Source organism: Centroberyx gerrardi, chromosome 18, assembly GCF_048128805.1.
Source record: "Centroberyx gerrardi isolate f3 chromosome 18, fCenGer3.hap1.cur.20231027, whole genome shotgun sequence".
Taxonomy (NCBI): domain Eukaryota; kingdom Metazoa; phylum Chordata; class Actinopteri; order Beryciformes; family Berycidae; genus Centroberyx; species Centroberyx gerrardi.
The window spans coordinates 12,857,474-12,928,442 of record NC_136014.1 but is presented as its reverse complement, the minus strand read 5'-3'; the positions used below and the strand labels follow the sequence as shown (position 1 = coordinate 12,928,442).

The window sequence follows — 70,969 nt, the reverse complement described above, 5'->3', positions numbered from 1 at the left end:
ATATGGCCACATATGTGTTTTGTTTTTGTTTTTTCTTTCTTTCATATTTTCTAATCTCAGTTGTTAAAGCAATAGTCTCTAACTGGTCTACATATAATACGTGTACTGTATATTGTGTGACATTGCACTGGGTGGGGGGAAGACTTGTTAGACATATTCTTATATTCGTCATCAACCTCAAAGAAAGGGGGGGCGCCCGCCATGGGTATGTAAGATTCTCGATTTCCTCGTAACATATTTACCTCGTAGTAGCTTCATCGACTCGGTGGTTATAGTCAACTTGGTGCTTACAGGAGGAAAGTGGTTGGCTGGTGATCATAGTTCACAAAGAGTTTGCACTAAGCATCTGGTCTATAAATAATGTGGCAATAATGGGTATTGTGCTAGCGAGCTCTGTCTGGTAGTGTCTGAGTGTCTGTCAGTGGTTATTGCTTATAGAAACTAACACCCAACACCCAACACCCCCACCCCCCCTCTCTGTGCTCAGTCTAGATTATATTCAGTGTCCTCCAGAAATATCGGCAACTAAAAGGGCTGTAAAGCATACATCACAAAAGACGAGCTATATTCTACGCTAAGAAACTGGTGAAAACGATATCATTTTACTTAAGTATAAAGGAGAAGTGTCACTGTTTTCGGTAGCCTTTAGTTGCACAGCTAATCACATTCCTCCTTAGTTTGTTTTTGGTCAAAGTCCAGCATGTTGCAGCCAACAAAACTGGTTCAAGAAAAACTCCTTTATATCATGAGACTGTTGATATTGAAGTTTTTACTCTCGCCTCGTGCAACTGAACCTTTCTTTTTAAGATCCTGTGTTTTTTCTCTTATATAGTGTGGATACGTGTTAGCTTAATGAAATAAGATATTGAGGCTCTGAGAGAGGAAGCTGAAATTTTGACTCTGAGCTGCCGCTGAGGGAATACTTTACTTTACTTGACTTGCAAATTACCCCTTGGAGTTCAAGAGCATGAAAAAAACACCTTAAAATAGCCCCCATGTCTTAATGAATGGTGGTGGCACTATTAGCCTTAATTCCTCCCTTTTTGGGACAAGTTGCCATATTTGAACCAAGTTTTCCACACTTTACCAGGGTAAGAATTGGCCAAAACTGGTCTATATACCCGAAAGCCCATGAAGATGTATTCATATGCAAATACCACAACTGAAGCTTGGCAGAGCATCTCACAAATATTCTTCTTCTTGAGTCTTGTGATCCAGGTGAGTCAAACCTGAAGCAGTCATGGTGCAGGTTATTGCAATTTGACCAATTACAAACTCGCCAGGTTGTTTCTCATCTGCTGAAGGCCAAGACCAAAAGCCATTCTTTCAATTCAAATGAAAATCATTTATTATTTTGTGTAATTGAGCGTGTTCGGCCCCTTCCACTCCTCCATTGTTTTTCATTTAAGACGGCACCTTGTTCTCAAGCTGTTAGGACATACATCTTGCTTCTGCTAATAATAGATTACCAGAGGTTTAACTGTCTGTGCAACAACATTATGACACTTGTCTTTCTGAGAATAAGCTCAATCACACACTGAATTGAAACTTTCACAATAATTACAACTGAATACATTCTCAGTTTGCTGAGCACAGAATATAGCTCATTGTTCTGTATCTTATACAGTTTTTTAGCTCATCTTTATTGAAGGTGCTAATAATTCAGACTGGCACTTTTTCTGTGTACACTGACACTTTGACACTCACTGAGGTGCACAAACTAACTACATAAATCCAAACATGTATTCCATAAATTATATTAGAATTTTAGAGTGTAATATCTATAAATCTTTAAACCAATTGCCAAAATATTCAAAGGAAGCAATCAGAGTAATGTGATACAGTTATTAACATAATTCTTACTGAACAAAGTCCTGATAACCTGAGCAGGTTAGACAGAACATATTATCATTAGATCAGAATAACACAATGATAGATTAATCAGCTGCTCTTAGGATTTTGTCCCTTACGAACACTTTAAAGTGGTAGAGTGTCTTTAAAGTGTAAAGTGCCATTAGCTTCTCTCCTACCAGGTAGCTAGAAGAAAACATAGAAGTTGCAACACAAGGCCAAGCAACCTGCAACTACAGACTTAGTCCAGTTCCCCCACAGGAGCAGCCCTGAACCGCTACTGACTCACTGTAATGTAATGCATAGATAATTATAACTCAATACAGTAGAGAATACAAATCCCACAATGCACTTCCCCAAATGTGTAACCAGCTAATCCGTCCCCAGTTGAGTTAGGGATGTATCACCTCTGTACAGTAGCAAACCAAAGCGTAGTGTTTTCAAGTACTTTTACAATAAGAAGCAGTTGAAAATGTGAATGTGGGCAAGTAACGCTGAGAAAACTAAGATATAATACATGTTGCATTTTCAGCCAGCCATTGAAATGATGGAATCTCATTTGTATTAACTCTTCTGCTTTTCATGGTTGGACCTTCATTCTGCTGAGTATCCAACTGTCCATCCATTATTTTTGAGCATCCGCTATGATGATGACCTATGATGATGATGATGGCATAGATACATAATGGCTAGCTTTTATGTTTTTAGTTCAGTCAATACTTGCATTGATTGAACATTGACATGTTTCCTTGTCAATATGAGACTCATGCTGTACCTAATAGATGAAACAAGTTGCCATAAAACAGCAATGTTTCAAATTCTAGAGTGTGAACATTCACATTTGTTCAGATTCAGATTCAGTTAAAGCTGAACGTCACAGTATCCTCTGTCAGTTCATGTTGTGCTAAGTATTTACGAACATGTTGACATCCAAAACTGGAAGAGATAAAACGACCTTCCCACCCCGGATCAGAGTTAGTTCAGGTTCATCTTCTGTTCACTTTGAGTGATAGCAGATAATTGTTTCCCAACTTTCCCTTTTCTCAAATTAATATAAGAAAATAAAAAGGAAAATGCGTAATTTATTTTAAGAGGCTAAAATGGTTCTACTACATCCAATTAATTCTAATTGTCTCCTAAGCTGAAATTCTCAATAGAAATGGAGCAATTAAATTTCTGCTTTGGCTCTACCTTGGGGACAAGAGACATTTTATTTCGGTTGACTGTGGGGAGGGTTTGTCTAAACCTTTACAAAGGCGATTTCATGGGTGTCTGTAATAGTTTCATAACAGAATGATCACTGGGCTATGCAAGGCAAATATGGCCGCCTATGTACCTTGTGTTTGTGGAGCATCCGACTGACATTTAGTTGTGCTTTGTTTACAACGTGGACATTACAGTGCTGTACACTGCAAATGTATTGTGCATATTTCACTGTACTATACTGTAGCTGCTGTGCATTGGTACAATTATGATCAGATATTGCACTTGTTTTACTTTGTTTCATTTGGCCATTTAATGACTCTTTACTGTGTTTTACTGTGTTTAATTCTGTATTAGCAACATCAAACACAAGTGAAATTTAGCACCCACCTGAACGCCTGCATAGTACTAACCACTGTATCAATCAAAGGGTAATTAAACAAGTGAGCATAAATCAGTTATATTTAGTTTAAGGTGGGATATTCTTGCTTTATGTTGTTTTTTTTCTGTCTTTGTGTCTCACAACGCTGGCACATATGCTTTGTGTTATCATGCATTTTGGTTATTGGCACAGCAGGACGTATAGCAAGTGAAGTAGTCTAGACCCTATACCTCAATTCATATTTTGAAAATTACACTGGGTTTGGAAGCGGGCCATGGGTTTCTCCTGGGAATCAGTGGCACAGAAATAAAGTGACATCACTGACTGGGTATTAAAAAAAATGTAGATGAACCTACTGCAATTGGGGAACACATTCCTCGGAGGAGAAAGCTGCTTATTCGCTGTTCCATTTGCGGACTTATCTTATCTCCATGCACTCTGAGATGACGAGATTTACATAAAACATGGAGGAACCTCCCTGGCCATTCTGGTCCGCGGTGTATAAAGGACCCAGCCAGGCACATGTACCATAGACATTTGATTACCCAAGAGGTTTACTCCCCTCAAAAGCAATATGTTAGCAATTGTGATGTATGAATCAAGTTAAAAGGGAGCTTTGGTTCATTTTAATTATGAACTTACCCTATGCTCGGAAAAGGACAGGGTAACTATGCATACACATTCACAGTCCTGGGAAGACAAATGGAATAATGTTAATATGTTGGAACGGAGAAGCGAAGAGCCAACCACAGTTGGGTTTGTATTGGACAGTATCGTGTGGCATTTTCCTGTGTTTTGTTTGTTGTGTTCATGCCTACTGTACCCCATGTGTAAATATATGCTTTTTTGGAGTGAGCCAGATCTAACAGTGCACTGAATGTACAGTGACAATAAAATCACATGGTTTATGTAAATCACTGCAAATGATTTTTTTTGTTATATTTTCAAGTCAATAGAAAACAACGGGTAGAGTCTCATAAAAGCAGGCTGCAAAAACAGTAACTCGCTATGATTAGGCATGATGAATTATATTGTCTGACAAGGCACAATCAGTGTATCGCTGTTGTCATGTGAAAACCTCATAACTCCAATTTTGGTGATTTTCATTCATAATCAATTCATAATCCTTGAGTTTATAAAACCCTTTCAAAAACCATTGTATAAACTGAAAAATGCATGGTGATCAATCTAAAACCAAGGCTGCTTTTTGTAGCTCCTAAAAAAACATTTAGGAGATATAAGGTTTTCACCCAACAATGCTGATATTAATATTATATATTTTATAATAGCTTGCTGTAATGCACTATTACATTAAGCTATTCTATATTATGACCAATTTTGGATGGGTTTGGACATTGACATTTTTTGGTTTATGGATAAAACATCAGCTGGTAAAGTAGAGAACAATGCAACATCTTTCATGTTGTCATTATCATGTTGCCTGTTGAAATACAGCAGCATCCATATCCAGTTTTACAGTAAGTCATGTGGTCCGTCTTTGCGGGGAAACATGGGCTGGCCTTGATCTCTTATTGGGAAGAAGAAATGTATAGTCAAACAGTGCTTGGCATGACCGTGTGTGTGTGTGTGTGTGTGTGTGTGTGTGTGCGAGAGCGCGCTTGTATGTTTAGCAAGACAGTGCCTTGGGGTGTAACGGCATCCTCTTGCCCTGACTGTCAGTTGGTTAGCTGTCTACACAATGTCCCGTTTGACCTTGTGTTGGCTACAACACTGGCTGAATGCACATCTGACACACTCCCTTCCTTTGTGGTGCAATCCTGTGGAAGTCATTTCATTTACTGGGCTTTCAACTTCAGCCAGCGTGGGGGTTGGGGAGTAAGTCTATGTTTAATCAGCCTGCCACAAACCCTTCCCCCCCAAACAAAATCAACTATGATGTGCAGCAAAAGATCTCTCTCAACGCAAGATTGAATTAAACATAGAAATGGGCTTGTCAATTTTTCATTTTTGGTTTATTCTCTTGGCACGGCTATAAGCGCGCTACCGCTCCCATATTGTTGCTGGAAATGACAGCTGTGTGTTAACTTGTGGTACCATTGTATTGTACAGTATATCTACCAGTAGTCTATGTATTGGTGTTGCCCATTGCAAACTGCCACTTCAGGACTGTTAAGAAATAACTCAGACACAAACAATTGCGAGAAAAGAAAATTAAGCAGAAAAATGGTTAAACAGAAATTTGTCTCGTCAACTTTGCTAATCATTGCGACCGGATTTTTTCTCCTCTGTTTTCAGTCACGTCTGTGTAGGAGGGAATTAGAGCATGGCCCACTGTCCTCAGAGTGACTTTCCATCTTATAAAGCTTTTTTATTCTCCTTAAATCGTCACCAGTTGTCAGGCCTATCTGTGCGTGGGAGGGGCGTTGACACTGTCACGCAGCGGCCTGTTAATCAGCCAACCTTGTTGCCTACCTCTTTCAGAAAATCTATGATCACACAGTTAGTGCAACCTTGTACTGTCACCGCCGGGTTTAGCTCCTCCGCCACATCCTCACACTCACTACCTCATGTGAGGATTATTCAATGGCTGAGGTGAAAGTCCACTGAGAATAGGCTGTAAAGTGTCAGTCATGGTTAGCTGGAGTGGTGTTGTCTTAGACAATGTAACTAGGTGAAAGTGAGTGAAGGAGATAGGAAACCATCAATATGCTCCCTGTGTAAATTGAAGAAGGTCATGATTTATGGCTCCCGGCTACAGCGTCCATACATGCTGAATCTACTCTTTTTTCCTCGGCTGGCTCAAGGACAGGTAAGGGTGCCTTTCTCCGCAGCTCATCCCCACCATGCAGGCGGTGGCACCGGGTGATGGACAGCCTTGGGAAAAGGACGGGGTTTTTCAAAATGAGTTGAGCGCCATCTATAGGCAGCCAAAGATGGTGAGAGAGCTCAACTGAGACTGAGCTGTGGTACGTCTGGTTCACAGTTGGTCAGAATCTGGAGAAAAAGAAAGAAACAAGGAAAGAAACAAAGAATGACTTACATTATGTGAGATATACATTGAAATGGTGCACTCTGGTCTACCTGTGATGTTCTTAATCCAGCAGCCTCTTTCAGTTTTTCGTCACCTCATCAGTCAAGCTGGTCTCCCAGTGTCTTTTTACTGGGGGACTCAGATAGAGAGGGGACAGCTGTGGGTTTTCTAAGGCTGCACAACAGCTGCAAACCACGCATGGCATTGCATCTGTTCTAGTCGTCGCATTATGGTCTGTATCGCAAGTAAAGCAAGTTACATTACAGTTCTTTGTGGTGTTCTCTCCGGTCTTACCCTATTAACCAGTGAGCAGATGGAAATTATATGGCATGGCGGGTGTGTGTGTGTGTGTATGTGTGTGTGTGTGTGTTGGGGGAGAGTGAGAGGCCTGAAAGTGGACTTGCAAGCATCTTGCTGTCACCAGTAGGCAGTTTAAAATAGGACATTTTAAATAGGGACACATGAGAGAAATCAGGACTGGGCTATAAATTCATGCTAGGTGGCACAATGAATACGATGAAGTCTTCTCCGAATCTTAAAGTTTATTATTTATTTGGATGATTTATTATGTCTGGGTGCCTCTGACGTTGTTACTTTGCCTTTGGAGGGAGCCAGACATAACAAATGGAGATCTCATTAGCATTTGACCTCTACATTATGCTTTGTTTACCTGCCTCTCCTCACCTCTATATCTCCTCAGACAAAATCAGGGCTTTCACACAAGGCTCGGAGTGTGACACAGTTTTGTTGCTGGGCGGTAAAGGTAAGTACCACATTTGCATTTCGAAATTTCTCAAACAACTTGAGCATGCAGAAACGGGGGGGTTGGGGGGGTGGGGGGTGTGGATGCTGGGCTCCTCGGGGACATAGCCACTCCCAGACACTGCCGTCTAGGCTCCTGAGTCCTGACAGCTGCTGAAATCCCAAGAGACGATAGAAAGAAGTATGAACAAAAGTTACGGTAAAGAGTCACTGGCACATCCCATCATGTTAAGACTGTTATTGTGTTTGGATTGGAGGCTGTTCACCACTAATTGTTAGTGTTCATGGCCAACAGTAGTCCCAAGTGCCTGATGTTACACATTACATTCACAGGTCACACTTGCTAACAGGTTCGCTCCACTGCGGCTAAGTTGACTGTAAGTGTACAGTGATTACTCAATATTGCGTTGCAGAGTCATTTACTGTAAAAACAAGAGATTGTGCATTTCCAGGTTATCTAAAAGTGGTTAATCAAAAATTAAAATATATTGAATTAAAGGGATTTTTTTTTATGATTGAAATTGCCTCAAGTCATGGGAACCTTGATTCCATTTATATATGAAATATCACTTAGAAACTTCTCTGTGAAAAGTAAACAAAAAAAAATATATTTACTTGGCAGTTGGTGGCTAGTCATTTGATTTTCTACTCTTTTTACACTTTTTGGTCTTGCATGTACATAAAGAAAGACATAAGCAACAAGTAATGGCAAATAGGCAAAAAATACACCCACACCCATTATGTGCGGCCACACACACACACACACACACACATACACACACACACACACACATATGCACGCATGCACATCCACCCACACTCACACAGATACCATATAACCAGACTGGTGGGTGTGGCAAACGGTTGTTTGTGCCGTTTGCGCTGCAGTTAATTGCAGGATGAGAAACTGTTCTCTAATTTATTTCTCGCCTGCCCATACAAGATTGATCATGAAAACCCAGTCATTCCACAGAACACAATTTTCATATTTAATGAGCATGACTCCAATACAATTACAGTAATTAGTCAAATCTCACTCACGGCCAATGGAGCTCACCACAATTATTAGTGGATCTTATTAATGATGTTGCACATGTGGTGCTCATAGGGTAATTGAGGGCATGTTTGGGTTTGGGAACAGGGGTATTGGGGATTGGAAGGCAGTGGTGTGTCAGTCTGTTTTCTGTCTATTTTGGGCCTAATGTTAAATGGAGGTCTGCTTGATGTTAACTTAGAGATATTTAGCATTGGCGTTATACAGCGCTATTGATTTGACTGACAACAACATGGCATGTCCGGTTTCAGGGGCTGATTGGGTTTTGCTTAAGCTCAAAATGGGATAAGTTGAACTTTGCATAAATTAACTGTAAAAACTGGTGAATTTCTACTACATGATGCCAGTGCAACGGGCCACTGGAAGAGACGTCACTTTCCTGCTCCTTCAGTTGACCTGAGAGGAAAAAATAGCCCATGTTGTATTTTACAAGCTGCTTTAAATAATTGCATATCAGTTCACAGCATCACTGCTGTGCACCAGACCCAAGAGGATCACAAAAAAGACAAAGGGAGAAGCCAGAGAAAGAAGCCCACTTATTGTGAGTGATGATACTGCAGTGTCTGACATTTCGGAGGTCTGTGGAGCTTCTCTTTTCAGACTGATGCTTATTAAATCTATAGAGTTGCGTTGTATTTGCAACAGAATGTGTAATAGTAAGTGACACGTCTCCCTTGATATAGTCATTGTGTGAGAATATTAATTTGTCTTTATGTTGGTATCCAATAGTATGTGCAGCGGTGAGGAAGATAGACTTTCAATTTCCAGCACAAACTCAATGTCCACTGATACTATTCAGAAATTTGAAAATGTTGTGCATCACTTTCCTACAGCCCACTAATGTCTCTCAGAAATGTAGAAACAACACTACACATTATTATAGAAGGGCAATATAGTTCATACGTACAGTATATTCAACTTAACTTATGTTGTCTGTCATGTCTTTCTACCCAGTTGGTGTTGAGGTTTGATGTTTATAAGGAACCAATGACTTTAATCAAAGAAAAGTGACTTAATGGCCTCTTATCCAATTAAGGGCAGTGTCACCGCTGAGTTAATGAGTGTGACGGCGTAACAGAAAAACCCCTATTAACACAACATAATTAGCGGAACATAGTGGAATTAGACAGCAGCAATGACAGTGCTTTGGTGTTTTTATAATTAAACACTGGAAAAGACAACAATTAAGCCAGATCTTAAAACCCCCGCAGCCTCATTCAAACCAGAGAGGGCATGTATTGTTTCAGAAAAGACTCTTGAGACTGCTGCTGTTGTGTGAAGTTTGAATTACAGTTCAAAGACAAGAGCTGAAAGTGAGAGAGGTCATGACAGCAATGTGGGGGATCTATTGACTCCAGAAGACAGTCTACACAGTTTAGGGCCATGTGTTGTTTTGCAGAATTCAGCAACATCTTCTGGGAGCAAAATGTGCAGTTACTGTTTAAGAATTTCATTTGGTTGTCTTTTTTTTTACTGTGATATTAGAGTTAAAACTATCACCTGTCATTGACATTGCATTCCAAATCAATTGATCAAGAAGTTTTTCATCTCTTTGGGTGTTTTCATTTCAGTTGCATTTCACAACAGGAACATGGCTTCCTCAGCGCTCAGTGGCAATGCTAACAGCAAAGTGTTGGTGGGATGCATCTCAGTCCCGACCAACTGATTATTCTTGCTGCGGCATACTGGAGGGCAGGCCTTATTAGTGATGTGCTAATGTGACATTAATTGCTTTTACTTTTTCACTCCATTAAGTGGCTGCTATCTCTTTCAGGAGCCTGGGCAGATGGTTTATCGGCTGCGCTCCGGCAGCGGTGTTGCTAATGGACTAAAGCGCGGAGCTGTAAAATAACGTCGGCAACGGGCAACCACCAGAAATGCCCATCGCACTAATTGAAAAGTAATTGTGGAGGTACGGAGCACCTGTCACACTGTGAACAGCAGTGTCACCATGCACACAAGGACACCTGACTTGAAAAGGTGGCTTGTTGTTGTTGCACATGTAATGGAGGTAAAGACCGATGATGAAAAGACCCACTGAATCTACTGAAACTCATTCAATGACAAATGGTGAGGTCATTTTGATACTCAGAGGTTTTGGCTGAATTTTAGGAACTTAGAGTTTAGGTATGTAGAATGAACTGAGCTTGGTATCCAGTGTTACTGTTACTTAGGCTACAGTTACACTTGTCCATTCAATCTGATTCCAAAGATCAGATTTCATGACTTCACATTGCTGCATGTCCACGATTGGCCTGAAAACGGCTGTTATGCAACTCCTGTTTCTGTATTTATGCAAATCTGTGTGTGCATTCATTTTTCCCGCTCTCACCCTCCATCTCTTTACATTGCTATGTGATTGTAAATGTAACATTCTATGTAATTTGTGGTTGCATTGTGTCCACACTACATAGAAATCCAATCACAATGTGAGTCTGACTACCTCCATATCTGTTTTGAAGATCCTATAATAATGAGAAAAATACTATATTTGTGCGTCCACATCTGGCATGATCTATGATAAAAGTCACATTTAAACCACAAACATAACCCAAACCACAGTCTATATTCTCATTCACTAACATATGGACTTTAACAAGGGAGAACGGGACTTTGGAAGGAATAGAAAGGCTATATTCCAAACCTCTGACCTCAGATACATGGAATCTGTTTGTTTAGAGTATTTCTAAGCTTTTGTCGACCAGTAGTGACAAGTCTTCATTCAAAATATTGGCAGCCATTGACTATATGTTGTAAAAAAAAAAGGCCAGCTGCTTTGAGAAGTAAAGCCAAGACCAGGGTCAAATGGTAAATAAGAGTGAACGGGCAATATAGAGACACCCAGGGGAAGCCTCCTCTTTCCTGTCCTCCTTCTCTGTCCTTAACTCTCCCATTCAAGCCTTCCCTCCCCCCTTTCCCCACTACCTTGATGCCAAACCTCCATGACCTAGGCCAAGATCAATAGCACAGTTTAAAGAGGATGGACTGTGTAAATAGAGACGATAGATCCTGCCGATGAGGATGCCTTGACCACTGATGGCCTCTGACTGGTGTGGTAGGATTTGATCAAGTCTAATATTGATGGCTGTCAATACATGAGGCAGGGAGGAGGTTTGGATTCTGTCAGCGGGACATCAAGATCTTGAAATGTATATGGATAGGGCCAAAAGATAGGATTATTTTCTATTTTAGTGTTACAGCCAGGCTACACTGGGGCCATTAGGGGTCTGGAATTGCAATCAGGTATTGGCAATTGAGCATCCAATAACAGTATCCCATGGGTGTCCAGTGTGCAGCTTCACCTTGTTCAGTTCTCCGTGACTGACACACACACGCCTCGTATCTTTCTGATTGTTTAAAAAAATTAAGGCATGCCAACACTGAACCCAGCAGTCTCTGTGCACATTCACAGCAAATTGCAGAGTGAAAATGAAAGGAATCTTTTTTTTTTTAAGCAAACAATTTGCAATACTAAGATATGAAATCTCCTCAGCCAGAGGTGTAATTGGTCTTTCATGTCAAACTAAGGCCAATGTAGTAAGTTATAAGTTGTGGCAAATTTTACACACATTCCAGTCAGATGCAGATGAATGCATGGGCTTTAATGCGGTGTATATATCATCCGATTGATAAGGACCGCTTCTCTGCCGACCCCCAAAAATGTGTTTCATATATACTGTTTATTCTTTTATCTACCAGCATTATAGGAAAATCAGTCTGTAATGTGAGCACACAGTTCTTTATGACAAAATGAGAAGTTTTGCACAATATATGATGCATCAGGTTGCAGCACTTAAATAAAACCTGGATACCACGCATTTTTAAAAAGTGATTCATTATAAATAAAACATTTTACTGCATCTTTGAAGACTTGCATCACCATATTTCCAGGGGCATACCAGTTTGTTCTTGTGCGATATCCCTCTTCACAGCAGTTTTAATGGACCATATGTATGATTATTTATATGGTTTACAGCCTCCTAGTTTGATGGCGTAACAGTTACCATGCCCATCCCTTGGCAAACAGCTTCTAACCTTCAGGTGCGTTTGTACACCGGCACTCAGAGTGCCGAAGTTGGGCACCAAATGGGGTCGTTTGGAAATTCAAAGCACTCTGTCAGGCTTCCTGTTCGTATATTCAGCGTCACCCTCTGAATGTTTTGACCTGAGAAGAAGGTGCAGCAGAGCATTTTAATGTATTCAACAGCAGCCAAATGACATCAAGCTGATGGATTGATTGACTGAATTCATTTAACAGTTTCATAATTGAGATTAAATACAGATCTGATAAAATATACAAAACTAACTTATCTATCTGACTAGGCTCGTTCACAAACTAGCTGCCACTGCACAATGTGAATAAACTCTTCCTCAGACCAGAACTCATCGTAGCCTTTTAATTTACCGGCTATCCAGAAGGTTTATTTATTATTAGTGTTATTAAATCTTACAATAATTTGACACTTCCATCTTCTCTGCAATCTAAACCAATTCATAAATATTTGCTGCTCTTGTCCAATGCTCTCTGTTTTTAAAGGAGGCATCAGACTGGATTTAAGAAAATCCAACAAAGGGCAAAGTCATGATGCAGTTTATACCTTTGGCATTACCAAGAATAAGATTTTCTGTTTTTTTGCATATGTATCCAACATATTTCAGACTTTTGTATAAACCACATGAGCAGATAACATCTAGCCATCCAGCCTCTAGTCAATATTCTTTCAGTGAAAACAAAAACATTATTCTCTTACATTTACACTCTGTGCATATCAAACATCATACTTTTAAATGCAGAATGTGTTATTCATAATTCTGCTTATCTGTGTGACAGCTCACAGTTTAGTATATATACCAACCCATTACTGCCTCTTTAAGTTCTATGCAACAACACAATCTGTTGAACCCAGAGCCGGCCAGCTGCTCATATTAATCAAACAGCCCACTTCCCTTTATGACACAAAGCAAATAGTCATAAATGCTCTTATCGGCCTTTCTAATAGTGTGGACGTTACAATCAGATTCATGGTGGCATAAACTATTACATTTCATCTTTATCATGCCGAACAATCACTTCTTTTTCACGAGGATCGTTTATAACCGCTGGACAGCTTGTTGCGTAATGAAATTCAAAGCAGTCTATCGGCTTGAGGGATCTCCCACTCTGTTTACTCACATTTACATATATTTATGTGTATTTGTTTTTCAACAACAGGCAAACAGGCATGATGAATGTATGGCTGCGGTCCCGCTGGGACATGTGGCTCCCTGCTGAATGTATTTGAGGTCAGGAAAGTTGCAGCTTTACTGTGAAGTGTGGAGAGCCTCAGTCTGTTCAACGTCTTATTACAGTGTGATGTCTTCTCAGCATGTGCTGTACTGACAAATAAAGACTTTAAAAATGTTCCCTTTTCAACAGAGTAATGTAGCCTATTGATTGCATTATTGCTGTATAATATCTTTGCAAAATATAGTAATACACAACTTGTCAGTTACAATGATCACAACTGACTGTAAAAAAGTAAACAAAATTATTGATGAGATTTACAGGAAAAGCCTTGCCTTCCTCTTTCAATTTAATGTTCACTGTAAAAACTTCCAAAACATATTTCAGACACAGCAGCCCACAAGTAAATTCAAACAACACATGTATAGTCAAATGTTAGCAAACAGTATGTTGTTAATGAAGCATGTATGTTTGCATATGGTGAAAGACACTGCAGTACAGTCTTTACAATCAAATGTGAAGAAAATTTGAGAGACCTCTGCATTGTATACTCCCCCTTTAATTTGGAACACTTTGATTAATTAATTAATATTCTCTCTCTCAAGGTCTTTTTATAAACCTCATCATTAATAAAAGCAGACATTCAATTAGCACCCAAATCTTGATTGCCAATTTTGTCATAACAGTCTCCCATTCTATGCTTTTTTTTGGTTCGTTATAGCTGGAAGTATGGTGTGGGTAGGAAGAATTAACTAATTTCATTAATCTAATTGTCATCGCTTTCAACCATCCCACTAATAAGTACAAATTAATATGATTAATCAATTTGACGACATAAACTCATTCAATTACAGTTTTTCAAAGGCAAGTGGGTGTGTTGGGGTGATAGGGAGGTGCAGCGTGTGAAAGGAGGTGGCAGCGGAGCAGCTTGCTCTGCGAGGAACCAGCCCACAAAATTGAAGTCAAGTCAGGCAATTAGTCATTGTGAATGATAAATAAATGATGATGAAATGTGGAGGGCAGATACCCAACTAACTGTTTCTTTTGATTCACTGAAGTCTGTTCATTTCTAAAAAAAAAATTTAATAATAATAGTAGTAGTAACTGACAATTGGCTGTTACTGTACCAGTCTAAACTACACATTCTCAATGTTTTGTCATGCTACAAACCCCAAAATAGATTTGCATTAGATCAGGATCAAGAACCATAAACATGAAAAACTGAATCTAGGGACCCTCAGTTGAGAAGATTTTTGTTTTTAGATATTATTTGTGATTTATGAGATGATAACTGCCCAACTCTCTATACTATGCATAGAGAGATAACAGTGACAGAGTAACAAACTTGGGAGCAATTCTTACATATTTGCTCATTCTGCTAATTTCTACTAGATTAGGTAATTCAATCTTCCTCAATTTGCTCAGCAACCTCTAGAGTTACCTGAACTCTCCATTGAGAACCACAGATCTACACACTGTATACAAAGTTAAATGTAAACAGTAATATTGTACTGTATCTCAAACAGCTCTGCAGGGCTGGATTTCTATTTTCCATTGCACTTTAATATCAAGGTATATACATGTTTCCATATATTATCCATGTAACAGGGGGTTTGTTTCTTTAGCTCCCTGAGTTCACTGCCACATATAAAATAAAATATCTGATCTGAGAACTGTATGTTCTACTATATAAACAGCATTTAATATTCAGTCCCAACATGGACATTGATCTCTATTCCTGTTGTGTTTCTCACTGTAATTGTCCTAATTCAAACTCAGGCTCCTGGCTATAAGATTATTCAATGAGTATATAAGATGCTGCAGATTGATGGGTCTGAGGCCTTCTTACTTGGAGCAGCTCCTGGGATCTGATTTGTGTATTTCAGATCTACTGTGCTGAGAGGAGATGTGCTGGCACAGCGATATGGGTGATGCCCTTTAATGCGCTCTATCTTATCAAGCCAGCATCACCCTATTCAAACCGCCGTTTGATTGAGCAGTGCGATGCGGTTTGGGTTTTACATTGGGGATAGTTTTTAGAGGCACCCTTCTCTAATTTGTGAAGTGGGGTATTACAGAGGAGACAATTAGACCTGGGTTCGATTGGCGTAGAGAGGCTTGGATGCTGACAGTCAAGAGAAGGCTTTCAAATGTCATACCAATTAATCTATCCAGCCATCAAACAATATTCTGGAAACAAAGTCAGGGGGGGCGATCAATCCGCATCACTTTTCCCCTCACCGGGTTATGGGAAAATTGATTTGTCAAACAAAGCATTTTGGAAGCAGTGCATGGACTTGTTCGGGATCCATTAGCCTCCATTGAGCATTTTGTTTAACATAGGATTTTCATCACAGAGAAAATGCAGTGTCCTCAATATTGTGAGCTACAACTTTACGATTTCTGATTTCTTTGTTCTCGCTTTAGATAGTTTTAGAAAGTGCTGATCGAGATTGAAAAGGGGTGAACTTCTAATGTATTTAATTGAAAATACCTTTTTTTTTCTCTTTGATATGCAGATATATTCATCACAAAATATCAGAACTATATAATTTTGACCTGCCCCTGCTATCCCCAGCCAAAAATGATTCCTTGATGAAATTAAATATTGTACTAGGTCAAAAAACACTTAAAACTTTAATCCTCATTTCATGCATTTCATTGATATACCACACAAATTTACAGTATATTGTGCAGCTTAATGATGCAGTGAACAATTAATCTCGCCCCTCCCATGCAGAAAGCACAAGGCATTAGTCCCCAGTATCAGTATTATTGTACACTGTGGGGCTATCCTGCCATTCTATACAGCGTGGCTGCCCTAAGCTGTATCATGCAATTCCCTGTGCAGTGTATTGTTCTAAGACAGAACTGTATCACATTGTGCCCGTCATGCTGTTTTAGAGGGGAGAGAGCTTCCTCTATGGGATTTCTCCCACCCCCATCCCCTGATAATGTATCTCTCCCTAAAGGCTAGGCCTCCGTGACCTTGTCTTATTCAGCGAGGGCGTCTTGAGCGAAAGAACTGAATCCTGAATGGGCCATTTCCCCTCTTTTAACACCCCTTTAATGTCATCAGTGAAATATGAAGTCATTAGGCGATATTAAAACACTGCTGACAAACTAATTAACGGGAGACATTAAACAGGACGGGCTTGATTAATCCGCTTTAACGATTCTTTTTAAGTGGTTCTGGTCAAAATTAATACAGATTTACTGGTGATCTTAAGAGAAAAAATACTCTTATGTGTACCAGACCTCAAGGGCAATCTAAAGTCACTGGCCTTTTACCTCCCAGTGTACTCCCTCCCACCCTGCTCTCTGTTGCTAAACACTGACAAAGTCTCTCACACTTCACAACTCACACAGTTGGTCACTGCTTCTCTGACAACAGGCCGCTGTGGATGGAATGGACACACATTTAAAAAGAAAATAGACTCTGGCCTGTTTTGATTTTAATGTTTCATAAGGAAGCTCTCATCATCACTAAGTTACAATCTTTATATTCATTTATTTCACTGTTAAATAACATTATATTACTTCTTAAGAAATCAAAACTTATGAACAACAACAAATGTCCATATGGCCTGAAATGTTTTTGCAGGTAATAGCCTGGAATACAAAACTGCAACAAAAATGTGTTGTTGTTGTTGTTATTATTACTATTATTATTATTGTTATTATTATTATTACATTACACCTTATTACATCTATGAGGCTTATTCCGTCTCCTCTTGGATAGAAATTTCTTTATAAATGTCTCCCTCTTGTGGAAATTCACATTGCAACAAGGAGCAACATGTTCGGAAATGGGTCCAGGCACAGATCCAGGGTCAGCTGTCGGGGTCCTCAAATCATGATTTAATTAATCTGTAGGCAACCATGAAAGCATGGGCCGAAAGTGTAGGCTATATCTGGGCTATTCAAATGACCACCTGCACAAATAAGGGGCCTTACATTGTCGTTTTCACTGTGAACCTTCTGATTTTTACTTTTATCTTTAGATACATAGTGGAGCAAGTTATGTTTACTCCCATTTTTTAAATAGAATTCATTCACCTTTTAATAATTTATATAGGCCCTGGTAGGCTATAAAATAGTATAAATTAGCCTATAGTGGCCTAAGCAACATCACACTAATGTGAGTTACAATAGCTGCAGGTTTTGTCATGGAATCCTGTTCTCTCTATCTGGCCTTTGCTATTCCAGCCCCCAGGCTTTCGAAGTCCTCCTAACCCTAATGAGGACAAAATCAGTGTCTTTTAAATCTTTAAATTACTTCTTAACAGGTTAATTTTGTTTTACTAGTTTTGTGGTTGTTTTAGGCTATTTCACCTTTTTATTCTTAAGTAACTCCTGTTTTTAGTTTATGTCCTGCATTATGTGTTGCAGCCTATATTTTATTGGATTATATTTCCTATTTAGCCTATGTTTTATTGTAGCCTATGTAAAGCACTTTATAACTGTATTTTTAACAGTGCTATGCAAAATGAATAAATAGATAGATAGATAGGTAGATAGATAGATAGATAGATAGATAGATAGATAGATAGATAGATAGATAGATAGATAGATAGATAGATATCTGACCCGAGACCGACGGTAACAACTTTTACCGGAAGCCATCACATGACGACGGATGACGTGTTTCCGGGCCGTGTGTGCAGCACTCACTCTAGCGGTAGCAATTCAACGGAATATTAATTTCCTAGATACATTTTAACCTGTTTTCTTTGTCTTTTGGATAATTGTTGCTCAATACAGAGAGAGAGAGTATCTATTTATTTGTATGCGGCCTGACCCAACGTTAGTAGTGTGATGAAAATATATCGCTTTTATAGAAGGTAGGTCAGCGTTAGCTAGCTAGCTAGCTAGCTAGTTTTGTTAGCCACACAGGGCCGGCTGTATGTGAGCACAAAGGCCGTGATACACCGCCTCGCTTTCCACCATGTATCCCTCATGGGGAAATTATGGTGGCAATCAATCGCAAAACTTTGGAGGGCCTGGGCCCCGAAAGCAGCCAGCTGGGGGGCAGGCTGCCCCGGCAGGCGGGTTCGGCGGCTTCGAGGCCCCGACGAACGACTCCCTTTTCTCCAGCCTGCAGGAGCAGCACCTCCAGCAGATGCAGCAGCTGCAGATGCTTCACCAGAAACAGCTTCAGTCGGTGTTGCATCACAACAATACTGCAGGTGCGTACGGTGGTGGAGCTGCAGCCGGATATTCCGGATCATCGTGGCCGCCCGAAGGTCCCGGACATGCAGGCGGCGATTTTGGTGGCCCGCCGTACTATGAACAAGACGAGGCTCCCTCGGTGCGAGGCCCGCCGGGTCCTCCGCAGGACCAGCCTCAGCCTCCTCCACCGCAGCCCAAGGAGGCGCTGCCAAAGCCTCCCCCGCCGCAGCCAACGTCACCGAAGACCCCCCAGAATAACGGTGCTCCTAAATCAAAAGAGGTAAACAAGAAAGATTCCTCCACGCCAGAGGACGAAAAATCCGATTGTGCGTCTGTACCTTTGCAGGTAATATCTTGCAAGTGTTTGTTCTGTGGTGTGAAAGGCAATATCAAAGCTTTGATCACCAGGCCTTCATTACTCCAGCATTACTCGTTGCTCTACCAACAGTCTGGACCAGGGATAAAGGGAAGGTTGAACCCACCAAAAGTAATTTTAGCCATCATTTTATGCTGGCATAATCTTAACGACATAAATTCATAGGACTAAATTATCTCATACATCATAGTAAAAAATATCAAATGGATCTAGGTTATGCATGGATAGAGCCATTAAAGTACACATAAGCACAAAATTTGATGCTTTTCTTGAAAATATATTTGATTTTTGTTTATATTTGCCCTACCATGTTCACCAACTGGGTTTCTTAGTTTACATCACTGGCCAGGACCAAGGAAGTAGGAAGTCAAAGCCAAATCCTTGCTTCCAGTGGAAGAATTTCAGTACTGTGACCAGTGTTCTTAGTATTAAATCTATACTGAACAAAAATATAAACGCAACACTTTTGGTTTTGCTCCCATTTTTCACGAGTTGAAATAAAAGATCTAAGACTTTTTCTATGCACACAAAAGGCTTATTTCTCTCAAATTTCGTTCATAAATTTGTTTTAATCCGTGTTAGTGAGCACTTCTCCTTTGCCAAGATAATCCATCCACCTGACAGGTGTGGCATATCAAGATGCTGATTAAACAGCATGATTATTGCACAGGTGTGCCTTGGGCTGGTCACAATAAAAGGCCACTCTAAAATGTGCAGTTTTATCTTGGAAAAAAAGACATTTATTAGGCACTGAACTATGGATCTCACATGACTAGGGCTACAGATATGCATTTTTTGAAAACCAGTCAGTATCTGGTGTGACCACCATTTGCCTCATGCAGTGCGACACATCTCCTTCACATAGAGTTGATCAGGTTGTTGATTGTGGCCTGTGGAGTGTCGGTCCACTCCTCTTCAATGGCTGTGCGAAGTTGCTGGATATTGGCAGGAATTGGAACACGCTGTCGTACATGCCGATCCAGAGCACCCCAAACATGCTCAATGGGTGACATGTCTGGTGAGTATGCAGGCCATGCAAGAACTGGGATGTTTTCAGCTTCCAGGAATTGTGCACAGATCCTTCCAACATGGGGCCGTGCATTATCATGCTGCAACATGAGCTCTGGTGGACATTCCTGCAGTCAAAACTTGTGACATCTGTGGCATTGTGTTGTGTGATAAAAACTGCACATTTTAGAGTGGCCTTTTATTGTGACCAGCCCAAGGCACACCTGTGCAATAATCATGCTGTTTAATCAGCATCTTGATATGCCACACCAGTCAGGTGGATAGATTATCTTGGCAAAGGAGAAGTGCTCACTAACACGGATTTAAACAAATTTGTGAACAAAATTTGAGAGAAATAAGCCTTTTGTGTGCATAGAAAAAGTCTTAGATCTTTTATTTCAACTCATGAAAAATGGGAGCAAAAACAAAAGTGTTGCGTTTATATTTTTGTTCAGTGTAAATCAAGGGCATTTGATTTGTTGATAACCCTTTAAAGGGGATTGGCACGTAATTTAGGAATCCAGATGTTATTCTTATGGCCCAGGACAAGCAGTCTTTTCATTTTCATTCCAACCAAACACCAGCTGATTTCACTGATTAGTTCCTCCTCTCTGGTTCAAGGTTTGCTAATCAGTGAAATCAGCTAGTTGTCTTTTTTGGTTGGAAGGAAAACCTGCAGACTCTTGGCCCTAAGTGGCGCATGGTTTGCGACCCCTGCTCAGAACAGTCTAATAAATAATGCTACAAACCAGGGAACTAAGTCTAAAATACAACCTGGGGATTATTCACTGACAATGGTGGTTGAGTGTTTGTGATACATTTTAGTTTTACTGCTTTAAGTTGGGGATGGGGGGGGGGGCAGTTTTCTGTTGTTCATAACTGTGGGAGACAACAGTGATCATTCATCAATACAGAGCAGCCTATCCTGAAGTATCAGAATAGCATATTTCAAACTAGATAGCACACGGGCACACAAAGTTTGATGGTGTGTCACGTGAATCTGTTCTGAAGTTATATGCCTTTTCACGAGAAGCCACGCCCACTGCCACACCCCCAGTTTAGTGTGAAAAGTTAATCAGTTCTTCCTTGCCCCATGGCCAATCTTTCCACAAAGATTCATGCAAATCCATTCATAACTTTTGGAGTTATCTTGCTAACAGACAAACGGATGGAACGGGGCCATCCAGCTCTGTTGCAGGTAATAGAAATCTAGCAGCATTTCACTTTAAACTCACAGGTATAGCTGTTATGTCATTAGCACAGCCAGGCTTTGTTCACATCTGTAGTGGTCAATTTAAAATGAAAGAACAGATTAGGCTATATGGTTTACAATTTAAAAAATGTTATGTTAGTTAACAGGAAAAGAAAAGGCTGTGGAGTTTGAACCTATCAACCTAAATCACTTTCTTTTGCTAAAATTTGTTGTATGCGATTGTGAAATAGGGAATGGAATATCATGTTCGGTTGTAGATCAATCAGTGTTAGTAATGTAGGAGCAAGGTCACAAAGTTGTTTTCGTGTGGATTTTCAGTTTAAGTGTGCATTAGAGCATTAGTTCAGAGGTTAGAGAACAATAATTACTGAATTACTGCAAAAAAAGATTGACAATCTGTTTAAAGTCAGCTCTGTTCAGTGTGTGAATCCTCAATGAGTGCCATTAGGCTATATTGATGTGGTAAGTACATTTTTACTAATAGTAAGAAATGTGTATTAATATGCTTAATTCATCGTCAAAATTCATCAGTAAATGTAGATGGTAATCTAAGGCCATAAATATGGTTAGGCCATACGAATTAAAAGAATTGTTTAACCAGTTTCTGTTTTAGTCTGGTGACATAAAGGTTGAAAAAATATTCTGGCACAACTTCACCCACTAACAAGGTGCCTGGAATGGACACGTAACACAGCGAAAGGGGAAATTCCAGTAACACTTGCAGTACAGTACCGAGAACAAAGTTTTATTGGTAAAGCCAACATGTTTCAGCACGTTGCCTCTGTTAGGGTTTGTAAACACCATGTGCCAAAACATGTTGGTCTTACCAACTGCAAGAGTTGCTGGAATATCATCTTTCCGAAGCTAGTGAAGTAAGCAAGCAAGCAAATAAAGAAAATATACATAGGTATATTCCCTCAATATCCCTGGCACATTAAAAAGCATTCTGCAGGTTAATCCTCTGAATAGAATGTTTGGAAATACAGATGCTACCCTAATGTATGCCTACATATGCCAAGAGAGAGTTAGAAATTAGGAAAGTTGGGAAATTTCTTGATGGTGGATTTTCAGATAAGGGCTAATTCAAATTGTATAATTCATTCTACTTGCATTCTCAAATTTAATGCTGCTTCAATGCTGGACTAATGTGGATAGTGTTAAAAGCTCAACAATTTTATTGTAAAATTATTGTATCATTCTATCTCACTCTCTCTTCCCATTTCTCTCTTGACATAATTCATCCTTTGTTGACTACTACATCTATATTTGCATACCAGAGAAATGATACTACTTTCTTGCGTGTCATGGAAAGAGTGTGGCACCCGTCCATTTTGTACTACCAAATTTCCCACTATCAGTTACTTCATTACAGTTCATGGTCTGCCTGTAGTTTAAGTTCCACAAAAGGCTTGAACTTAGATTGTACTGTACTACACTCAGGTGTAAATATCTGCTCTTGATAGTTAATCAGACACCAGTAAATCTATCCATATGACTACATGTATTTAACCACTAATGCATAGCCTTGTACATTCTATTTTCTGTTTGGTGCTGTTGGATTAATTTAATTTGTACTCCCAAAACACACCATTTGTTTCTTGGTATTTAGTAAATTAGTTTTCTTTCGTTTTAAAGTTAAGTCACAGTGGTAGAGCAGCAAGCAGTGTTTACCTTAACATATGCAGGTGGCAGTCGTCATGAATGAGAAGCTAGTTAGTGTGAATTGCTTAACTCATCTTTAATTTTTTGTATTTTAATTCAGTCATTCACAGTCAGCATTCATTCACTGTCAGTGTTTTGTCTTCACGAGAAAGGAAAAACGTTCCCCATCTGTCTTGTCTGATCGACTTCTTTGTCTTTATTTCACTCAGGAGCAACAACAATACTGGTACCAACAACACCTTCAGAATCTACAGAAGTTGAAACATGAGAAGGCCAAGCAGAACCAGAAAGAGGGGGATGGTCCTGCGCCGCCACCACCCCAGAACTTGCCGCCTCCTCCTCTCCCATCAGAGCCACCGAAAAACGCACCGCCTCCACCCCCACCAAAAGAGGAGCCACCAGCACCACCTCCACCACCTGACGAGGTAAGTATGCCCTATATAGACAAGTGTGAGTGTGTGTGTCAGGGATGCAAACTTGTCATGTTTTGGAAATAAGTAAATAGCAATGTACAATACCATATGAGACTGTAGTGAAGTGTTTTGTCAGAAACTTGTGAAAATGTCTGTCACCCCTTCCATCACAGACTGCCTTTCTTTATAACAAAGATGTTGACCGTGAATTATAGAAAGAATATTTTCCTCCAATCTTGCTTTGTTTCTTTTTGCAGCCGGAGGTCCCCCAGGACCCGGAGGAGGCCGCCCGCCTGCAGCAGCTGCAGGCTGCAGCAGCACAGTGGCAGCAGGTGCAGCAGCAGAGGGCAGGCATACAATACCAGGCTCTCATGCAACAGCATGAAAAGCTACAGCAGATCCTGGAACAGTACCAACAGTTGATTCAGCAGCCAGCGGACCTACAGGTAGCTCGATGGTGTTTTCATTGATAATTATGACTGCACAGATAGTAGCTATTACTATGAATTGCATTAGATTAGCTGAAACTTTATTGAGCTACCAGGAAGTTGAGCCAGGAAATTGAGCTGTTGCAGTGCAAGAAATAATATGATACATCAAAGAAAAAAAGGATAGAAATAAGAATAGAGCGAATGGGGGTTATATAACATATGCAACCAACATCTTAAGTAGAAATGTATCAATAACAATGTGCAAATAAGTATGAATTCCAAAGCATCATAGGATAAAAAGACTAGGTGAAAAATTACAGCAAATTAACAGAAAGTACAACAATGTGCTCTTTATGGGCCTACAAAGAGCATCATATTACAAGTTCAGTGTTCAGTTCTTATTCTCCCTTGTCTAGCACTTAACATACATGACCTCTGTAAAAAGAGAAAGGAGAAAATAAAACGATAGTATGTTTTACACACCATTATTATAATTATACTTTAAACCAAACATGAATAACAACATCTTCTCCTTAATGTAATTTGTTGCAGTCAATGTCTGCCGAAATGCAGCTCAGGCACTACGAAATGCAACAGCAGCAATTCACCCCATTGTTCAAAGACTGGGAACACACTTTCAGCCTCTGGTACGAACAGTTCCAGACATACCCCCACAAAGACCAACTCCAGGACTATGAACTCCAATGGAAGCAGTGGAAAGAGCAGATGAACGCCACCCATGCCCACCTGCAAGAGCGGGTGGCCGCTCTCAGAGCCATGGTGCCGTACCCCTCGAGCCAGTACAGTACTGGGATAATGGGACAGTATGGGCAGCACTCTGGACAAGACATGCAAGTGCAGCAGCCAGGCATGGTGAGCCCAGGTGTGCAGCATTCCCCTGGTGCTGTTGGTCCTAGGTCCCAAGGTCCGCGGCCCACTGGTTTTGGGCCACATACAGAATCACCCACTGGACCCGCTGTGGGAGGAGGGGGCCCTGCTGGTAGAGGAGTCAGACCACCAGCCCCCCCCACCGGTCAACCACCTCGCTTCACCGGCCCTAGAGGTCCAAGGTCAGCCGCAACCTTGAGATTTGGGGTAATGTTGAATGGAAAAATAGAAGGGACGTTTTGGTTAGGAGTTTTCAAGCTGCTATGGTTTAGCCTACAGTTATTAATGGAATGAATGTTTTTTCCAACAGCAGAATGAACACATTATTTTCTTGACAAATGGAAGTCCACGGTGAACAGAACAATGTTAAAAATTAGAATATTATAAATGTGAATAGAAATGATCCTGCGCTGAGATAAAAATTATGGTTTTCAGATGATGGAATATTGTGTAAGAAACTGTTTGGTGTTTAACAGATCTTGTTGTCTGTGCGCAAGTTTCACAAAATATGGGTATCAGTCCTCACTGTAGTGCTTAGTTCACACACAGTTCAGTTATTAAGGAGAGTGACAACCACATTCTACAACCAAACTCGCTACCTGAAAAATTCAGGTATTGACTACCGAATTTGAGAGTGGATTCAGTTAGTCCAAGTAGTGTGAACCAGAACTGCATTGGACAACTGGTTGTTAGTGACGTAAGGCGCAACATTCGTAATATTATCATCGTTACTTTTAAAGAGACTGAGGTAAGTGTTGTGAGAGTGAGACATTCACAGATTTTCTATCCAGCCTGTTTTCCTCAAGATTGCAGGGGGCAATTGTCTTGGGGCAACCTAAATGTTGTGGTCCACATCGCTTAAAACTATTTCATGTGGTTCATGCGGTGGAAAAAGAGAATACAACGCTGCTGTCGGTGGCGGTTTATTAAGATCTTATGGATAAAGTGACTCCGGTTATCTGTACATACACAGTCTAGTCATTTTACTCCAGTCTGCTCCAATGTGTACCATACATATGTGCATTCACTCTCATTCATAAATTCGGTTGTCATTAACAAATTCTGTCATGTGTACGTAGTCATTGTTAGTTTATCATTGAGCATCCTTAAAACAAAGTTTGTATCTGAATAACAATGTGTTCTTGCATTTAATTTTCCAACAGGCTTGATGGTCCCAGAGGAAACACCCCAAGATTTGAACAGCCACAGCGGTTTGATGGTCCCCCCAGATTTGACCAACCACAGCAGCGCTTTGATGGTCCCCCCAAATTTGACCAACCGCAGCAGCGCTTTGATGGTCCCCCCAAATTTGACCAACCGCAGCAGCGCTTTGATGGTCCCCCCAAATTTGACCAACCGCAGCAGCGCTTTGATGGTCCCCCCAGATTTGACCAACCGCAGCAGCGCTTTGATGGTCCCCCCAGATTTGACCAACCGCAGCAGCGATTTGATGGTCCCCCCCGATTTGACCAACCACAGCAGCGCTTTGATGGTCCCCCCAGATTTGACCAACCGCAGAAGCGGTTCGATGGTCCCCCTAGATTTGACCAACCGCAGCAGCGCTTTGATGGTCCCCCCAGATTTAACCAACCGCAGCAGCGCTTTGATGGTCCCCCCCGATTTGACCGTCCGCAGTTTGATCAGTCCCCAAGAGGAGGCCAACCTCGGTTTGGGCAGCAGCCTAGATTTGAACCGCCCCCAAGGCAAACTGGCCCTCCACCTCGCTTTGAACGGCCTCCTGGGCCCCAGCAAAGAGTACAGCAAGGTCCTCAGCCTAAGACAGAACCAGTCACTAAACAACCGACCAATACTGATTCCAAGGCTCCAGTAAAATCAGCAGGGCAACTGCAGACTGCAAAAGAAAATGAATCAAAATCAGATAAGACTATCAATCCAGAAGACATGGCAGACGACAACCTACTCGGAAATGAGGGCTTCTTTGTCCAAAGTGACCCTATTCCTCAGACATTACAAACAGACACAAAGCCTGAGAATTCAGATGGCAGTAATGATTCTGCTACCAGTGATAAATCCAACCCTGTGAGCACCAAGCCCTCTGTAACAGCTCCCTTGCCTGTGCCTCCAAAAAATACAGCTGTGCAGAATAATCTCAAACCAGGTGGGCCAGCGCCAAATAACAAACCCCAGCTGGGGCCAAAGCCCCATGGAGTCCAACAAGAGGCACAACCTTCTGGGCAAGCACAATCAAGACCAGAGCCTCCAAAGCCTCCACCTGCAATGGTACATGGCAGGGGACGAGGCCAGCCCCCAGTACCTGTCCAAGGGCGTGGACGAGGACTTGGGCAAAGGGGGCGTGGAGAGTTCAGGGGTCCTAACACTTTGCCACTTGGGGAGGAGGTGGATGAAATGTCTTATGACTACATGCCACCACATGAGGACATTGGGATGCAGGAAGAGCAGGAAGACTACCAGTGGCAAGATCCTTCATATGAGGAACCTGGCGGTGAGGAATCAGAGGCGCCCCCTGAAGAAGACATGTGGATGCCAGAGGAACATCACTTTCCAGCAGAGGAGGAGTATTATGATGAGCCAATGGTAGGACCCCCTATGGGGAGAGGACTACCCCCTATGAGAAGAGGGGGACCACCTTTGGGGAGAGGCGGACCGCCTTTGGGGAGAGGAGGACCGCCTTTGGGGAGAGGAGGACCCCCGTTGGGTAGAGGAGGACCGCCTTTGGGGAGAGGAGGACCGCCGTTGGGGAGAGGAGGACCGCCTTTGGGAAGAGGAGGACCGCCTATGGGAAGAGGAGAGCCAATGGATAGGCACTGGGAAGAGCCTGAGACAGCGGAGTACTTGGAGGAAGGAGACCCTTATTGGGGAGAAAGGAGACCTCCAATGAGAGGTATGAGACCCCCGTTTCCACCTGGTCGGGGTCGTCCTCCACGGGGCCATCCCAGTTTCATGCACCCGGGTCGAGGACGCCCCCCTCACCCAGCACATGGGGCAATGGATCACGATCCATTAGGTCCTTTAATGGACCCTGATGGCATAGAAATGGATCCGATGAGGCACCCTATGCACCGTGGCCATGACCCTCGTGGCCATCCTATGCATCCCGATATGGTAAGAGGCAGGCGGCGTCTGCCACCATCTCATGATATGATGGATCCAATGGGAGAGCCGTTGTATGATGAAGGCATGGAGAGAGAACTAGGATGGCATCAACCCCCCCACGGCAGAGGCCCTCCTCCGCCTCCACATGAGATGATGGAGAGGGGAGGGATTAGGAGGCGACCTATGGGTCGAGGCATAGCAAGAGGGATGCGGCGTCCAGGTCTACCACATGAGGAATATGAAGAGGGATACAGTGAGGGTTTTGTCGAGGATTATGGCCATGGGGAGGACAGATATGGCTGGCGACCACCACGGGACTATCCCCCTGAGGAGTATGAACATGAGGATCAGTTCTATGAGACTGAATGGGACAGAGAGCGTGCCCCACCAGAGAGGGAGTACCCTCCCCGCATGCCGCCGCCACCAGAGCGCTTCAGAGATGACCATTGGCCAGAGGAAAGGGAAAGAGGTCGCCCATATCCATATGAAGAGCACGAAAGGGGAAGAGGAGAGCTTAGAATACGCGAGTACAGGGATGAGCCACCATATCGGCAAGAAGAACCACCGTACGCAACACCCCCTACTGAATGGGATAGGCCTCCAAGACCTCCTCCACCACCTGAGAGAGGGTATCCTCCAGACTATGAGGATCGTAGACCCCACTATGAGGACCACAGAGAAGAGCCTCCTTTGGATATTCCTCCTCCACCACCCCCGGCTGCACCTATCACAAAGGTGCCAGAGAGCACACATGACTCGGCAGCTCAAGCAGCAAACGCAGCAGGTGTACTTGCTCTCTCTCAGCGTCAGCATGAAATCATCTTGAAAGCTGCTCAAGAGCTTAAATTGATAAGGTAATTTACATTTCGTTATTGATGTTTGAATTTTAACATTTCTTAGTTAATCATTGCATTTGTTATATTTAGGCTTTAGCTTATTTTTGACCAGATTTTTTTGGTGCTCTAAATGACAAATTCCATATTTTAAACAGGCAATATGTGAAAGTCAGAAATAAAAACTGACTAAAAATTGTGATCAGAAAATTATAACTCTTTAATTGTAAATTATATTACTACTCTTTCATTATCTTTGAAATGCTAAGGTGACCCCTCTGCATACATGTGACATCTGCATGACTTATTTTACGATCAAAGATGGTTTTGGGGGAACTTTTATGAGCATTTAACTAACATTCCTTTGTTCTACAGAGAAATGCAGGAGGGGAAGACACCTGGAACTGAGCCTGCTGCACCTGAAGTCACACCTGAGCTTCCTGCTGGTCTTCTGGGTTTGGAGATCCCTCCAGAAGTGAGGAATGCTCTAAAGGTAAATGATAACTATTAGTATTTATTTATTCATTTTACATGTATTTTTATAATTTATATATATTTATTTATTTATATATTTTTATTTTACATTTGCATATTTAACATAATGTATTTTACTCTTAGATCAAATTGCATCTTTTTTCATCCTTAGGGCATGGCTGCATCTGGACAGACTACGACTGACCCTGCATCTTGGGATACCAAGCCTGTCACCACAAGTTACCAGACATCTCTCCCTGCTGCACCCAAGCCTCCAGTGATTCCAAAGACTGTGGATTATGGCCATGGGCATGGTAGGAACAGCAAAGAAGACTTTTTAAGGCATCATCATTTCACAGAAATGTGACAGGGAAGGTTTCAGGACATTGTTGGTAAAATTAACTCTCTCAATATTTAGAACCTGGTACCACTGTTGAGCGGATCTCCTATGGTGAGAGGATTGTGTTGAGGCCTGACCCGGTGCCATCAGAGAGGGGGTATGAAAAAGGTGAGTTTAATAGTGTTATGCAGCAAGTTTATCAACACCATAAAGCATATCTTGTGCCAATCAAATAAAGCTTGCATTTATTGTGACCAGGTTGGTATGTTATTTTTTTAGCCATGCTTATTGTTGAACAATTTTATCTTCCTCCTAGAACCTCTTGGCCCCAGAGAGCCTTATAGCAGAGACTCATACTATGAAAGACGACCAGACCCTTACATGGACCGCCGGGAGTACAGCAGAGAGAGGGAGATGTACAGAGACAAGCCTCCATCGGATTATGAAAGAGAGAGATTTGAGAGAGAGCGCTACCCCCCTAGAGACGACAGGTAGTATGTCTCCTCTCAGGGTTTCGACATCCCCTTTATCCAAACTGTCGGGAAGTACTGCTGCTTCCGTACATATGTAATATTCTTTTCTTTTTGTCTGTTTTTGCTTCAAGCACACAGCCCATGGTTGTTGAAGAAAGGTATTATATCACATTGTACCATACATTGTGATTAGTCATCGGTGTGTGCCAGTTTGAAATAGGAAATTTTGTTGGGAACCTGAAACCTAATCATCCCGTTTTCTTCTGTACAGACCTCCACTGGGACCCCCACCGCGCCCAGGCTACAGGGAAAGAGAGAGGGACCTGCGAGAGAGGGAGGGAAGTGGCAGTCGAGATCGAGACGAGCATTATGGAAGGTCTGGCTACGATAGACCTCCTTACGAGCGCAGCGGACACGAACGCAGTGGGCCGGAGCGTTATGGCCATGGCTCCTCACCTTACAGTACGTGAAATCCCCCATCCAATATCCAATGTTTTTCACAGACCTGGTCTATGGTGATAGGATTTGATTGATACTGGTTTCACTCTAGTGCCAGGTTTAGTTCAGTTTATTTCTCAATTGCTAAAACACATTTTGCTGGTATACGTTGCTAGAATCTATAATGAAACAATTATGCCAAGTCGAGAAATACTTGAATTGCATATAATATCATGCAGTGGACAGAAGGAGTTATCCAGAGGAGCGAGGGTCTGGCTCTGGATCATCTCTACCACCTCCACCTCAGCCTCCCCCACGAGTCGAGAAGAAACCAGAAATCAAGAATATTGACGATCTCCTCAAACCACCAGGCAGATTATCTCGGCCGGAAAGAGTACGTAGTTACTGCTGCCATGTTTCTCAGTGCTACAGTATCAAATTTTTTGTTGTATAATATTAAGTATTTATACAAATAACATGTTTTTCCAGATTGTCATCATAATGAGAGGGCTTCCAGGAAGTGGAAAAAGCCATGTTGCAAAGCTTATACGGGTGAGTGGAATCAGAACAGCAAATTATATGATAATGTAATTGTGGCATTTTCTAATGGCAAGATTGCTTTCTTGAATTAATACTTTTTGTTTGTGAAAAGAAATTACTTTTGGAAAAGCCTGTTTTATATGCTTTTCCAAGACAAAAATGTTTTTTGACAAGATCACAAATATCTTGCCTTCTCTGACAAAGCCAATATATAAACTTTGCTTTCCAATCTTGTTTGCAATGTTAAGGACAAGGAAGTAGACTGCGGTGGTGCCCCACCAAGAGTTCTTGTTTTGGATGACTACTTCATGACGGAGGTCGAGAAAGTTGAAAAGGACCCAGACACAGGGAAAAGAGTCAAAAACAAGGTGAGTTTAGCCCAATATTAATGGAAAAGGATATGGATTGAAAATCATGTTTGTGATCTCAACATCAGTGGACAGAACATCAATGCACAGATGTATTACGACTATTATTGTAAATATTAACAACAAAATAACCTAAAATTCTGTTTTGCAGGTTCTTGAGTACGAGTATGAACCAGAGATGGAGGACACATACCGGAGCAGCATGCTTAAAACATTTAAGAAAACTCTGGACGACGGCTTTTTCCCCTTCATTATTATAGACACTATTAATGACAGGGTTAAACATTTTGATCAGTTCTGGAGTGCAGCCAAAACGAAAGGATTTGAGGTGAGTTGATTTTAATTAATGAGTTGGAAACAAAAGTCATTTTAATCTGCAGTATGCTAAAGATAGTTATGTTTTTCTAGGTGTATGTGGCTGAAATCACTGCAGACAATCAGACGTGTACAAAGAGAAATGTCCATGGCCGCACGCTCAAGGACATAATGAAGGTCAGTATGGGAATCTAGACACCTCAAATACATTTGTAAACATTCATAATTTCCACTGAGGTACATAACGGTGATATATACTTTGTTCATGAAATATTCTTCACACAGATGTCCAGTAATTGGGAGTCTTCGCCACGTCATATGGTGCGCTTGGATGTCCGATCCCTGCTTCAGGATGCTGCTATTGAGGAGGTGAGATCTTTTTCATTTCACAGTTTTCAGCATTCTGAATGAAATAATAAGCCATATTTTGGCTCTGAATATGAATTAAATCAAAGATAAAAATAAGCTCAAATGTACTTGTGTTCTTAGGTTGAAATGGAGGACTTCAATCCTGATGATGAGCCCAAGGAGCCCAAGAGGGAGGAGGAAGAAGAGGGTGATCTGGTAGGATATGAAAAGCTTGCATTTGTAGCCACATAGTTGTCAACCTCATTTTTCACTGATGTGTACTCACATCTACCACACAAGGATGATTCAAGCCTCTGATTCAGTATCAATGCTGTCTTTATAAGCTATGAATGTTTGAGGTTTTGCAGGAAGAGGCTTAATGTCTTTGGTGTTTCTTTGTGCTTCTTCATCAGATTTGTCAGTTTAACTCTCACCAAAAACATTAGCTTTTAGTCTTTTAATAACTTTTATTATTAAGGTGAGTTTTAAATAAGTGAAATTGATAAGCAGGTTAAAAAAAATCATGACTCCTTTTTTCATGCTAGGCTATGTTTTGTGGAAAATGAAAGCTGTTCAAAATTTTTAGAAAAGTATTTTTATAGATTTTTAATTTCTTTATTTTTATCCATTATCTTGCATCGAGATCAAGGCTCTTTTTTACAACAGAGACCAGGCCAGCAGCAGCACAGAAAAACTGTTAGAAATTACACAAGTAACAAATAATCTAAAGTAAAGTGAGAAGAACAGAAGAGAGAGGAGCAGGATAAAGAGAGACTAAATGGTTGAACAGTCCCAAAACAAAATAATCAAAAACAAAACAACAAATCAACTCAACCTTAAACAATGACCTTATCCTATGAGAATAAACTTAATTTAATTTCCAATAGACCTTTCTTTCATGTCCGAACAACTGCTTTAAACTCGCAACAAGTAACCAATTCCAAGTTTCAAATCTTTCTACTGGCTACTCCATGCAGACGGTGCATGATCATAGTCAGCAGAAATGACTCTTGGTTCCTCAGACTATAATGTCCTTCAAATTTATGTGTAAATAAATGCATACATGGCCTCATAAACGGTCATCGAGCCCATATATGGACAGAGATTGCCAACCAGCCCTGGAATACAAAGTACAATGACGAGTGAGGGCATAACAGTTACTGAACTACACTACAATACACTGTATCATAACAGTTACTGAACACACTATAATAAACAACATCCAACATGCCCTGGCATTGAGGTGATGCATTCATATAAGAGAGAGCTTCATAGACAAGCACAGGTAAGAATGCTCTGCAACTGCAAATACAAATCTTTCTCTGGACTGAAAAAAAAACTAAAACCCTAATTTCAATTTTCCATCCATTCAACTATTCACACGGTTATCAACATGTGGTTTAGAACAGTGGTTCTTTGGGCTCATGGCCCCTTAAAAGGAAGCAATGCCTATTTGCGACCCCTGTTACAGGCTGCATCAGGTTGTTTCATTTCATTATCAGAGGAGGCCTAAAGGCTGAAAACTATTCAGTATTTAACAAGAAAAAGCAAAAATCGGAGAGAAGAAAAATGACACATAATAATTTTGTATAATAATATGTTTTCTCAAGAAATTACGAACGATCACAATGTGTCCTGGACAAGATGCGCTCCTGAAGTCTGCATAATTGTTGACTTGCTCCCTCGGCCCTCAAAGGGTTGATTTCTGAAATGTTACTTGATTTATCAGAGTGCAGGAACAGCACTTAAAATGGCAGTGGGGATTCCCCCGAGGAGAAGTGCCAAGGGGAAGTCAACGAGGGCATGTTGAAATGAGTAGTGAAACAGGGCCAAGCACCTGGCATCAGCATGATGCTCTAGCACGATGTCAGAGCCGGTCGTGCTGCGAGTCGTCACTCACCGGAAGAGTCCGAGCACCTTGGAGCCCCAGATGATTTTGAAAGAACCAAAGATTTTGTTCACGACATCAAGTTTTTGTCTAGGACAGAATCCCACAGTGTGAATGTAGCTTTACCCAAATCATGATTTAGAACCTGATTTAGAATTAAAGTGTTTAGATCATATTGATTTCAAATGATGGCTAATGAATCCTTTAAACATGATGTTGTATTAAATTTGAATCAATACTCTATATATTACTATATAGTCAATCTTTTTTCCACTGCTTATACCAATTGTGAGCAGGCTAATACACATTCAGATCACCAAAAAGCATTTTAATCTATAATCTTAGACCAACTGAGAGCTCTGAAACCCTTCTATATGTGAAATGGCCAGAAAATCATAGCTGACTTATGTCGCTTTGCTTTGATTTCTGGTTTGTTACACGTGGCTTTTGGTACAAGACTTGAGTATTGGAGAAATTCTGATAATTCTGAGGCTTCACAGGGCCTGATATCTAATACCAATATTGATGCATTCCTAGACATAATCTCTGATTGTGGAAAACTGTGGTAACTTGTATAATGCGTGTCTGTCAGTACTTGGCAAATGAACTCTTAAGTGGTTTATCTCATACACTTTCCACAGAGTGGAGATGGCTGCTGTTTTGAGTGTATAAAAAATTAAGCTTTTTTCCTTTTGTTGTAAATTTTCCTTGACATCTCTAATAGACTTTTGTTCAAGAGATCAAGAAACGATTACAAGAAAAGGAAGGAACTGATATTCAGACACGGCCATAGATTCTCAGATGTGACAGTCCATCCAGATGTCTAGATTCAAACCACAATGCTTTAAAATTGTGAGTGTGTGAACTACACACACTCCCTTTTAATGAGCTGAATGAAAAGGAAATGAGTGCCTCTAAAATTACACTGATGATCTAGATTCCCCAAAAAATCCCTAAATATTTCACTCAGACTCACACTGAGACTCAGTGTCTGTGTTGTTGGTTACAGACACTGTTGTTGCTGCATTGTTGGAGGTTTTACCAGTTCTCCCCAAACCGATCCCCCAGGGGTGCTTGAGAGTCAGAGGGTCCGCAGTAGATCTAGATCCACAGTGTAGACAGACACAACACAACTCAAAGATGTGGGAGATAAACCCTCGATCAAATGGGGGCATCTGTGGTCTTATGTATATCGATCTGGGGGTCCTTCACATGGGACAAGTTTGGGGACCCTTGGATTATACAATACTGCTGAGTTAACTTTGATAGAAAGAATGCTGTATTAGTCTGTCTTAAAGCAAAGTGCAATATTTTGTTCACATGCTGATTTTAAGCAAATATCTCTAGGCCTTAAATAGGTCACCATGTGATCAGTGTTACCCACAAAACCTCTGCTATGGCCACAAATTTGTTACTTCAACAGTTCCCGCAGGAAATGTGTTTGTCCAGGTGGTGGTAGCTGACTAATCTAAATACCTAAATAAGTAACACACTCTTTTAAGGTTTTCTATCTGCCAATTCTGTTTTAAAATACAGGAGCACATAAACTTAATTAAATTAGTTTGCATTGTGTCAAATTCTTATCATCTTACTTGTAGCTAACAAAGACCATAACCATATAACCATATACTAGGGATGTTCCTAACGACTAATTTCCCTGTCGATTAAACGAAAATTTAAATTTAGACTAGTCGACTTGTCTAAAAGTAAGAAAACACTCAGAAAACAGTCAAAATTGAGCACAATTTAATCTATAGGGTTAAAACGTCCGAAAAAATATTGCGTGTATTTAAGAGCCATTTGAAACCGTTAATCACATTCTTCAATAACTGTGGCACTTGGCGCAGTTTATTATGAACATTGCACATTACAAAACATGACAACTCACTAAATAAAAGTTAACAAATAACATTTAAAATAAATAAATTGCCACTGAAATGTGTGGCACTTTGCGCAGTTTATTATGAACATTGCACATTACAAAACATGACAACTCACTAAATAAAAGTTAACAAATAACATTTAAAATAATAAAAAATATTAAAAAATAATAATCAGTCATCAGAAAAACTACCAATAATAGGCCTACAAAAAAATAACAATTAGGCCTACTGATCGACGTGACATTAGATTATTAGGCTATTCAACAACGGCATGCTGTTGGCAATCAGCTTCAAACAGCAGGTACACACACACACACACACACACACACACACACAGCGTGGTAGGCCTACTTACTCGACTGACGAAACATTTTTGTTCAGCGAAATCAACATGTCAACATGTTCGGGTGAAAGGCGAGACCTCAGTCTATTAACAGTAAGTCCAGCAGCTGAAAAAACTGTCAGCTGGCACAGATGTTGCAGGCACACAGAGATAGCGACTTGCAAGCCGGCATAGTTTTGTTCCCGCACCAACCACAAGTGGATCTTCGTTAGGTGGGATACAGGTTTCCATCCAGTAGCGCTCCAGCTCATCTTGATCCGCGGACTCTCCATAGCCATCCCCAAATAAAGACATTAAGCAAGTTTTCTGCCGTTTTGGTTAGCAGTGCTAGCACCAGCAGCATGCTCTCCTTGCAGGTCCACATGCCTGTGCTGAATGTGGTTACGCATTGCTCCGGTAGAGTGATTATATGCCAGTTTATTCTGACACAGCCTACATACAACCTTATTTTCATTTTCTAGATCAAAACACTGCCAAACCGCGCTGGTTTTACGAGATGTCATCTCTGTCCGGTCCCACTTTCCACCTCGCTGGTTTACATCCGGGCATAACCGCCTGCCGGGGCTGCAGCCCCAGCTAGTGGCGGGTGGCTGTGTAACATCTTAGACGCAACAGTTAACCGGCATTGTACATTATTAATAATTAGTTTAACCGACTAGTATTTCTGGTGCCGAGTAGCGAGGGTAGAACCGTTTAATCGACTAGTCGACTAATCGCGCACATCCCTACCATATACCAGAAAATACAAAAAGGATCACAGTGCAAAGTTATGGTTTGCAACAGCATGAAGGAAATAATTGGAGGTTGCTAACGTACTTAATTAATGGACTTACTTGCTAATGGAGCTACATACCAACATATTAGACGGAGTATGCTGATATTATGGCTTCAACACTAGCTGAAGCTATAACAATTAACTTGACTCACACAATGTGATGATTTGCTCTTCATGGGTCACATTGTTGCTTCTGGCCAGCAGATGTGGTCGTACCCATGTCAGCATGGTTTTGTTGTCAGTGAGTTTGGGATTTTTTATGGTTTTATAGTCAAACCAGTGTATTCTTTGGTTAAGGCAGACCACTTTGACTATAAAGCACTGCAGGAAACCCTGTACTAGAGAGGGGGTATGAGGGGATAATCGTCCTTCTGCCCCATTGTGATTACGTTCAAAATTTGCTAAAACCAGCTTAATCACTCAATAGGTAATTTGATGAAAATACATTTCAGCGTACACATGACAGTAGTTCCATATACTTATACACTCAGTAGCCAATTTATTAGGTACACTCCTCTAGTACTGGGTGGTTGTCTCCTACCATAACCTATATGTGACAAGGACTGGCCAAGGGGCCAAAACTGGCCTTGGCTTTTGAAGCATCTCTGTACTGCTGGGATAGGCAACCATTTTGCCATGGAGGGCTGAGAGTCTGCAGGTTTTCATTCCAACCAGACATATAGCAGGTGGTTTCACCGATAGCACCTCTTCAGCCAGAAAGGAGGAACTAATCAGTGAAATCACCTGCTGTAGGTCTGGTTGGAATGAAAACCTGCAGACTCTCGGCCCTCCATGGCACATGGTTGGCTATTCCTTTTGGTGGTGCATGTAATGGGGCGTATCTGCATAATCCTGTTCTTGGCAATGACGATGGATCTGAGCTACACAGCCATGCTTTATAACCATATAAGGCAATATGGGCTGACTATTCCTGCAGTTGTGGGCTCCACCTGCTCCACCTTTGTACTTTGTTGCACATTCCCTGACTCCTAAAATACAAGTTGGCGCCCAGAAATCCCATTTCCCAGGCTGCATACAGGCCAGTACAAGGTCATCAGGTGACATCACAGTCACTCTGTCCAATATTTTCTACAGTCTATGGGACTGGCGAACGATGCATTCTGAGGTGTCTTTCTTTGCACCACTGATATACTGAACTGTTATTTGCCATCCTTTGTGGCCAGCCTGTTGGCTTAATCAATTCTTGCCATTCTCCTTCAACGTCATCAACAGGCTGTTTAAACCCACAGGACTACCACTGACTGGATATTTTTTCTTTGCCGCAGCATTCATGATAAACCTCAGACTCTGCTGTGCATGGAAAAACTGGAACTGGGCATTTGGCACCAACAATACCACTCACAATTACCTTGGTTACTCCTTTTGGGCAGTCTAACATTGAATCAAATGATAACTAAATCCCTTAATACCTACTTTATACAGCAAACCATGTCCCCGCAAGTCTATAGCGATCCATTATCATGAATGGGTGTTCTACCTAATGAACTGGCTACTGAGTGACTACTGGCTATGAACAAAAATCAGATTTTCTGCTAGATTTAATTGCACTTCATTTAAATATAACATTATCTCCTTGAAAATGACATTTGTGACAAAGTTTATTAAGTTTTTAATTTGAAAAATTATTTTGCATTAGTCTATAGGGACATAAATGGAAATTTATCCCAGCAATGACCGTTGCCAGCAGGGGTCTAGTTGGAACCTTACCTCCATAATTCCCACCCAGCTCCTTCTAGCTAGCCTAAATAGTAAATTGGTAAATGTCTCAAAAGCGTACATCAGTGTGTCCTTACTGACCAGCTGGCAAGTGCTATGGACAGTCAGCAATTTGCTGTTAGCTAGCTAGCCAAATAGCGTTCCTTGAAAGCATTGTAACGTAACAATTAGAGATTTGTCAATAAAAAGTTGTACTGATGCCAGGTCCGTAAACTACATATAATTAATGTTGCAAATTCTTGACCTTGAAAAATAGTTTTTCCAAGCAACGATGATGCAAACTCAGGATGGGACCCAAGTGCCTTTGCTCTTTGTAGTGTCAGGCATCATTTTGTTACCATGTCAGGAATTGGAAAGATTTGAAAAAATAACTGGAAATGTAATGTATCGATCATATGATCATTAGTTAACGTAGGCACGAGTGTTTGCTTATCCTCTGACTTGGAAGCAAATAGATGTCTGCCTCTGTCACTTTAAGGCCATTTGTAAGTGAAGCACTGTGGCACAGAACTTGTTTTATAAAGCAGAGCACAGCTGCTGTCAATGCTAACTTTTCTTTTGCATGTTCCCTAGAATCAGGCTTAGTCTGAACGCATACGTTTCTCTCAGCTTACAAGATGTCATTACATCAAAAATGTTTGCATGCCAGTATGTAACCTAAAAATGTCTGTACTACATAATTCCTCATGCAGTTTCATTCCTGCACTTGTCCTTGTTGACATTTGTTCTTTTAACCTCTAAAGAAATTTCCTCTCTTTTCAGCCAACCCCTTTCCCCTCTTTCTCTCCCTTTCCCTTATCCCTTTGCCACTCAGAGGTTTAACTGTTGCAGTGTTTCTCTGTATAATATAGGGTTACATTCCAAAAAGCAAATGGGAGATGGACACATCTGAGGCAAAACTCGGTAGGTATTCCCTTTTGTTGGTGGACTTTCTTATTTTATGACTTTGATTGGCTCACTCTTTGATATAGATCACATAATATAGAGGATTCTTGTCTTCACCAGTTTCAGCTTTTCATATTTTGATATTTGTGCTTGTATGCATTTTATTTCTCTCGCTATATTTGTTTGAGTTACATTCCAATATGTATGACATTGAAATTGGATGCAGAGAATAAGCTGCACCACACGATGGTTCAGTAGTCAAAATTATTTGCTAATTTATCCTACAGCCATCAAACTTTTTATATAATGTATGCTGTGTAAATATGTGAATTATGTTTGTCATGACGATGTCTATGAGGAGAAATGGTCCATCAATTTATCACATGGTGATTACTCAGTCTGTCTTTCTCTCAGTCTGCTTAATACACCGCATAAGTTCACCAAAAAGGTGGCATTATATAAACCACTATATAAAATGGTATAAATGGAGAATGTATGGACAACTAAAATTATCTTTGGGATTCATTCATTGTTGCTCAAAGCTAATTTTCCATTCATGTTGTTAGTATAGACTGAGACATGCTACTAAAGTTAACTCAAATCGTGTGATGGCAAAAAGTTATAGCAATTCCTCAAATAGTTCCAATTTAACTAGTAAAATCATGATTTTTTTGATCCATGGAAGTGTGTAAGAATCAGAGCACCGTGCTGCATGTAAAGCAGAGTTGGGAAAATGCCCATCCGTTCCTGCCTTTGGCATACACAAGTGGCCATCATTCCTAAGTCCCAAGCCAGGCAAGTGAGAGGGGAAAGTGAATAAGAAACACTCCCCTCTCTAAACTGCGACTAACTATCAAGATGCCCTTGAGTAAGGCACTAAACCCCAAATTGCTCCAATGGAACTGCTTAGTGGTCAATAGAAGAAGACTGTGGTTGTACTTTGGCAGCTGCTAAAAAGGATCTTTTGATGTGAGGGCAGAGGTGACCTGGACAGCATCTTTCCTTGTATACAGACAAGTTGGACGGCCTGAAGGGGGGTGGGAAGAGGAAACGTGAAGGCGAAGGCGTGGCAGGCATTGAGGACTTCCTTCAGCTGCCAGACGACTATGCCACACGCATGTCAGAACCGGGAAAGAAAAGGGTAAATTGTCATGCCACACTACAAACCTGTTTCTTTGGTAATCTTAAAATCTAATTGTTTGCCAATGAGGTAACACTAAAAAATTGAATGTCATATGCCTAGTGCTCCAAGTTTGTTTTTCAGTTTGTATTGAGACCTACTATACAAATTAAGTCTTTCAACAAATAATACATTTGTAGCATTTAGCCGGAATGATGCTCATTTTTCCATTTCCTGCTCATAACACATCTTGGTCGTTCTCATTCTTGTTAAAGGTTCGGTGGGCTGATCTTGAAGAGCAGAAGGAAGCAGATCGAAAGCGCGCTATCGGCTTTGTGGTGGGTCAAACAGACTGGGAGAGAATAACCGACGAGAGTGGCCAGCTGGCGCAGAGAGCTCTCAACCGCACTAAGTATTTCTAAGAAGAGAATCTTACTCCCCTCGTCTTGTCCCTTCATTAAAAGGTTCGTATGTTCGTCTACTGAATTACATTGTTGTTACGAGGGCTATAGATGTTACTGATAGCTGATAAAAGAAACAAGAGAAAGGAAATATGTGTTGTGAAAATACGACTTAACACTTATTTTAGCGGCTTAATTATGCCATTTGGATATTTTCCTAGTGCTGCACTTTTAATGATGTCATAAAGAAATGTTTGATACCTTTTCCTATTGCGTGCTGTGCCTTCCATTTGAACTGTACCCTGTGGACCAGTAGTTTCTAAAATTGAAGTAATTCCTATTAGTTCAAAACAATATAACATGGTTACCCATTTGGCAAAATATTTGATTCATCCAGACAGTCTTATCCCACTACTGTTTAGCAAGTCATTGCCCTGAAAAGAATGTGCTTGTATTTCCAAACTTAAGCTCAATATATCGTGGCTAAAATGCTTTGAATGAATCAATAACCTTGCTGAAAAATGTATTTCTAATGACTCACACATTTATAACAGTCCTTTTTCTGTGTAATGAGACAGTAATCAGGACTTGTGAATTGCGATGTGAAGCTGAATTTATATTGCCTAAAAGTCAGCTAATTAATTGTGTACCAAAAACTTGAACATAATTTAAAGTAGAGATAGCACAAATATAAATCTGTCCGTGGCACAATTATCAATCATTTCTTTTTTCCCTCAGGTGTCCACTTTCTGAAAACACTGAACCTTACTTCGAACTCAACTCATCAAGATGATGTTACCAATATTATATTCTTAGTTGTTTATTTCAGTGCTAGGGATACAATATAGCTTTTTTGTTTGTTGTTTTAAGCAGGCGTTCTCGATATTCACAAATAAATGTATAGTTTATTTTCAATTCTGTGCTTCTTCTGGTGATGTATTCTGTATCAAGTCATGTTTGCTTTGCTGTTTTATACTCAACATGCTCTGTGTATACCTGTAGCACTGTTGCTTTGTCCATGAATAAGTGAAGAAAGAATAAAAGTTTCACAAAATTACCGATTTTGGAGTGGCTTACTTGAGTTATCGTTTCAGCTTTACGAAATAGCTTACATTTTAAGAAGGTTATCTGATTGATCACTATCAAGGAGTCCTCAGTCCACACAAAGTCCTCAGAACAGTGTTTTTGCTATCAAGAAAGTGGAAGCAGGAGGTGCTAGTGATGATAGTGCAAGTCAGTAGAGCTGAAAAAGAATTATCTGGAAGGTCATGTTTAAGTCCCTCCATAGTTAAAGGATAATTCTGGTGTCACTTCACTGCAGAGCTTTGTGTACCTTGCTGTCCAATACACAGAGAGAGCCGAAGCAATTTCCAACAGTAGAACCCAAAAATGTATTAAAACACGTCCTATCAACACAGTAACAGTCACACTGCAATTACACGTCATTAAATAGCTGTGATTGAACAATTATGACACTTACAATAGCCCATTTGCTACTTTTTAGCATTGCTCACACACTTCCTTATTTACTTTGCTAGCTGCCGTTATTCTCCCACGTTCACGCCATATCGCAAGAAGTGCAAAAACGGGATTTTGTTGCTTCAGCTTTAAAGAATTCTTTACGTGCTTTACTTGTTGGAACGCCCACATTTAAAATAATTTGTATGTATGAATTTAAAATCAACCATAAGCAAACTACAGCAGATATTTGTTGCTTTTCGTAAGTATGGTTGATTGTATTAGTGTCAATACAACTGATCATTTTGATTTTTAATACCTTGGACTGCCGACACTGGTGGATTCCCTGCTGTGTTTAACACTTATGTTGACACACTGCTACAATTCATGAGGCCAGGCGGGAGATATTGAAGCCCGCAAAAAATTCCCACATGTCCTACTTGTAATCACCACAAGGAGGCTGACGGGAAAGTTTTTTCCCAGTTGGAAGTTCGTATCTACAGAAAACCCGATTTGACATAAACGCAGCATCAGAGTACTTGAGCAGTCTACTTGCCAACTAGCTCACGCTAGTTAAAATAACATCTAATGTCGCAATATATGCAAGTTTCAGGCCATGGATAATCGGAAATCTGATGTAGGCAGGTCCCATTGCAGTCTGAGTGTTTTTGTGTTGAAAGGATGTGTTTTAATCGCTTTTTGGGTTCAACTGTTGGATATTGCTTTGGCCCTTGAGTGCGTATTGGAGAGCAGCGCTCCCGGTGAACTGAAGCTACGTCAAGCTGCCATTGTCACGAAGGCAAAATTATCCTTTCCTTAACTATTACTTTAATCATGGTTCTACATTTGACTTTTCATGGACATGTTTTTTTTTTTAGCCCCATTGAGTTTCACCGACATTGCTAAAAATAAAAATCGGACAATATTCTTACAAAGCTAACTATCCCATTTAAGCCTTTGGGGATGTCCATCTCATACAGGACAACACTACAGTATCTTTCTCTGTTATTCAGACTCGTTTCAGAGAGTCCTGGCTGTAATCAGGTACATCATTGTACAGAGTATAATTAAAATAGAGCTAACAGCAATGTGAAATTGTACTGTGGAGTGCTTCCCATACTTGTAATATATCCAGTCATCTCTAAGTTGGCTTGGAAAATTCCTACCACATGATGCATTAATTTTCTTAATGGGTGTCTTCCAGGATAACAATGCACCTACCAAGGCATGACTGTCCACTTCACTGTTTGAAGAGCATGATGATAATGTTAGCCATAAGCTAAGGCTTTATTAATAACCAGTTGTGATGTTAGTTGAGTATGTATGGGAGATGCTGAAATCCGGTGTCCTCCACTCTAACAGAGGGGCCAGATAATCAGTCAAAATCATTACAGTTTTAGTGACTGGCTTTGACTTTGCCCTTAGTGGAGCAACACCATGCCAGAAAAAGTGTCACACATTAAAGCCACTAGCTCAGAGAAATTGTAATGGTGTTTCCTTTATTTTGACAAAACTGTGAATTGGGTAGGACATGTTAGGTGCTGTGTGGGCTTTGTTCACTTTAACGCTTGATTTCTTGCATTATAATTCAGGACCCAAATTGGGTTGTGGCCTTTAATGACAAGAATATTTTATTTATGACCTGTATGACAGACCAAACTTCTCACTTGGGTCCTATTTAAGAAACTTACATTAAAATTTTAAGTCACACAAAAGATTAAACTGGCATAACGGTTACCCTACCGGTGCTAAATTGACAATGAATAGATATCACAGTAGTATTATACGTGATACTAAAATGCAATATCAATGCCTACAAGCAACCATAATATCAGTGTGTATAAGCAAGTACAATACAACTGAGGTGCCTTATTTTTGTTTACAGGTGTATCAAAAAGTCTCACAAGCCAGTTGAAATTGTAAACAAAGAAAAACAGGACAATCTGCAAGTCAAAAAGATTTATTTCTCATCTGAATTAATTTATTTCTATATTTTCTTAGTGGAGTAATCTATAAAAATACAGCGATTGGTTGGTTGCCTCAAGTTGGTCAGAACTGCTGAGTATAATCAGTGCGTTTAGTTTAGCTGTGATACAAAGCAGCTGCAAAATGTGGCAGAAAAACTGTCCAGACAACGTAACGGTGCACACATCACACGTATAAGGGAAAAGCTTTACATCACATATGTTTGCTTGTTAGACCATTATTGTTCTCATTGTTGTTGAGAGCAATGTTTTGATAAAAAGTAACTCCGTATCTCACATTGAAGTATGCTTGTGGTCGTTTTGCGTTTTCTTGCTTTGAGTTTTCTGTGGAACTTCACTACAAGCTCTTTGTGAACTAGCAGTTTGTTCAGTGGAAATGCCTATGTGCACATTGTATGTATATTTGTAAGTATTCAAATTAATCAAATACAATCAATTGCTCCTACTGAATGTGATTATCATGGTGACAGTATGTGACATACAACAATATATGGCAATATAAACACAAGTATATTCCCTTTTTAAAAGGAAAACATTTGCTAACTTTGTACTGCAGAACCAAAGATTCCAGAAATGCGCACAACAGAAATTTCTGCATTGAGTATCGTAGTAGTAATGTTACTGGAATAAATGAAGACAAAGCAAGGAATCGTTGGAACACACAGCACTGCTGATGAAGACCATGTTTGATTTGCTTCTGGATAGTGATGTTTAAGGGCTGGATGGATCTTCATGGTAAGTATGGAGAGAAAGAAACGTTCCCATCTCAACACCATACTGTGAGTGGCTTGTGGAGTTGTGGCACAGATGGTGTAAATATTATGAATATTATTATTAGCATTATTCATTCTGTTCTTTTTGAAATCATGCATTTATGGTTAAATTGGTATTTGTGTTATGTACATACTTACAGAATGAACAGTAAGAAAACAGCTCTTCTGAATATTAAATCACTTTTTTCTTATGTGGTGTGGACATCATTTGTTTTGTGTTTACTAACGAGCACATGCTCTTGTAAACACAGAAAACATCTATTCTCTGTTGCACTTTGTGCCTTCCAGACGTATCACTAAAATCAAATTTACAATCAAACAAAATGTGTATTATTGCTGTTAATTTATTTGATATAGCAAAAATACATATTCTGTTCAACTGCACTAGCATATGTCATGATTAGCAATAGTATTGTCCTCAGGAATAGTTATTTTGGATATTACAAATAGGAGATGGGCACTTTACTTTTCAGGTAAGCTATGTGATGTACAGCATATCTTCATCATCCGTAATAAATAATACAGTAGCTGGCTCGTCAGGGCTTAAATACATCCACAGTATGTCTCTCGAGGCATTATGCAGAACGTAAAAGGTTATGACTCTTATCCAGAGTGGTGACTTTTGAATTCAGCTGGTACGTCACTGTCCAGTTTACATATTACCTTGTAGATCGCCTTCTTCCAGGATGGATCACGGTCTTTGCCCGTTGAAATGGCAATGTAAAATTCTCTCAGTGTAATCTCAGCAACTTCAAGGAATCTGTCAGGGACCTGTCAAAAAAAAAAAAAATACATAAGGCCTTATAAACTAGCTGTTGATACTCTAATGCTCTAAAGATTCTGTGTGTGTGTGAAAGAAAAAGGGAAGTGGGTAGATTTACAATATATTTCTGATATTACTAATTGTGCATGTCCGTTTAAGGTAAGTCATGAGTGGAAACTTAACAGAGGGACTTAACTATTCTCAAGTGAGAATCAAATGAAACCAATAGTCAGAATTATAGTATGACCTACTGTCTACACCTTTCTTTGCTCTATTACGCTTTCATGGAACTGCAGTTGTCTTTTTTTCTAGGAATTCAAGTACTTTAATACAGAGCATCCACAGAAATGTAATTTCTTCCAGGGTGATATTGTTGGATTAATTGACTGTTGGACCTGGTAAGCGATGCACATAATGTAAAGATCACTTTAGTACACTCTGATTGGGAGTCTTCAGGAGACAAAAAGTGTGTTTTAAGTGTAGTAACTCTCCAATTGCCAACATGTCTCCCCCATGTAGACGCTCTAACAGCATCTGGCCCATTTTTATTAAACTTCTCACAATAGTGGTACTGAACTGGAGTCACTGGTCTGATCACATGACCAGAGAGATGCTCCTGGAACATGAAGGGGAATACCACTCAATTTAAGAATTTGCATACATTAATAAGATTATCATAAAATCAGACAACAGAGGCATACCAAGAAAATTAGATGCGGTCGACATGCAGCGAAAAGCTGAAAATGAATGAGACTTAAGTTTTGTGATAGGCAATGTGTGTTTCTGCTTTTACACCTAAATGAGATGCATTTGACAGTGGTGCTCTCTGATCCCTAACAGAGAGGGTGCCTGTACCCCCAGAGAACAACTCTGAGCACTGCCATCATCTTTGTATTTTTTTCCCGTTCTTTATAGTGGTTCTCAATCCTGTACCACAGGCCTGCTGTTATACTATTTTACCTGGTAGTTAATTATGTTCACCTGGTGTATAATCAGGGGCTGAATGAGACCTGGGACACCAGAAGAATGTAATCAACTTTACCAGGTAAGCTGTTGATATAAGAACTGGCAGTTTGTAACAGTTTTATTTAATTTTAATTTTTAAGTTTTAACAGTGTTAAAAGAAAGAGGTCCTACCAGCTTGCATTTACTGTAATGCAACTGGAACTGATTATCGTAAATTACATTCATTATCTATGTAGTCTTGCAATTAAACAGTTTTCAACTTGCCTCTAACTAGGCATTTGCTTGAGAATGCAACTGACACCTCCACAACATAAATTCACAATCTATTTTTTGTCATTTTAATTCTCGTTCCTAAAAATAACCTTTTTCCCTGCAATATGTGACAGTCTCCGCAAGTGAAATGCGGTGTTTTAGGACAAAATTGACATTTTTGAGGCAAAATCTTGGAATTGAAGAGAATTACACCAGACATCGCACTGACTTAAGCTCCCCTGATTACACACAGAGAGGCAGGGCAATTAGTCTTGGCTACGCAAAAGTTGAATATACTCTATTACTCATAGATAACAACATAACATTCGAACATCTTGTTTTTAGATCTTTTGAACAACATTGGTTTATGTTTTTGTTCATCTATCAGTATCTTATGAATGTTGACGTGCTTATTTTGCTGACAGCTCAAATACTGTATCAAATACCAAAAATTGTTGTTTCAGATTACGAGCAACTATTTCTAACTTTGCTAACTATTCCAAAAGATTGATTGTTCACATTCAGCCATGACAGCCAAGTACTTGTGTGACATTTACACAGATTGAAAGAAACACACAAATTAAAATGCACCAATGTGAGTCTGTGAATGAGAAATTAGAATCTGCATGGATGTCTGAATGAGAAACAAGAATGTACTTGATGTCTGCATTTTTCCTGTCTACTTCCACTGTCTTGACACTCTGCACATATACTGTGAAACACTGCATTACCATAAAATTCCTTTAAAAATTAATATATGCAAAATAGTGTCCCTGTGTGTGTATCCTCATATGGTGTGATACAACGCTAAATCATCCACTGCAGCACACAATGTTTGTGTCCAAGAGAAAGGGGGGCAACCTGTGTTTTGATCCTATGCATTGCGTAACTTGTATATTTGATTTATTTTGTGACATCACTATCAAATATCAAATATTACTGCATGCAAATAAATATCCTAAATCAAATATTGTAAGCCCAAGGTGTTATAAGAATGAACCTGGTCTGAGGTCAGCTGTTTCTGAGACTTATTTTGGCCAATTTCTCATACAACAATTTGTATTCAACTACTCATGAGGAAAATGATATCCAAGGCCCTCAAAATCAGTTAAAAATCTTGAATTCTATTTGCCATTCATTATGAAAAGTTTAAACGATGCTCAGCACGTTTCAGCTTCATCAGGGGAAGGAATGGCCGAATAGAATGGAGGATTTTTAACCTATTTTGGAGTTCCTTGGATCTAATTTTCCTCATGAGTAGAAGACATGTTTTTTCATAAAGCACCCAGCTCTAAAATCTTTAACATCAAAAGCTAAGAAGCTTTCCAACCTCCAATCTGTTTTTCAGTTTGTATTCAACATGTATGAATGAGAGATCATTGTGCTCTGGGAAAGCCTGTTAGAGACACCGAGTTGGGATTAATATCCCATGCAGTCTTAATCTCTTTGGGACAGGATAATTGGGACAAAAGTTATATAGTGCCTCTGAGCCTTTTCCCTTGCAAAAGTCTATCAAAACACTTCTTTTTTTTTGTCTCAAAATTACATTACCATGTGGATATGGTACAGATGTGGAATAAAGGGGAATGTACAAATGGGCCGGTCAATGTGTGGATTGATCATACACCAACAGGTCAATGATTGACACATCACACTGATTGACAGTGCGATGAATGTATACATTAATCGGTTAATATGGGTAGAAAATGCAAAAAATTACACGCTGACACTGTGATTGCATCTGAAGGTTTTTTGAGGAATAATTGGATAAGATATGATATCATATATATATGTCATCTTCACTAATACAGTAGAGACAGTATAGACTTATTAACTTGTTAAGGAGTTATGGTAGATTAAAATCATAAACCTGCGAGAACCAAGAAGGTTTTGGTGCATAAAGGTCTACATGTTTTTAGGCACAGATGACAAAACTGCACATTTCCTGGTTAATGTGGGTTCAATACTATTAGAATATGGATGAAACTCTAATAAATGTAAAACATTGGCTACCAAGCACAACTCAATTTCTATTGTTTATCCATCATCTTGGAATTATCTGTCGGTGTTTCCCTATCTAATGTGCCAAATACAACATAACTGCAAGACCTCTGCCTGTACAGCAGAAGGCCTTTTGTTGAAGTCTTTTTCACTGGGCTTGCAGTAAAAAAAAAAAAAAGTTTTGTATCATGTGGGAATGTACACTGATTGTACAAAATATCAGGGACACTTACTCTTTTCATGAAGTACACTAATGAGGTGAATGCAGGTAAAATCCATTATCCCTTATTGATTTCCCTTATTAAATCTAAACCAATCACAACGGAGGAGATGCAGATAAAGAGAAGCAAACGTGTTAGAGAAGGAGTGGATTGTACAGCTCAATATCAGGAAGATGTCCCTAATATTTTGTCCATTCAGTGTATAGAATTACTTGGTGATTTCCCTTGTACTTCACCTGGAAGTCGTTGGCTTTGTTGTAGTGCATGTTGAGAGCTCTAAAAAGTTCCGATTCTCTTCCCACAGTCAGATCCGTCACATCGGCTGCTCCTTCCAGGATGGCATGGCGGGCGAACTTCTCCATCTGGATGTAGTAGAACTCCCTGAAGTTACTGAACCACTTGATCAGCTGGGAGGTGATGCAGCGCGTGAACTGGGAACGAAACAGAACAAGGGTAAGTGAGTTGCTGCGATGTCTGAAGGTAACGAGTCACTGCATGTTGGAGCTAATTTTTAGGATTGTTGTAATGTTTAATGTTTTGTCTGTGTGAGAGATTAACTGTTATGTACTTAAAGTGTGGTTTACAGTGTAAAATGTTTTCAATGTAATGAAAATAAAATGGCAATAAAGTTTTTTACCACATCATTGTATTGTCATTTTTACACCTCTGTGTTTTACAGACATGCAATACTCAAGATGGTGTAATTTTGGTAATCCTAATCTCTAGTTGTTGAATTATATTGCTGTTGTCGGTCAGAAACATCATATCATAAGTACATTTTTCAGGAATTGATTCTTTCTTTCACAATGATACATTTTTGAAAACACACAATTGGTTTACAATTGTGTTCATGGACCCTAGGGTCATGAAAGCTTTGAAGTAATTTATGAATTATGGGATTTCACGACAGCAGCAATATGCATTGCTGCATATGCCGAATAACTTTTCCAAGATTTTGATGAATGCTGTAAACATGTAGTGTTGCGATTAGCCAAGATTCATCATGTTTTCATGCTTTCTATCCTGTGAAGAATATATTCTGTCACTTAAAATGACACAAATGTACACAATAATTTTGTTGCATCTCTAAAACCTCCTCACCTGCACATCATGGAAAAAGGTTTTCAGCACTAGTGAGCTGGGGTAGCGAGTGTAGAAGAACATGAGCTTCGCTTTCTTCAGATGGTTTGTGGTCAGACCCTCCTAAATGCACCAGTATTAAGGACACAATACACACATCTTACACATAAGAAACAGCATGACCTTTCTCTTTTAGAAAGCCCGGCATTCTTTGGAAACATTTTCTCTCCCGGCAATCATTACGACCCAAGATAGAGGGAGAGATTGCAATTTTCTTCAGAGTTCTCAAGATCAAAGGAGGCACTTATTGGAGTCTCTAGGCCAAACCAAGTCGCAAAGTTATTGCCCTCTTTAGAAAAGACAGGAAAATTGGTGTTGATGAACAGACTCATTTTATAGCAGATACCTGGGGTGATGAGAAGGTTTGTGAGCACATGCCAGGTTGTTATTTGGCACTTGAACCTCAAAGAAGCAGAGGTAGAAGTTGTCTTGTGAGGTATAATAATATTGGTATCTAAAGACAATTGCTTCAAAAGCTACAGATAGTTCTCTTTTATGAAAGAAATGTCAGACAGTTTCGAGCCCTAGCATTTTGCTGTTCACTCATCTTAAAGGTACATGTGAAAGTCAGAATACAATTGATTAAGCAGTCAAATATTAGTCAAGCATTTTATACAACAATGTTTTGATTAGAACATTTCTAAAGGATACATTCAGCACGTACAAGTTATTCTTCACCATAGTCTGCAGGCCATCCGACTCGATCTTGACATGAGGGAGACACAGGCTTTCCAAAAGCATGGGATCCACCGACACAGGATGAGTCTGGGGACTTCTGACAGATCTGGAGTTGACTTTGGATCTCACTTTGACCGGGTTCCAAGACGCATCGAATCTCTCCAACTTTGCTTGACCAACTCCAGAATATCCATCTTGGAAGCATCTGAGGGCGTTTTGATGGGCGCCGTTATGAATATTCTCTGATGCCCGATCTTCATGAAGAGCAATGTGATGACCGAAGGGGAACGGAGGCTTTGGACAATGGTGAGGTCTTGTTTTGGGCTGGAGGTTAACTGCACCACATCTGGCCTGTGGAGGCTTTTGCACAACCAGAGAAAGCGCTTCCGTTTGAACATCTGGGACTTGGACCTCTGCTGTCTCACAACATGAGAGTCTTGATTTATTGTTCTTCTGATTAAGATTAAGAAGAGACATATTATCAGTGTCTACACTCCCCTTATCATTTGGTGGCCCCTGTAAAAGCGGCATGCTTTTGAAAATGGAGTCAACGCTCATGCTGACAGCTCTTGACAGTTCATACTTTAAAATATCTGCCATCAACTTTATTTTGTCAGGTTTGGATTGGAAGTAGTTCATCAGCTTCACCTTTTTCCACCCTTGGTATTTTCTACTTGAGGTGCTCTCAAACTCATTGTATGGATCTGTAAACGTATCTCTTGGAGATGTGCTGGGAGAATCGCTCCAGGTGGGATCGTTCTCCTCCACAAAACTTTCCCTACTGACCTCCTCAGCTTCATTTACCACATCCACATGGGTAAACCTTGTCTGGAGTTGTCTGAGTGGCTGGTGTCCACTTTGAATCTGCTTCCTTGTTGTCTGGCTCTCTTGACTCCTGTGACTGGTGCCACCAGCTCCACTTCTCTGCATGTGGTCCTGATGGAGAGGCAGGTCCTGTGTCCTTTGGTTTTCCCGCACGCTGTCTGATTCCTCATGCTGACCCGCTGCCGTCGCCACATCTGTGAAATGCATACTAGGGGAGCCTGTCATGCCTTTGATGATGTTTTCCACTCTGGCACGCTTTGCCTGATGGCCACTATTCAGGGTCCAGTCATGGGGAGCGCAAGAATTGGCTGCAGGGGATAAGTGCCGTCTTGTGGACAAAGGTCCAACGGTGCCGTCTGTGGATGGACTGCTGCTGGGCTCCACCTGGCTTGAACTGATCACACTTGAACCAACATCATTGCTGCTGTAATAAGCGCTCTCCGGTAGGATCCTATCGCTCCCAATGTCTTTGTGCAACAACATGGAAATACCTGATTCATCTGAATGTGATGACAGAGTGGGATCAGGTTGAAAAGAGGGGAGATGCTCTGCACTGCAGCTGTCAAGGTAGATGTTGCTGGAATACATGCCTTTGTCCCAAAGACTTGGATTCATGCTTGTTGAATTAAGAAAGACAGCAGTGAAAAAGAATACTACATTTAATTATATAGCACAAGTATTGTAATATATCAAAAATCAAAGTACTTGGAGATGTCACAATGAAAAAGGTTGTTTTAACAGATTAATTCTATCAAAAGGGTTCATTGTTAATTGTTGCTAATATTAAAGAAATACTTTTTTAAATTATCATAGACTACTGCTTATTTATTTTTTTGATTGATTTAATTGACATGAACATGAACTTTAAACCGTTAAATCATACTAATATTGTCTAGATGTAAGGTTAACCTGTAAGACATTTAAAGTGTCAATTGAATTAGTGACTAATTTGAGTTACATTTGAAAATGTACTTGGCAAATTTCTGCACAGCTCTAGCAGAGCCACTATAAGAAACTAGTCTTCAAAATGCAAGAAATTTATTTGTATGTCCAAGAAATGCTTTAGGCTGTCCTGCAAGTTTTCTTGTTGCATCTCTTCAGTTTACCTTTATCCGTTTGTCAGTTCCAAACTATTGTCAAAGACTGAGAGAAACATCGTGTAGCCTATCTTGCTGTCACATTATGAAAATAAAACATGTAGATTTCAAAGACATCATGCAAATAAATAACTGATAACCTACCTGTTGCCTTTCGGAGAGAGCAGTGGAGCCTGCAGGTCGGATGCTTGCTGGAGGAGAGGACGTCTGAAGTATTTCTACTAGCCCGACTGAGCCGCACCAGAAACGAGGAGGTGTGGTCAAATTTGCCACCCTATCCCATCCCTTTGCCTGCCCTATAATTACATATTTGTATCAGACAACCAAAGATTAGACAAAAGGTTGAAGAATTAAATATTTATCTAATGTTATGTTATGGTAAAACTGACTTGTTTGCCCAGTTTCCATTGAACCATTGAACTTGGCCAGAATAGTGTGGCTCATTGCAAATTTCCTAAACTTTGAATTCCTTGTGTAGTAACGTTAACCATACTCTATTTAAGCTATGCCACAATCATGTTACGTTTAAAATACATATTCATCATTAGAGAATTCAATCTACAATTTATATAGCCCTAGTCGGTTTTGGTCAATTTCAAGTATAAGGAATGGCCAGGGAATAATTGGAAACGGCAATGTAATTTATTTCGTTATGGTACCGACTGTCCCCCCTCCCTGCCAGCCACAGTGGTATCTCCCAGACTGACTCGGCCTCACGAGCCTCGGACCGCCCACGTATCGGGAGTAGCGCGAGCCTCTCAGCCGCTCCCTCGGTCGCTGCCAAACACCAAACAGAGACGCCAGCTATGTTATCGCAATCCCGATGTCTTTACCGGACACTTGGCCGCTCGGTGTCCGCGCTAAGCCAGGTAGGATGGAAAGGTCACTGAAATGTCCCAGTTCTTTGAGCTCTGAAGGGTTTCGACCGGGTAGTTCAAGGCCACAGCGAGCCAGCGAGCAACTGACGTTAACTTAGCTTCATGTCAAGCAAGGCCTCATCCACCAAGGGCAGAGCCACACTGACACCCGCAAAGTTAGCTAGTGAGCAGTTTTCTGAAGAAACTGAGCATGCTATCCGATTAGCCTTGGGGCTATCGTCAAAACATGTAAATGTTAATTGTAAATTAAATTTTCAACATAGTTATGTCCGACATAGCTGCCTAGCTAATGTTAGCTTTAGCGAGCAGGTCAGAGCAGCTAACCTAGCTCTGAAACTAACCTCTGCCCCCGTCGGTTGTATCAGTGTCTAACGTTAATTTAGTTTTTATCCATGAATGGCTTCACAGCATACGGAGCAGCCTTAATTTCTTGCCAAAGTAATGTTAGTATGTTACGGCGGCGCTTGGTGTGTGCAGCTGACCTGACAGCCAGAAATAGCCCATGTCATGTTAGACATGAATGTGCCGTGAGGGGCAAGGTTTGCCCTCAAGTTCAGCTGCCTTGTCATTACTTTCAGCAGGAACTCTCAATAGTAATATGCCTGTCTTGTCCGACTGGTAGATCAGGTGTCTTCCCACAATTCCTCTGCATAACTCATAGAGAGGCTTAGGTGGTAATGTTGCCAACATAGTGGGTTTTTCGCTGCATAGTTGTTTGAGAAATCTGTAATGGCACAAAGCAACCTTTGAAAATAAGCATAAGGACATTGGGATCCATCAAGAAGCTCTAAGGAAATGAGTCTACTGGAACACATTCAAAAACTTAATGTAAGGAAAAGATACGAAATATCTAGTCAATTTGACACTGTTTTCGGTCATAAATCACCTAGTGTAGTGGTTGGTTGGAAGGAAAACCTGCAGACTCTTGGCCCTCCATAGCACATGATTGGACACCACTGGTATAGACAGTGGAAACACAAATAGATCTTGTGTGCAATGCATGCCTGTATATGCTGTGTTCTGCTATATATTATGACTCACTTTCTGACAACTCCACCCTACTCTGGCACTCAACATCAGCTCGCCAGTAAGAACAGTTTGTGGGCTTAGTGAATACAACAAACTAAAGACAGTGTGAAGAAGCCTAAGCTTGTCAGCGCTGTGGCTAGGGCCTCCACTCTCAAAAGTCTTATAAACATAGCTCAGTGTAATTAAAGTCTTTACAGTGGCCAGCCTTTGTCAGCGTAAAACAAAAGTAACAAGAAAATCCAGTGGTATGACTGAAAAGTGGTGTAACTGATCATTGAAAAGTCTAGAAAGTCTAACTAAACCTTGTTAGTTGAGAGTCCCTTATTTTCCCATTAAGGAGAAGGGTGTGATCAATCACCACACATTTGAGTAAAAAAGTGATCTAGTGTAGTTCATGTCCAGCCCATAGATGATCTTAGCATTTGTCTCTTTATATAAAACCAGTGCATATAAAAAGTAATACATGCAGGTACTTATTTCCAGACAAAGTTTGGGATTTGACATGAGTGTCTTACACTGTGCATTTCTACAAGATATGTGTACATTTTCCAGTGATTTGGGTGAAGCTACTAATCACATTATATTCAAGCATAATGATATACAGTGACTGCTTTGCCGCTGTTGGAAGACTGGCAGATTTAATAGAAAGTGTATTTAGCAGTGATGCTGATTTTCTGCCCCTTGATGTTGTGCAAACTTTACATCTTTTGCCATCGCTTCTTCTTTGGCCAATTTTCATTAATTCATACTTAGTAATGCAAAGAAATGCCTCCAGATATCTTTTTCTGTGAGCCCATAGTCAACCTCATCAACGCTGCTCAACTTCACAATTGGCTACGCTGTGGTTGCTTAGGTTTACTGTTTGGTGCTTTTTTTTTTCTATTTTCTTGGCAAGACTGAATGAGTTGAATGAAACACTAAATGCCACGTAGACAAATATGGGGCCTTCCAACAGCCGTTTCTATCCAATCGTGTGTGTTAACAGGGTGTAAATATTGAGATCAGTCATGTACACACAAATCTGCTTCAATCTGCTGTTTAATTCATAACAAGAAATTGCACAGTGGGGGAGTGTGCACAGCAATTTGGAAATCTAAGGATGAATGTGTTTATGCATATGTTTGTGTTTGGGTGAATCTTCTCGAAGTTTTATACCTCAGGCCCTAGATTTTATGACTCGGTTGCGTGTTGAGGACAAAACTAACCGTGACAGCACTGGTACTCCGCTTTTTGGCGGCTCACAAGATTTTGTCGTTTAGCCTTATTGTCTGTCAGCTAAAAAGCATAAGGATATGATTTGAATGCTCATTCTTGACGGCCGACCGGTTTTCAGAATCTCTAATCAGAACTGTTTTATCTGGTTGGGGAAGCACAGTTAATCTAGATCATGCTACTGTGGTTTGAGAGGCTGCCAGTGAAGGGCCGTCACAGCCAGCCTACATCGAGAACAATAGTGATTCTTGGTATTTTAATATACAATACACAAATAAATGAATGGGTAACTGAGCGAATTAAACTGATTTGTGTACTTTCCAATCTTTTCAGGGTAATAATGTGCTGGTTCGGCGATGTGCATCTGGTAAGTGCACCTTTTAACTAAGTAGTCTAGTCCTTCAGCTGGGGTTGAGGACCTCGGGAGTAATGCAACATCTAAGACTGCTGTCTTTGTTTTTCTGGAATAAACACGCTCTTTAAATGGGTCATCCTACGCAGAATGGGATAATGCCTGTTGAGTGGCAGAGATGCCTGAGGAGCCCACAAGGGGTTAGACGCACCTTTTGCAGAACTCCACTCACGTGTATATGTCAGACCCTCGAGAGCCTCAGTGGTTGCTGCTTCTGTTATCATCTAGCCAATAACAACCCCTTTTCTTTCATTTTCTTTGTTTTTCCTCTCTCTTCTTCACCTTTAAGGCCTCTCTGTCTGCAACCGGGTTGTTTACAGGAACTCTCAGCCGTAAGTGCTGTCCTCCATTCTGTTACCTTTGAATGCCCTACAATAACCTCATTATCTAGAAACCCTTCAGCACAATGCTGTGTTGTTGGTGTAAGATCTGTATTACCTGTTTATATGACAAGCTCAGCTATAGGCTTATGCAGCAAATAATGGCTTAATGTAGCTTTGTGTTGTAAACGTAAAATAAGAATACACAATTGGGACATCTGCCCATTATAATGTTTTTTCACAAAGTAATTTGTATTGTAGAATTGCCTCTTATTACATATATCTAAAAATAAATGCCCTTTTTTAAAACATATTTTTGTCTTTTTAGATGTGAATCTCTGTCATCAGCCAATGTCTTCCACATCAGATACTTCAAGACATCTGCTGTTCACAGTACGTACCAAAACATATATATACTCAGCTGTCAACATAATGAGTTGAACTCAACTGTTTGTTTAATGTTTAACTTGAGTTAACTCTTGTGTTTGTTTTTGTACAGGGGACGAAGTAGTCACCGTCAAAACTCCTGCGTTTGCAGAATCTGTTTCAGAGGGGGACGTCAGGTGGGAAAAAGGTTGGTAAAAGTGAAGTAAAATGTAATTAGTATTTCACAGATGCCAATGTCCCACACTGAGCCAAACGATGATCATATCGTATTTCTGCACATAAAATAAATGGTCATTAATTGTTTTTCCTTCAGCTGTGGGCGACTCAGTGACAGAAGATGAAGTGGTGTGCGAAATCGAGACTGACAAGGTATGAAAAAATCATCTAAATATGAAGAACACAACTTTTTAACAGAGTAAAAGAAAATGTTAGATGCTGAACTGCTAAAATTGTTTGTGTTTTGTATCCCCAGACCTCGGTACAAGTACCCGCTCCGGCCGCTGGTGTGATTGAGGAACTGCTGGTGCCCGATGGAGGGAGAGTGGAGGGAGGAACGCCCCTCTTCAAACTCCGGAAAGGAGGTGCGCACTTGTTTACTTTGTATCAGTGCGGTAAACTAACTAGTAAAGGCACATACCAGAAGTTTTTTATATTTCATTATATTTCATGTAATACAAAGTTTCTGTATAGATCTCACCAGTTGCTGTCACATTCTGGATTTAAGATTTAATGGGATCTCAGGAATACTTACAGTGTTGGGATCAATTGTGTCCCCCTCGACTACTGCACACAATCTAGAGACTGATGGCAAACCTGACCAACAGAACGACTATCTATCTATCTTTCTTTCTGTCTCCTCAGCTGGTGCTGCCAAACCTGCCCCTTCCCCGGCTGCAGAAGCCCCCGCTGCGGCCGCTGCAGCCCCTCCTCCACCGCCACCTCCTCCAACCCCAGTCCCCACCGTCATGCCTCCAGTGCCCCCAGTGCCAGCACAAGCTGCCCAAGCCAAACCTGGTGTGTTTCACACTCTGCCACACAAATCTACTTGGTTCTGCTACAAATAGCATCATTTAAGGATCATTATACAGATATTTCTAGAATTGAGTATCTGAGCAGCTGACTAGCACTCTTATTGGCTCTGATGACAGCTTGTTAACCCATGTTTTATTATAGATGTTTTGTTGTATTTTTTGAGAAATTTCTTGAGCTCATCTTGTGTCAATCCCTCTCTCTCCTTATAGTTTCTGCTATCAAGCCCACTGCTGCAGCTCCAGCTCCGGCTGCTGCCCCAGCAGGAGTCAGAGCAGAGAACAGGGTAACACACATGCAAGCAATGCTCAAACAAGGACCTTATTATGCTGCATGGTTTTATTCTTCTTCTTCTTCAACCTAAAATATATACCACTTAAAGGAGAGAAGGATGTATCAGTGTCATCTAGTATTTTCACTCACATGTATTTAATTCCTTTCTTCCTATTCAGGTGAAGATGAACCGCATGAGGTTGAGGATCGCCCAGAGGCTGAAGGAGGCTCAGAACACCTGCGCCATGCTGACCACCTTCAACGAGGTGGACATGAGGTGAGCCACAGTATCTCTAAAATCAGTGAATACAACTATCTTGTGTGTGTGTGTGTGTGTGTGTGTGTGTACTGGTCTAGACCCTCGCCAGTTAGGGCTGCAAGTCTCAATGCAGAAGAACTTGATTTACATTTCATGGCAGTGGTGCTTGCAAGATTTGCATGTCACTATCAAGATATAACAATAAGATCAGTATCACACAAGGGATTCATTGACTAAGGTGTTTTTTGCTAAACAAACTCATTGATATATCCTCAATTTTGCTTCAGCAATATCCAAGAGATGAGGAAAATCCACAAGGATGCTTTCTTAAAGAAGCACAACATGAAGCTGGGATTTATGTCAGCGTTTGTGAAGGCGGCAGCACACGCTCTGACTGAGCAGCCTGCTGTTAATGCAGGTAAGACGGCATAAGAAATGACTTCCACTGTTTTTATTTAGAGGTCAACCAGCTTAAGTAATGTCATGTAGCTTTCTTAAGCCACAAAGGAGCTTTAGTCCCTAATTACATTGTTGCATTGCTTTGAAACTTTAAATACATTTTTTATCTTATATTCTACTTTGTAGGAAAAAATCTTTAACTGATCTTACATTTATTAATTTTAAGTTATTTCTTACCTCAGTTATTGATGATACAACCAAAGAGATCGTCTACAGGGATTACGTAGACATTAGTGTGGCTGTGGCAACTCCAAAGGTATGACTTCTTGGATCTACAAAACCTTTTTTTTAAGTTTTATGTGTTTTAAAAACAATTGCCGGTAAATGTTGGATGTAGCACTCTAATGCCTTGTAAATAAATTGGCATCTAAGATACTTGTCTGGTATGTGTGTAGCCATTCTCATATGTTCTTTCTATAACCTCCGTTAGGGACTTGTTGTACCAGTGATCCGCAATGCTGAGACCATGAACTTCGCTGACATTGAGAAAACCATTAGTGCACTGGGAGAAAAGGTAAAAAGCTTTGTGCAAATGTTTGGACACAGTGACTGCCTAAGATTATTGTAATGGTTTTTAAATTTCCGTTGTGGTTAGAATTGCGTCCCTGATATTGATGTCAACCTCGACCTCAACATAATTTAGAAAAAAACTATTATATCATAATCATAAGCCTATATATATCATATATCATAAGTCTTGATTATTATTTTACCTTCTTCATCATGGAAGTCATGAGATGGATTGATTGTGTTGTGTGTCTCAGGCTCGTAAAAACGAGCTGGCTGTTGAGGATATGGATGGCGGAACCTTCACCATCAGCAACGGCGGAGTGTTTGGCTCCATGTTTGGAACGCCCATCATCAACCCGCCGCAGTCCGCCATCCTCGGCATGCACGGCATCTTTGACCGACCCGTGGCCATCAATGGCAAGGTGAGTCATGAATTGTATCCCGAGATACAGATGGTGAAACAATTAGTATCTTGTGCTCTGTTAAAAAGTAGATTCTCATTTAATGCATACTGCCCTACAAGCTGAAGAACTGTAACTGTGTAAGAAGTGAAACTTTTCTTCACTGTATTGATGTTCTCTTTGTATTCACCATAGACCTGGTATTTTGCAAGTAGTGTTTGCATAAACAAATGCTTAGTGTTTTGTTTTAACCTGCTTGGAGTACAAAAACAGACAGTTTGCCACATAGTACAATATAATGAGCATTAGAAATGCAAGACTTATTAGAAGTCAGTTTAGTGTACTTTCTTTGTGATTGATATCTTATGTGACACTATCTGAATTGTCCTGATGTGGTAAACCCTGTTGTTGTCATGGTTTAAAACAAACACTACAAATCATTTGCAAGTACTCTTTGATCCAGATCTGATCTACTTGTGTGCGAATAAACCATAACACACAAGGCTTTTTGCTTTGGCAGGTTGAGATCCGGCCCATGATGTACGTGGCGCTGACGTACGACCACCGACTCGTCGACGGCAGAGAAGCGGTCACCTTCTTGCGCAAGATCAAAGCTGTGGTGGAAGACCCACGGGTGCTGCTGCTGGACATGTGATTTCTCTTTCACCACTATGCTGTATTTAAAGATAGCTCACCTGCCCCCCCCCCCCTCCAAAAACATCGCACAAAATCGCCTATAAACCATTGTCTTCTTTTTAAGTGTTCAATTGGATGAGACTGCAGGGGGAAATTTAGGTTGGGCTCCAACACTCATGAAGCTTGAGTAAAGGGTGTTTGATTGTAACATGAAAAATCCATGATTACAGGAATAGGTTTAATATGGGCTTTGGCAAAAATTTACTCTACTTTCAATATTGGATTGGAAAGTTTAAACAAGCATTTTGTTCTTTTTGAATCCTGTGCTCTCTGTATCAGTAATTGTCTTGTAACAATTGCGCAATGAAACGAGTCACAATTTAAATCCTCAACATAGACAAGAAATGTAAACTCTAACTGGCATGCACACAGGCTGAACATGTTGAAGCAAGTGTTGTGTAATGATTCCCATGTGCTCTTCAGATGGACATATGAAGCATTAGATTGACACCTCACTATACCCTTGTCTCAGTTGTGTAATCGTAAAACAAAATGTCTTTTCCAGGCAGTAGAGTTGACTGTCTGACTCGGCATTTCCGCTCATCGGTTAGAACTCCTGAGGCACTTTTTTCAAGTGGAGCTCGCTCAAACCAGTTCAAGATGTTTTAATGTTAACATAGGATTGAAAGAATTCCTTAGTTTATTTGAAACTATGGCTAGTCGTCGTTGCTGGCAACAAGTTGCAAAAAATAATCGCAGCAATGTTGCCTGGGGGAGGATTTGAGTGACACTGGAACCTAGCTGAACTGTTAGTGGAAACCAGCAACAGCCGGATAGCAGCTCCATGCCTTTAAATCCATGTAAACCATTTGATGAGCATGTGTTGGAGTCAGCTCAGCCGTACTGCCTGTCCTGTTTTTTTTTTCTCTTTCCTACAACATCCCCCGTTTTTGAGTCGAGTCCAACAAAGGTCCAAATCTCAAAGCTGTTGATGAATGTTGATCAAAATATTGTACGGGCTTTTAGTAGAACAGAACGCACTTCCTCCTACATGACTACACAGTTCATGAGCAGAAACCATGCAAAACCAGACACTATTCCTTTCAGGATGTTTTTTTTTATATATATATATTGTATAAACAACTACATAGGCAGCATTTCATGTTGGGAGTAGTGCTGAAGACGCACAATTTGGCAGCAGGGTTTTCTCATGAGCTCTCCAGTGTCTGGGGAACAGATTCTCATTGTGCTACCCTATATAAAATACTTGTATCTATTTAAAGAAAACAGTTTTAAACATTAAACATCTCAGAGTTTTATGTACTTGAACTCGCATTGACCGTTTCATTTTTGAACATTGTGTATACATTTTGTATTCGCCGTTGGTCTGGTCTTTTACTCCCAAAATCCGACAATGACTAGTGTTAAGCTTAGTCTGCATCAGAGACACTGTTGACCGTATTTCTCCTTGACTGGCATCTATTAAGAACTGGCACCATCATCTTTTTGAAAAGAGCTGCAAAATAGCCCCTTTCAAATAGCCCCAAAATGGCACAATAGAAAGCATAAAGATCAAGCAGGGAACATCTTCATGGTTAATCTTGGCTGAAGCATTTTATCCTGTGCCAAATCTATTTTGCTCCTGAATTCTCTGCTGGGCCAATTGCAGATGAATTCTGTGCCAAAGATGGATCTTCAAAGCCTCATTAGCGAGCCTGGCGCTCGGCTCTTGAGGAGCGCCACAATAATGGGATCATCTCTGACAAAGTCTTGAGGGTTGCTTGGCCCTTCCTCCCACTTCACAAACACTGGCTCAAGTGCGTGCAGCTGTGTATGATACCCCTTCAGTATTTCTGTTTACTTTAATAATCGCGGAGGACAATGGGTCCTAATGTACGTCTTTGTTTCCCTGCCAGCACCTACACAAATGTCTGAACAACGCCATTTGGAGGAAAAACACAGAATTCATTATGGGAACACAAAAAAACCCAAACATTAGATTACCATGAGAATACTGGAGGTCCTAATGGGCTTGAATACAGCAGACAATGATACAAGGGATCCTTTAATTAAATTATTTACTTTTATTACCACTCAAGATTCCATTAGCGCTTTCGAGATCATGTTAATTGGCAGCGTGTGCCAGTGGGTGCATAGATATCTGAGGGGTTTGTTGGCGGGTTTTTGTTTTGTCTTTAAAATTTGGCCAAATTTGTGAATTTCCAATTGGACTGCTCAATAAGATGTGGGTTTTAAGTCTTTGTGTCCATTCAGATGAAAGATGGCCCATTAGAAATTGGCAGCTAGCTGTTTGTTTTCATTAAGCCACATCAGAGGGATAATTTACCTAAATTATTCTGTTATTTTTTTCCATCTTTCAAATAAGCTAATTATATCAATACCCTTATGTAAAGAATTATCTTTTAGTCCTATTGCAAAAGTGTATTTGGACTTTAAGGTGATAATATATCACCAACAAAATTGGACTGGTTGTATATTTATTCTCAAACACTTTTACTTTGAGGCCTTTCCCCAGAAACTTTGAGTGTGAAAAGGCTTTAAACAGCTCTTACTTTAGTGGAACATTTTCAGTTTGTTTTTTTTAAAGGCACATCCCTTGTATGCATGTTAAAATTGACTTCACGAATAATCTGATAAGAGACGCCCTCAGGAACATCTCACCTTGGTTTCAAGTGTATCGAATCCACTTGTCGTTTTTTGTACGTGTGTAAGCTTCTTCTATGGATGGAGTTACGGCGCCAAATGATAAATTTTGGGGGTAAAAACCCTTTGAACCCAAATCCTCACATGGCTGTCCAGCAGCAAATGGACCGAATCAACAGGCTAAGAGCACTAAGTGCTAATGTTTTTGTATTATTATTTTATCTGGACACACAGCTGTCAGATCAAACATGGACAAAAAAGTATGAAATGACTCATAATCGTGAAGAGGCGGCTCAGCCAGTGATGCGCAGGTCTATCAGTTGTGACTTGGTCAAATATACAGTATGAGAGAGAGGGATGGAGACAGTATATAAAGACTAAGCAGAACGACGGCTGAAAATCACTGAAGGGTTGCCGCATTTTATTTGGAATTGACAACATGAGGACACTCGGTCACAGCCCAATACAAACACAACCCAACTTAGACATTCAGTTTTTTGCAGCTCTACATGTGTCAGGTAGCTTTCTTTTAAGTAAGAAGAAGAAATTTTGCCTTGGACATGTGAAAACGGTTAATATTGTGAGTAAGCTGTCAGCCAGCTCTGACTGAAAGGTAATGGGCTGGAAGAACACCTAGGAGCGTCACAATATGACAGTTAGGCCCAGCCTTGTTATACCACCGGAGGCACCTGACATGAACAGCTTGCCCTGTATGATATCGCACCTTGAGACACAATTCATCAACACGCCCTTAATAATCCCACTCTGCGAGGGCCTGCATAAGTAATGGTGCACATGCATATTCACAAGCGTGTTGTTTCCTTTACAGGCCGTCTCCTACAAAGCCGAACCAATGTGGCGAAACGGCTACCTCGCATCTGGCCCTATTCTTTCTCTCCTCTCGGTCCTTTGATATGGAGGCTGGCTCTCCTTTTCTTCCTCCTCTTGTTCTGTTGTCATACCAGAAGATTATTTTTGGATGGAGAGAATGAGGCGGAGGCCCCCGTGGCCCGACGGCGGGCACAGCTGGCAGAGCCGATGCGGGTGCAGCTGGCCGGGGTCAGAGGTTAAAGTATTCACGCTGGAGAGAATTGGGTTGAGCTAAGAACTGCAGGGGAAGGAGAAGTGAAGGTGGAGCCACTAACGTCACAGGAGGCCGGTATTAGGGTGCCGCTCTCATTGGTGCGTGATGTCATTGGGTTTGTGATGTCATGTGCTCCTCCTCGTCTTTTCCTCTTGGGCTTAAGGAAGCTGCTTCAGAGATTTGCACTTGTAGTCTATACTGTTTTGGATGAATTATGTGGCTGTGGATTAATGGGTGTTTAATCTATGTCACTGAGTGATGATGCAATTACAGTACAACACAGAGGAATAACACACATTCTCAATGCAATACAAACTTCATTGGCCTTTATTTGAAGATCTCTCATCTGTCATCCTCAATCCTCATGTTAGCGCTGATGAATGTCTCTGAACCTATGACTGCTCAGCAAACTGACTGCAAGAAAGAGAGACAGCTCAAAGAGAAAACTGGATATTATATTACTGCCTGAGTAAAGAATACAGCTGCATAACTCCAGGCTTTCAGTCAAGATGGATTTAGGGAGTTCGGCGATGCTTACTCTTCAAAGTACAAGACATCTTCATGAGGCTGTATTTGAGCGGCTGGTCTCAGTTTAGCTTAGGGGAAAAAACATCTGGCTATGTATTTATCTTGGGCTGGATGAACAAAACAAGATCTCTTCAAAATATTCAGCACAGAGTCGCCACACCGGCCACATTTTCTAGACCATGGGCACTGTAAGAATAAGATGTTCAGCACTAAATTTGTTTATCGGTTACCTGGGGCAAAATCGAATATTCATTGTTGTAAAGTGTTACCAAGTGCGTGTCCACACAAATGTTAAAACTAAACACTTTGGTCCGCCACAACCCTCTTTTTTTTGCTCAAGCTTTCTCTTCAAACAGGCTGTTCTAAGTAAAGTTAATCAGATTTTTGCATGATGTGATGATAACATGCTAATGGCAGCAGGATTATAGTCATTTTCCTGCAGTACACCTGTTCAGAGACAGACCTGTAGTCCATGGTGCCTGTGCAGTCCTTGTCAAACGTCTTGATCCACCACTCAAGCTGGTGCTGATCCAGAGGAATGTTCGCTGCCTGCAACGCATGACAACATTATTTCCTCAGACCATCATCCATGCTTTAGTGAATATGGGAACATTCTTAGTTTAGAGCCACTTTTCTACAATAGCTTTGTTGTGCACACTGATGTGCAGTAGAGAATTTATTTAATTCTTGAAAGCATTAAGAAGAACTGTATGACGTTATCAGTGCAGTTTAATACACTGCTACCCCAAACCTGTACTGTCTTCCTAAAGGCAGAGTTGGAGACCTTCATGGTTCCTTCTTTATCCAAAGCCTGGAAGAAATCCATGATGCTCTCTTCTCGCTCCTCAAAGAATTTCTATGACAAGAATCCAGATCATCCGTTTCAAATACCATTCGGAAACAGTTTTAATTCTTTTCTAAAAAAGTTTCAACAGAGCAAAAAGGAAAGGTGGTTCTGTCTTCACAGTATACAGTGGGGTCCAAAAGTCTTGAGTCCACTACCAAGAACTGTTTGTTTTCATCATTTATCAAAGATATTTTATATTTTTCAAAATTTTTAGATGTTTGAGAAATGCTCATACAAAATTTAAATATATCTGGATATCTTGTTTGCACACCATTTGGTAAGGTTTTCTCAATTTGTTGTCATGTCATATATTTCATTCAAATATTAACACATGTATGCCACTAATACACAGTGTGTCAAATCCCAGAAGAAAATCTCTCTTCCCTGCAGTAAAAAAAAAAAATGCCTGTCAGGTGATTTCCCTCCTTTGCTGACCGCTGACCTGGAAGATCTGAAGGGCAGCAGAGGGCGTCTTGGTCCTGGTGATGGAACCCATAATGCCTCTGTACCGGACGTCCAGAGACGAGCGATCCTGACAGACTGCCGCCAGCAGCTCCACAAAGGCCTCATTCACACACACCGTCTAAACTCAACGGACACACACAGGCAGAGAGAGACATACATAAACACAGGCATCTTCAGCGTGGGAGACATGTATAAACATGATATATATTCATTCACAGATACACTGTAGTTCATATGCTGAGGTGAAAGCAGTTTTTGCTTCACTTACAGAAATATTGATCTCCTCCAATGCTGATTTCATGTTCTTTTTGACCGTGGTGAGCAGCGTCAGAGCCCCAATGTGCGTCAAGGGGTTATGGGACAACTGAACAAAATACACACACACACAAATTGAACTTTCACTTTAGCGTTGAATCTGCTGTTTCTTAGAATGCAAAAGACTTCAGACCACCATTACCTGAGAAAGCTGTAAAATGTTTATGTATATGTTAATGTATATTCTCAGAACAGCAGAAAAGTCTAGAAACTGAACCCACTCATGAAACAGACACACAGTCTAGTAAAAAGTGAATATTTGACTGTATGCCTTTATGCTGACACCATACCCGCCTCATTCACCCAACAGCACCAGTCAGTTCCACAAAGGATCGCATCCCATCCTACTCTAAAGACCCGTTATTACATTAATAGGCTTTCACTAATGCCCACAGGCAGGTGGCGTCACCCGTCCGCTCACCCTGAGGACCCTGAGGGTGACGTTGGCGGCGAGGCCCTGGCAGAGCAGCGCGGCGGCCTCGTCGTCGATGTGGTTGTTGCCGAGGTCCAGCAGCAGCAGGGTGGTGTTGTGCTGCAGCGCCTGTCCCAGAGCCCGAGCCCCGAGGCGGCCAAAACCGTTCCACGACAGGTCCAGCTGCTTCAGAGTTGAGTTTACCTGCAGGGCAGAAGGAGAGAGAGAGAGAGGGAGGCAGAGAGAGGTGAGATATGAATAACGAATGAATATAACATGAAACAGACTTGAGGAGTAACTAAACTCCAAACCCAAATCTGTGTAAAGCCTGACATCTAGTGGTAAAAAACTTGCTACTGAAACTGCCATCTGCTATTGGCTGATCTTTGGTGTCAGCTTCTATAGAGTACAACAGGTGGTGACATCACCTGGTAGGCCTACCAAAGATCGCCAATAGCAGATGGCAAGGTGTATGTGTGTGTGTGTGTGTGTGTGTGTGTGTGTGTGTGTGTGCTGCCATGCATCACCTTCAGCCCAGCACACAGAGCCACCGCACCACTCATCCGAAGGTGATTCCAGCTCAGATTTAATACCTCAAGACCTTCATTAGTGGCTATAAGGGAGGGGATTAGCAAGGTGCTGATAAAACATACAATAGACTCATAGATTCTATTATTGCATAGTCAAAGTCTTAACCATCTTCTATCTATATGTGTAGTTGTGTGTTTCTTTTGCAGTTGGTCCAGGCTTGTAAGATGAATTGATTTATTAATTCCTGGCAGCAGCAGTGACCTTTTCCCAATACAGTTCAGTCACTGTACCTAGCATCTGACCCAGCTGCTCTCCTCCGGTCTCACAGAACTTGTTGTGACTGAGGTCCAGCTCGTTTACCACATTGTCACTCTGGCGGAAAAGAAAAGAAAACTTCATGTAGATTTAGGTTTCAGGTACTCATTTCATTAGTTACCTGGAGAATTAGGGAAGGAAAGGTCGGGCATGTGAAGACAGAGCAGGAACTCAACTCAGTTTTGCTCATTGATTCTGCAGTCGATGTTTGGGACTTACCGCTAAAGCATCAGCAAGGTATTTAGCAGCTTCATCATTGAACTCATTTCCTGAGGGACAACAAATAAAAACTTATTTGTGATTCAGATTAATGTAATAATCAAAAATGACCAAGAAACCACTTATCCAGGCCCATTCATTCTGACTGTTTCAACAATGCAGGGAGGGCCACACACTTGGTAAGCATGCGTTACATTGCAATGTATTTTTTTTGTCTGTTCTTAACTCGGACTATGAAAATTATTCCATACAGCACCTGAGAGTTTGATGGATTTGATGAAAACATTCTCCAGAAGCATTTTGGAGACGCTGTCAGCTCCTGCCAGACGCAGCTGATTGTTGGACAGATTCTGGAGTAAACAAATTGATATTCAGTCATTTCTCAGGCAGAGAGGAAAAAATGACCTTAAAAAGTTATAATTATGATAAATATAAGGTGTAGCAAATAATGCTGAGATGAAAAAGCATTAGTGTAACCAAAATAGAATTAAATGAATAAAAAGCACATATTCATAGTGCAATTAAATCCAAGTTTTTCAAGCAAATTATACATCATTTACTCGCTGCACTTTTGCAGTGAGGCAGCACTGATGCATTTGATGTCACAGATTTAGAATAGTTACAAGACTCTGGATGCTGCAGTTTTCTTGGAGCATCTCCATCACAGAGCGCGTCCCCTCTGCCAGGAGAAAGTTTCCCTCCAGCTCAAGGCTGGTGATGTGAATGTCAGTCTAAACACAGCAACAAAAAAACTAAATGAAAGAAAATCCTCAACACTGAAGAACAAAGTGAACAGATCTGTTTCTCGTAACACACATATCTCTCTCCCATTTTCTCTTTAATTTATAAACTGCCTGAAAAAAAAAAGGAGAGGCAAGGCAGCCTCCTGCCTCTTAAAAAGGGATCCTATCTATCAGGTCCAACATCACATTATTATTACCTCAAAAGGGGCACAAAAAGAGGAGAAAAAGTAGAAAAAAGACAGGAAGAAGACTTCATTTTCACCTAAAAAGCTTAGCATCAACCTAAACCTTACCTTAACCCAAACCATAACCTCACTGGAGACCTCATGCCTAACACGAACATTATATAGTGATGGGAAAAAAAGTGATAATTGGTGTATATAGATAGAAAATGAACACCCAGAAGAGAAGAGCAGAGTCTGGGGTCGTACCAGCAGGGCGAGGGCCACAGCTCTGGCCCCCAGCGGTCCCAGGCCGTAGTGGTTGAGGTGGAGAGAGGTTTCGCCCAGCTGACGGAGGCAGCAGGACGCAGGAACAGCACCCGTCTGCTGGCAGGCCTGCAGGTACGTCTCTCTGCGGGAGAGAAGCCGGCTCCGCTGGTCAGTGTCTGGAGGGAGGCAGAGATGGAGGGAAAGGGGAGGAGAGAAAGAGGGGAAGAGAGAAAAAGGCAAGGGAGTGACAGAAACTGAGAGCCCTTGGAAAGAATATGTCAGAAAGACTTTGTCACTTGGGAACTTATACTGAAAATGTCCGAAGGCCCAGCTGCAGCCTGATTTGCACATTCTCCATCCTCACTTTATATTCATAAATGAGACTAACTGTATGGTGACTGTAACCTACCGTCTGTTTCCAGGTCAGTGTCCCACTCGTCTCTACTGTCCACCTCTGGCCCTTGGGTGGGCTCCTTGCCCTCCATCTGGTCCTGGGCGTCTGACTGTTCAGATGACTGCTCCTTTTCCTCACCACTCTGCAGGACCATGATGTCTTCCTCACACTGAGCCATCACACAAGTAGACCCTGAGACTCTCACCTGGACCAACAACACACCAACAATAAGCCCTGAGGAGGAGTGCAGTGAGCGGATGAGAATGGCAGTTATCACTCATATTGGTGGTTGTTTAATGAATAGTTGTTAGGCCTATATATAGTTATATTGCATCATTACAGCCGAAATGTTATGAGGCATAAAAGAGGGTCAATATTCGTTGTTTTTTGACAGTTACAGTGACTGCAGTCTGCAGTCAAAGTTAATTTTGTTGATGAGATGTTGGTTAGTGCATATTTTTGGCGAAGTTTGTTCCTACTTTAGCTTGTAATAAAATAAATAGGTATTTCGTGTCAAATGATTAGAAAGCAGACGTGATAAACGCGATTAGACCTAGGCCTATATAACAGGTTGCGTTAGTTAGTGAAAGATAAACCAGTGTGTGATAAAGATCCCTCCGCGTCGCTATAATGACCGGGCTCGCTGTTCACACTCCCTTCATTTATTTAGTAGGCTATGGCAGTTAATGAAGTCATCTGCCAAAATGTACCTTATTGTCCAAACTAATAAGTGTAAAAAACAATACCCGAGTTGTGTCACTTTCTGAGGTGTAGAAAGATCATCGAAGAACCGCAGAATTTCAAGACTCTGTTGCCTAGGTGAAAGAATCCATTTAAAGTCACGAGCAAGGATCCAGTTGAGTAGGAACTGTTGACAGAAAAGTTAAAAACCCATAACCAGGAGACACCATTTTAACGTTTGTCTTGACAATAGCCGATTGTTTAGTTTACCACAATCATGTAGTTCTCCAACACCTCCACTAGATGGAGATGTTGACCGTGAACAGAGTCTCGGTGAACCAAGGTCGACACTAGTCAGATGAACACAAGTTTATAGTAGAGTTCATGTTCCTTGATTAGGATTGTATTTCCTCACCTTAACCACATAGGGTTTATAGCATTTTTTTTTCCGACTTAGATGTTTAAAGATTAATTTACTGATCATCTTTCCCTTTTTTTTGTAAATAAAA

General features: G+C 40.7%; 4 protein-coding genes across 4 annotated transcripts; 2 read left to right on the top strand and 2 right to left on the bottom strand.

The window, feature by feature from the left end:
- The first annotated feature begins 18,160 nt into the window (after positions 1–18,160).
- On the top strand, positions 18,161–41,897 carry ylpm1 (YLP motif containing 1). The gene is made up of 21 exons (XM_078289858.1): positions 18,161–18,920; positions 23,109–23,324; positions 23,570–23,758; positions 24,296–24,813; positions 25,795–28,560; positions 28,915–29,032; positions 29,186–29,327; positions 29,432–29,521; positions 29,670–29,844; positions 30,098–30,288; positions 30,504–30,658; positions 30,754–30,816; positions 31,053–31,172; positions 31,324–31,500; positions 31,581–31,664; positions 31,773–31,856; positions 31,977–32,051; positions 39,313–39,364; positions 40,360–40,487; positions 40,742–40,930; positions 41,606–41,897. Exons 1-20 carry the CDS (start codon positions 18,417–18,419, stop codon positions 40,886–40,888), a joined length of 5,994 nt encoding a protein of 1,997 aa, XP_078145984.1. The 5' UTR covers positions 18,161–18,416; the 3' UTR covers positions 40,889–40,930; positions 41,606–41,897.
- Positions 41,898–45,686: 3,789 nt separating this feature from the next.
- LOC139925187 (prospero homeobox protein 1-like) lies at positions 45,687–52,099 on the bottom strand. Its single transcript, XM_071916445.1, has 7 exons — positions 51,909–52,099; positions 51,285–51,455; positions 51,078–51,201; positions 50,823–50,828; positions 50,388–50,489; positions 49,523–49,717; positions 45,687–45,854 (listed from the first exon to the last, which is right to left on the bottom strand). The coding sequence occupies exons 1-7, from the start codon at positions 52,097–52,099 to the stop codon at positions 45,687–45,689; spliced, it is 957 nt and encodes a 318-aa protein (XP_071772546.1).
- A 1,679-nt stretch (positions 52,100–53,778) lies between these two features.
- Positions 53,779–62,160, top strand: LOC139925161 (dihydrolipoyllysine-residue succinyltransferase component of 2-oxoglutarate dehydrogenase complex, mitochondrial-like). The gene is made up of 15 exons (XM_071916414.2): positions 53,779–53,895; positions 56,479–56,512; positions 56,847–56,889; positions 57,206–57,270; positions 57,377–57,451; positions 57,578–57,633; positions 57,737–57,845; positions 58,126–58,278; positions 58,506–58,579; positions 58,746–58,843; positions 59,113–59,243; positions 59,467–59,540; positions 59,715–59,798; positions 60,049–60,216; positions 60,716–62,160. Exons 1-15 carry the CDS (start codon positions 53,833–53,835, stop codon positions 60,848–60,850), a joined length of 1,362 nt encoding a protein of 453 aa, XP_071772515.1. The 5' UTR covers positions 53,779–53,832; the 3' UTR covers positions 60,851–62,160.
- A 2,730-nt stretch (positions 62,161–64,890) lies between these two features.
- Positions 64,891–69,957, bottom strand: LOC139925184 (uncharacterized). The gene is made up of 13 exons (XM_078290049.1): positions 69,795–69,957; positions 69,386–69,561; positions 68,835–68,942; positions 68,468–68,561; positions 68,212–68,261; positions 67,968–68,049; positions 67,674–67,759; positions 67,156–67,350; positions 66,688–66,783; positions 66,397–66,537; positions 65,859–65,963; positions 65,571–65,656; positions 64,891–64,993 (listed from the first exon to the last, which is right to left on the bottom strand). Exons 1-13 carry the CDS (start codon positions 69,955–69,957, stop codon positions 64,972–64,974), a joined length of 1,404 nt encoding a protein of 467 aa, XP_078146175.1. The 3' UTR covers positions 64,891–64,971.
- Positions 69,958–70,969: the final 1,012 nt, after the last annotated feature.

What these genes read in the sequence shown, in the direction of transcription:
- ylpm1 (XM_078289858.1), top strand. Translation starts at nt 18,417, where the DNA reads ATGTATCCCTCATGGGGAAATTATGGTGGCAATCAATCGCAAAACTTT. An exon ending in AGCAGCCAGCGGACCTACAG is followed by an intron (nt 23,759 to 24,295) that starts GTAGCTCGATGG and finishes AATTTGTTGCAG; the next exon opens with TCAATGTCTGCCGAAATGCA. An exon ending in GGAAAAGAGTCAAAAACAAG is followed by an intron (nt 31,173 to 31,323) that starts GTGAGTTTAGCC and finishes TCTGTTTTGCAG; the next exon opens with GTTCTTGAGTACGAGTATGA.
- LOC139925184 (XM_078290049.1), bottom strand. Translation starts at nt 69,957, where the DNA reads ATGGCTCAGTGTGAGGAAGACATCATGGTCCTGCAGAGTGGTGAGGAA. An exon ending in GCAGCTGGGTCAGATGCTAG is followed by an intron (nt 67,760 to 67,967) that starts GTACAGTGACTG and finishes CCTCCCTTATAG; the next exon opens with CCACTAATGAAGGTCTTGAG. An exon ending in TGGAGGAGATCAATATTTCT is followed by an intron (nt 66,538 to 66,687) that starts GTAAGTGAAGCA and finishes CGTTGAGTTTAG; the next exon opens with ACGGTGTGTGTGAATGAGGC.
- LOC139925187 (XM_071916445.1), bottom strand. Translation starts at nt 52,099, where the DNA reads ATGAGGAATCAGACAGCGTGCGGGAAAACCAAAGGACACAGGACCTGC. An exon ending in TCCAAGATGGATATTCTGGA is followed by an intron (nt 51,202 to 51,284) that starts GTTGGTCAAGCA and finishes CAGATCTGTCAG; the next exon opens with AAGTCCCCAGACTCATCCTG. An exon ending in ACAAAGCCAACGACTTCCAG is followed by an intron (nt 45,855 to 49,522) that starts GTGAAGTACAAG and finishes TTTTTTTGACAG; the next exon opens with GTCCCTGACAGATTCCTTGA.
- LOC139925161 (XM_071916414.2), top strand. Translation starts at nt 53,833, where the DNA reads ATGTTATCGCAATCCCGATGTCTTTACCGGACACTTGGCCGCTCGGTG. An exon ending in GCGAAATCGAGACTGACAAG is followed by an intron (nt 57,634 to 57,736) that starts GTATGAAAAAAT and finishes TTGTATCCCCAG; the next exon opens with ACCTCGGTACAAGTACCCGC. An exon ending in TGGCTGTGGCAACTCCAAAG is followed by an intron (nt 59,541 to 59,714) that starts GTATGACTTCTT and finishes AACCTCCGTTAG; the next exon opens with GGACTTGTTGTACCAGTGAT.